Source organism: Hemiscyllium ocellatum, chromosome 17, assembly GCF_020745735.1.
Source record: "Hemiscyllium ocellatum isolate sHemOce1 chromosome 17, sHemOce1.pat.X.cur, whole genome shotgun sequence".
Taxonomy (NCBI): Eukaryota; Metazoa; Chordata; class Chondrichthyes; order Orectolobiformes; family Hemiscylliidae; genus Hemiscyllium; species Hemiscyllium ocellatum.
The window spans coordinates 84194488-84266576 of NC_083417.1; the positions used below are offsets into that span (position 1 = coordinate 84194488).

The 72089-nt window shown below is 44.9% G+C and overlaps 1 long non-coding RNA gene and 1 other non-coding gene across 3 annotated transcripts; both read left to right on the plus strand.

The window, feature by feature from the left end:
• The first annotated feature begins 803 nt into the window (after window positions 1–803).
• LOC132823836 (uncharacterized) lies at window positions 804–26241 on the plus strand. Of its 2 annotated transcripts, none has more exons than XR_009645598.1 (4): window positions 804–854; window positions 1477–1583; window positions 6021–6120; window positions 25523–26241. It is a non-coding gene; the product is annotated as an uncharacterized LOC132823836 (long non-coding RNA). The 2 variants fall into 2 exon arrangements; XR_009645599.1 differs by lacking the exon at window positions 804–854 and adding an exon at window positions 1045–1222.
• A 44062-nt stretch (window positions 26242–70303) lies between these two features.
• On the plus strand, window positions 70304–70385 carry trnas-gcu (transfer RNA serine (anticodon GCU)). Its single transcript has one exon. It is a non-coding gene; the product is annotated as a tRNA-Ser (tRNA).
• The last annotated feature ends 1704 nt before the right edge of the window (window positions 70386–72089 follow it).

The following is a 72089-nucleotide window of genomic DNA, read 5'->3' on the forward strand; positions in this document are numbered from 1 at the left end:
ACACTGGGGAGACTGGGGCGCCTCCTAGCAGAGCGCTTCAGGGAACATCTCTGGGGCACCCCAACCAATCCACCACACTGCCCCGTGGCCCAACATTTCAACTCCCCCTCCCACTCTGCCGAGGACATGGAGGTCCTGGGCCTCCTTCACCGCCGCTCCCTCACCACCAGACGCCTGGAGGAAGAACGCCTCATCTTCCGCCTCAGAACACTTCAACCCCAGGGCATCAATGTGGACTTCAACAGTTTCCTCATTTCCCCTTCCCCCACCTCACCCTAGTTCAAACTTCCAGCTCAGCACTGTCCCCATGACTTGTCCGGACTTGCCCTACCTGCCTGTCTTCTTTCCCACCTATCCACTCCACCCTCTCCTCCCTGACCTGTCACCTTCATCCCCTCCCCCACTCACCCATTGGACTCTATGCTACTTTCTCCCCACCCTCCTCTCGCTTATCTCTCCACGCTTCAGGCTCACTGCCTTTATTCCTGATGAAGGGCTTTTTCTCTGCCCTTTGGATGCTGCATGAACTGCTGTGCTCCTCCAGCACCACTGACCCAGAATCTGGGTTCCAGCATCTGCAGTCATTGTTGTTACCTCCCATCACATGACCCAACATCTCAGCACAAGCAGGACACACTGCGCATGCTCCAGCCAACAGTGATCCCGGGTGATTGATGTCAGCACCGGACCAATGAAAGGACGGTGGGCGGAGCTGGAGGACCTTGCTGGAGGTTAGTCCTCCAACCAATCACAGTGAATGAAGGGCGGAGCTAAAGTAAACCATGTGATCACCCTCGCGCCCGACGCAGAGTCGCTGTAATAATGCTCGGGAAGTTATAGAGCGAAAGGATACGGTAAGGAAAGAAATAAACAGGGAAACGGGAGAGAAGCTGTGTTGCCATGAGCGGAGAGGTTTTACAAATTGTGCATGTCGGAAAACACAAATTTGAACGTCCCAGTCCCGTGTTTGCAGTAAATGGGGAATTGCCTCAGCGGCTGCAGGCCTGAGTGAGCGCCGCCATCTTTATTCGGGACAACGATTCACTGGACACGTGCTGGGCCGCCATCTTTGTAGGGGGCAAGGTGCAGCCAGGCGCATGTGCAGCCTCTCTCTGGTACAGAGTCATTGTGATGACAGCAGCCAATCCTGCTCTGATTCACCTCTGGGCTCCCTCAGGACCACTTTGTCAATGTCCAGCTTCCTCAGTCTCCAACCATGGGGGTATGTTTGGTCTGTTTAATACTGTATTATTACTTTTATAGACCATTTGTAAATGAATTTTTCACGTGGCCCAGCCCCTGACCATGTGCTGCTCTATTATCAGATTACTTTTATCTTGAATATTTTTGAGTCAAGAATTCTTTTTTCCAATAGCAAGTGTATTTTCCTTCAGTTTCTGACGATCAAATTCTGATCCATTTTCATTCCCTGTCATGCATTTTGCACCCCCTTGAACTGTGTTTCTCTTTCCACAGATCCCAGTGATTAATGCCAAAGCCCTGTTGCCTGTGGAGAGGGTGATGCTTGACTTTCTTGTACAGCTGCAGTTTGTGTGGTGAAGGTGCTCCCACAATGTGGTTGGGTAAGAGACATTACAGATTATTCATTACAGCAACAGTGATGATTTGAAGATAATGTCCAAATCAAGAACAGTTTGTAATTTTATTATCATGCTTATAATTTCATATAAAATATCATTGAGAATTTTAGATATAAAGCCAGAGATGAAGATATTAGGTCAGGTGACCAAAAACATTGCCAAAAAGCAGGTTTTGAGGGATGTCTTAAAGGTGGAACGCAGACCTGTGATGTTTTGTCTGCAAATTCCAGACCATGTTGCTTTAGCAACTGCAGAATCAGCTACACAGTTGAAGTAATGAATTAACAAATCATTGGGAGTCTCGAAGTAAATGGATTGACGAGGTCTCAAAGGATGTGTGGTGCATGGAGCTAGGGATGAGAACAGCCAGGAATCAAGTCAAGAATGAGAATTTTAAATTGTTGTTGCTTATAGGAGCCTTTTGACGGATGAACATGTTTGGGGAGAAGTGAGCACGTGGGCGATAGAGCTTTCAATTTTTCTTGAGATTACAGGGAGGTTGAATTTGGGAGGCTGGCCAGGAGTGTTTTTGGACAATTTAAGTCTGGAGATAACACAAGATGGATGAGAGTTTCAGTATATGAGCTGAGATGAGGGTGGAATCAGCTAGAAATAGTGGTGTTGGAGTGGGACTGGGCTGTCACTCTTACCTCACCTCTGGGATTCAGCTGGTTGTCAGGTTGTGAATCAGGTGGAAACACAATCGGGAGCTGAGTGGCCCTGGTGGAGCCTAAAATGACTGTCACTCAGTTGGCTGTTGCTGAGCAGCTGCTGCTTGATAGCCCTGTTGATGAATACTTCCATCACTTTACTGCTGATCGAGGGAAATTGCCTGGGTCGGAGTTGACCTGTGTTTTTGTGTTGAACATCCCTGGGCAATGTTCCACATTGTCAGTCAATGCCAGTGCTGGATGGGTACGTGGCTTTGTGGGTGGCAAGTTCTGGAGCACAAGTTGTCAGTATAATTGCCAGAATGTTAGCAGGACCCATAGCCTTTACACTACTTAACCATTTCTTGGTATTATTCGAACTAAGTCAAACTGACTTAAAACTCACGTGTGTGATTTTGGAAACCACTGTTGAAGGCTGCGATGGATCATCCCACTTTGCAACTGGCTGAGAATTGCTGCAAATGCTGCATGGATGTGTGAGATCCCTCCGTTAGTAAGGGTGGGGATATCTGTTGTGCTTCCTGCAACAAGTTGATTAATTGTCCATTACCATTCACAAGTGGGTGTGGCAGAATTCTGATCTGATCCATTGGTTGTGGGATCGTTTAGCTCTGTTGCTTGATGCTGATGCTGTTTAAAATGCAGATGGTCCCGTTTGGTAGCTTCAACAGGTTGGCACTGCATTTTTAGGTATGCCTGGTGCTGCTCATGGCATGCCATCCTTTCCTGTCCATTGTGATGGGTGAGTGCGGGATGTACAAACCCATGAGATTACAGATTGTGCTGGAGTACAGTTCTGTTGCTGTTGTTATCCCACAGTGCCTCAGAGATATCCAGTTTGAGATCCTACATCTGTCCCATTTAGCATGGTGATAGTACCACTCAGCACAAGGGAGGTTTTTCTCAACTTTAAGGTGAGGCTTTGTCTCCAAAAAGACTGTGGGATGGTCGCTCTTGTCATGGACAGATACATTTGCAGCTGATAGATTCATACTGATAAGATCTAGTATGTTTTTCCATCTTGCTGGTTCCGTGACCGCCTGCTGCAAACCCAGTTGAGCAGCTATGTCCTTGAGGACCCGACCAGTCAGTCAGTAATCCTGCAGCTGAGCTACTCTTGGTAGAGGACATTGAAATCCTGTACCCAGAGTAGGCTTGTCACCATTTTATTGCCTCAGTGCTTCCTCCAAGTGTTATTCAACATGGAGTAGCACTGATCCGTCAGCCGTGGGAGCACAGTACGTGGTAATCAGCAGGAGCCATGAGACTTCCTGGTGTCCAAAGTTAATGCTGAGTACTCCCAGGGCAAAAGGTGTGTACATCACTGTGCCATCGCCTCTGCCTGGTCTGTCCTGCTGGTGGGACAGGACATATCCAGAGATTTCAGGAGAAAGTGAAGACTGCAGATGCTGGAGATCAGAGTGGAGAGTATGGTGCTGGAAAAGCACAGCAGGTCAGGCTGATGAAAGGCTTAGGCTCGAAACATCGATTCTCCTTCGCCTCAGATGCTGCCTCACCTTGTTATGCTTTTCCATCATCACACTCTCGATATCTAGGGATGGTGATGGTGGTGTCTAGCCATTATCTGTAAGGGATGACTCTGTGAGGATGACTATGTCAGGCTGTTCCTTGACTAGTCTGTGAGACAGCTCGCCACGTTTTGGCACAAAAAACCCGGATGTTAGTGAGCAGGATGTTGCAGAGCCGAGAGGGCTGATTCTGTGGTTGTATTTTCTGGTGCCTTGTTAGATGCCAAGTGGTCCATCCAGTTTCATTCCTTTGTTGAGACTTTGCAGTGATTAATGCAGTGAGTAGCTTGTTGGGCGACTGTCAGGTTGGCAGGATATTTTCTGCCATTGACAATAGTTCCTTGGAAATCAGGAGATTCCTAATTCGTTATTATTTCATGAATTCAGATTCCATCGACTGCCGAGCTGGGATTCGAACAGGGACTTCAGTTGTACATTTTAATATTCTGGATAAAAGTTAAATACATTAGGTTTGTTCACTCATTTTAAACATCACTAACCCTGGTTTTGTTTCTTTGTAAACACTGTCCATCATCCTGTCTCCTTCATCCTTCTCTCCAACAACAAGATCAACGAGCACACTGAGTTTCTCTGTCACTAAGACTGACACAATCCGACCAGCTGCCTCTGCTGCTTCCCTCCATCCCACTAGCCCACTGAGACAAACTGCCTCACATGGTGTTCCTGGTTTTTGTCCCAAACTTACATCTTTCTCCTCTTGTCAAGTCTTATCAGAGCTCATCTTGATCTTTTCCTAGTCTCGCTAAACCACAGACATTCCAACTCTGTTTCCTCCCCGTCACTCCCCCCTCGCCAATTCACAGATATTGTTCCTTGTTCTGTCTGTCTGTCTTTTCTGGTTATGTCCTTCTCATCCATTCTGCAAAAAAAAACTAACATTTAACCTCACCATCATTTGTAAATCCTGCTCCATCCCCAGTCTCCCTTTCCTTTATGAATTCCTTGTATTTGGTGTCCCTCCAGGATCTATCCTTGGTCCCTACTGTTTATCACCTACATACTGCCAGGAGGTGACATTGTCTAAAAGCACAGTGTGAGGTTTGACATGTACACTGACGATGCCCAGCTCTCCCTCCCCATCATCCCTCTCCATTGCTCCATTGTTACTCAGTTATCAAACGGCTTCTCACATTCCCACTACTTTATTAACTGCAATTTCCTCCGATGAAACATTGTTACGGTTAAATCCATTACCTTCAGTTGCTAATACAAATTCCTTTCCCTTACTGCTGAGCCCCTCCCTCTCACTGGGTGCAGTCTGAGGTAGAACTAGACTCTTCACAATATTGCTGTCATATCTGACTTCAAGGTGACCTTCTAATCAGACATCTACACAATCACAAACACCAGGAATTCCAATCTCTGAAACGTTGCTTGTCTCCACCTCACCCCAGCTCCATTGCTACTGAAACCCCTTACCCGTGTCTGTGTTACCTTAAACTTGGTGAATCCAAAACAGAACCCTTGATTTCGTGACTGGCCCAGAATCTGCTGGCTTTCAGTGTTTCCTGCACAATTACCCCAGATCCCTTTCTGGTGCAGCTTTCTACAGATTCCACCATGTAAATAGCACTCTGTTCTCTTATTGTCCCCTCCAAACTGACCGACTTGACATCTTCCCAAATTATACTCCATCTGACAACTTGTTGCCCCCTTCTCCTGTGTATCTCTCTCTCTTCACAATCCTCTTAGCACTTTACAGTTATGCCTTTTCTAGGAATTTCCCCCCCCCCCCCATTCTTCTAAACATTTACTGGGAACAGTGGGCAGTGTGAAGCATGCAGAGATGCTCTGTTTTTAGAGATACTCTATGGGAGGAACTTGCTGCCCATTGGTCAGAATGGAGACAACTTGCCCATCGAGCTGCATGAACCTTTCACCCCCCCCCCCCCCCCCCCCCCCCATGTCTTATTGATGAGGCACAGCGGCAGCACGGAAGGAAAAAAAAGAAGCAAATCCTGCTCTCCGCATCTCACTGACTCCTGGAATATTCTGTCCCATGTGTCAAAAATCTGCCCTGTTCAGTCGCATGAAATCCCAAGGTGGAAACTCACAGAAACCCACAGAGGTTTCCCCCTGAACTGACTGCTGACCTCCACAAGGGGTAATGTGTCCAGTCATCCTGGGCCAGGAGGAGGAGATGGTGTGAGTTTCTAACCTGAACTGACAGTGATGGAGTTTATAAACGTGTATTACAGGATACTACAGGTGGACATTCAGATGGTAATCTCAGTCATTGTAACACCAAACTCTGATTGAATTAGTCAATTCGTCAGGACCTGGATATTCGCATTGTGTGTGAGTATTGTATTCCATCTGAATCCCATTTGCTGCATAAAAGTTCTCTTTGAATCTTCCCAAACCTTTTATGTGTGTCCTGTAATCCTTGTATAATGAGCTGATGGGTGTAAGGTTTATTATTATAATGTATAATTTCTGTAAATCCCTCTGTCACAGCTCCCCTCAATTGCCTTTGCTACAAGGAGAACAACCTCAGTTTCCCCAAACCCCTGATTCCCCAGTGTCTGTTTGATTAGATTACTTAGTGTGGAAACAGGCCCTTCGGCCCAACAAGTCCACACCGACCCGCCAAAGCGCAACCCACCCATACCCCTACATTTACCCCTTACCTAACACTAGGGGCAATTTGGCATGGCCAATTCACCTGACCCGCACATCTTTGGACTGTGGGAGGAAACCAGAACTCCCGGAGGAAACCCACGCAGACACGGGGTGAACGTGCAAACTCCACACAGTCAGTCACCTGAGTCGGGAATTGAACCCAGGTCTCTGGCGCTGTGAGGCAGCAGTGCTAACCACTGTGCCAGCATGCCGCCCACGGCTCTCTATAAGACACACATCAGGATTGTGTTGGAACGTTCTCCACTTGCCTACATCAGTGCAGCCCCCAACAATATTAAAGAAAGTGAACATCCTCCAGGACAAAGCACTGTGCCTGAGTGGTGTCCCATCCACCCCTTCAGCATTCCCTCTCCCCACCCCAGAGACACAGTGGCATCACTGTGTAAAAGGGAAAGGCAGCATTGTCCCCCCAGACCATAGGGCTGCTCTCTCATTAGGGAGGAAACTGGAGCCCCTGGAAGAAACCCATGCAGACACTGGGAGAATGGGCAAGTCCCACAGAGACAGTTGTCCAAAGCTGGAAACGAACCTGGGGCCCTGGCAGCAGGGCTAATCACTGAGCCACCGTGCCACCCTCCAATTGTAATTTGATTCACAACTACCACTTCCTCTGATAGTTCATTCCACACACAAACCATTGTCTGAACAAATATTTTTTAAAAATCCCCGAATCTCTTTTTAAAGCTGTTCTGCTGTCACCTTAAAAGCTGTGTACCCAGTCTTGAATCGGGTTCCTTCCTGGAAAGGACACCTGCTGTTCACATTACTGATACCACCCCTCCATGATTTGAGTCTAATAAGGTCACTCCTCAGCCTCCTGCACGCCAGTGAAAGACGTCGCAGCCTATCCAGCCTCTGCTTATAATTCAGACTATCCATTCCCCTCAACATCCTGGTAAATCGCTTTTGAATCCGCTCCAAATACATAATGTCCTCCCGATATCAGCATGGCCAGAACTGGACACAGAATTCCAGAAAAGGCCTCCCCAACATCCAAAATAACATCCCAACTCTTGTACTCCAAGGTCTGAGCAATGGTGACAAGTGTGCTAAGCACCTTCTTAACCACCCTGTCTACATGTGACACAGACTTGAAAGACCCGAACCCCTCGGCCTCTTTGTTCCATATCACTCCTCGATGCCCTGTTTTTAATTAGTGTAAGTCTGCTCTCGTTTGTTTTATCAAGATGTAATATTTTGCATTTATTCCAATCCAAAAATACCAAAAAAATCCTGAGCATTAAAGACAGTGGGAGTATACTTAAGAGGGAACTCAGGAGGGCAAAAAGGGGACATGAGATAGCTTTGGCAAATAGAGTTATGAATAATCCCAAGGGTGTTTATAAATATATTAAGAACAAAAGGGTAACTCGAGAGAGAATAGGGCTCTTCAAAGATCAGCAAGGTAGCCTACGTGTGGAGCCGCAGGAGATGGGAGAGATACTAACAAAATATTTTGCATCAGTGTTTACTGTGGAGAAGGACATGGGCAATATAGAATGTGGGAAAATAGAAGTTGAATATGTCCATCTTACAGCGGAGGACGTGCTGGGTGTCTTGTAACCTGTAAAGCTTGGTTAATCCCCAGCACCTGATCAGGTGTACCCTAGAGCTCTGTGGGAAGTTGGGAATGTGACTGCTGGGCCTCTTGCTGAGATATTTTGTATCATCGATTATCACAGACGAAATGCCGAAAGACTAGAGGTTGGTTAACATGGTGCCACTATTTAAGAAAGGTGGTAAGGACAAGCCAGGGAACTAACGACCGGTGAGCCTGGGCAAGTTGTTGGGGGGAATCCTGAGGAACAAGATGCATGTGTATACTGAAAAGCAAGGATTGATTAGTGATAGTCAGCATGACTTTGTGCATGTCTCTCAAACTTGATTGAGTTAATTGAAGATGTATCAAAGAGGATTGATGAGGGCAGAGAGGTGGACATGATCTATGGAATTCAGTAAGGTACTGGACAAGCTTCCCCATGGAAGACTGCTCAGCAAAGTTAGATCTCATGGCATACAGGGAGAACGAACCGTTTGGATACAGAACTGGCTCAAATGTAGAAGGCAGGGTGGTGGTAGAGGGTTTTTTTTTAGATTAGATTAGATTTACAGTGTGGAAACAGGCCCTTCGGCCCAACAAGTCCACACCGACCCGCCGAAGCGGAACCCACCCATACCCCTACATTTACCCCTTACCTAACACTACGGGCAATTTAGCATGGCCAATTCACCTGACCCGCACATCTTTGTGACTGTGGGAGGAAACCGGAGCACCCGGAGGAAACCCACGCTGACACGGGGAGAACGTGCAAACTCCACACAGTCAGTCGCCTGAGTCGGGTTGTTTTTCAGATTGGAGGCATGTGACCAGTAGAGTGCCGTAAAGATCAGTGTTGGGTCCACTACTTTTTGTCGTTTATATATATGATTTAGATATGAGCATAGGAGGTATAGTTAGTAAGTTTGCAGATGACACCAAAATTAGAGGTATAGTGGACAGCGAAGAAGGTTACCTCAGACTACAACAGGATGTTGTTCAGATGGGTGAGAAGTGGCAGATGGAGTTTAATTCAGATAAATGTGACGTGCTGCATTTTAAAAAAGCAAATCTTAACAGGACTGATACACTTAGTGGCAAATTCCTAGATAGTGTTGATGAACAAAGATATCTTGCAGTGCAGGTTCATATTTCCTTGAAAGTAGAGTTGCAGGTAGATAGGATACCGAAGAAAATGTTTAGAATACATTCTTTTATTGATCAGAGCATTCAGTACAGAAGTTGGAAGGTGATTACAGGACATTGGTTAGGCCTCTTTTGGAATATTGTGTGCAATTCTGTTCTCCGTGAATCGGAAGGATGTTGTGAAACTTGAAGAGGTTCAACAAAGATTTACAAGGATACTGTCAGGGTTTGAGCTGCAGGAAGAGAGCAAAAAGGCTGGGGCTTTCTTTCCCTGGAGCATCAGAGACTGAGGGGTGACCTCCATAGAGGTTTATAAAATCATTAGTAGCATGGATAGGGTAACCAGACAAGGTCTTTTCCCTGAGTAGGAGAGTCCAGAAATAGAGAGCATAAGTTGAGGGTGAGAGGGGAAAGATATAAAAGGGAACTAAGGAGCAACTTTTTCATGCAGAGTGGTGCCTGAATGGAATAAGCTGCCAGAAGAAGTAGTGGAGGCTGACAATTACAGTATTTTAAAGGCATTTGGATACTTGACATGAATAGGAAAGATTTACAGGGATATGGCCCAGGTGCTGGCAAGAGGGATAAGATTAGGTTCGGATATCTGGTCGGCATGGACAAATTTGACCGAAGGTTCTGTTTAGTGCTGTTCATCTGTGACTCACAGCTCAGTGGGTTTCGGTCCCTTCAAAGATAAATCTTAATCTGTTTTATTTTAGTAAAGCTACAACATTCAGTAGGGCGACAGGTTATTTCTTTAAATACACATCTTATGATAATTTGATATAGTTTTTTAATATAAAATATTGGTACTAATTTATTCTAGAGTCATGTTTTGTAAAGCTGTAAGACTGTGTGCCTTTTTCTGGGTCTGTGGACTGTTAAGGTGCAGAGATGGCCATTCGTACAGTGATGTGCTCTTCCTGTTGGATGTGGGAGATTAAGGAAGGTTTCAATGATCTGATTGTCTGCAGGAAGTGAGGATGCAAATCCTGTAGGATTTCCTGGATCAGATGGAGCAATGGTTAAAGGTAATGAAGAATTTACAGGAGCATGGGGGTGTGATAGGTGGCAGTTTCAGAAAGGTAGGAAAACTGCCGATCCAGTCAGGTAGATGGGTTTCCTCTAGGAAATGGAGGAGCGGAAGGCAAGTAGTGCAGGAGTCTCCTGTGGTTATTTCCATCTCCAACAAGTATACTGTTTTGGAAAGCGTCGGGGGTCACATTTTCAGGGGAATATCGCACTGACAGCCAAGTTACTAGTGTAATGAATCTAGTATAATGTGAGGTATAACAGGTTCCACGCGATCGATGGTGATAGGGGGCTCTCTAGTCTGCAGCACAGACTGCAGTTTCTGTAGCTGATAGTGAGACCTCAGAGTGGGGTGGTGCCTCCCTACTGTCTGGGTGAAGGATGGCTCCGAGGGTGCAGAATATTCTGAAAGGGGAGAATGATCAGTGGGAGGTCGCTGTGCATTGGTACCAGTGACATAAGAGAAAAGGATGAAGTACTGATGAGAGAATATAGCAAATTAGCCTGGAGGAAAATAAGCAGGATCTTGTGGGTCGTAATATCTGGATTACTCCCGGTGCCACATGCTAGCGAGAGCAGGAATAGCAAGGTAGAGCAGATGAATGCGTGGCCAAGGATCTGATACAGGGGAGAAGGATTCCCATTTTTGGATCATTGGAATCTCTGCTGGGGGAGAGGTGACGTGCATAACAAGGATGGATTACACCTGAATTGGAAGGTGTCTAATATCCAAGCAGGGAGATTTGCTAGTGCTACTCGGGAGGCATTAAACCAGTGAGGGCGTGGGGGTAATCCTAAAGAGATAGTGAGAAAGGAGGTAACCCTGAGGCTGGTACAGTTGAGAAGTTAGACAGGCACGGGCAAGGCACAGAATGAGGTAGGACTGACAAGGTACAATAGACAATCGGTGCAGGAATAGGCCATTCTGCCCTTTGAGCCAGCACCACCATTCATTATGATCATGGCTGATTGTCCACAATCAGTATCCTGTTCCTGTCTTATCTCCATAAAACTTGATTCCATTATTTTTAACAGTTCTATCCATCTCTTTCTTGAAATTATCCAGAGACTTGGCCTCCACTGCCTTCTGGGGCAGTGCATTCCATGTGTCCACTACTCTCTGGGTGAAGACGTTTCTCCTCAACTCTCTTCTAAATGGCCTCTCCCTTATTTTTAACCTGTGTCCTCTGGTTCTGGACTCACCCATCCGTGGGAACATGCATCCTGCCTCCAGAGTGTTCAACACTTCAATAATCTTGTAGGTCTCAATCAGATCTCCTCTCATTCTTCTAAATTCAAGTATACACAAACTCAGTCGCTCCAATCTTTCAACATATGATCATTCCGCCAATTCCGGGAATTGTCCTCGTGAACCTACCCAACACTCCCTCAATAGTCACAATGCTCTTCCTCAAATGTGGAGACCAAAACTGCACACAATACTCCAGGTGCGGTCTTACCAGGGCCCTGTACAACTTCAGAAGGACCTCTTTGCTCCTATATTCAATTCCTCTTGTTATGAGGGCCAGCATGCAGTGAGCTTTCTTCACTACCTGCTGTACCTGCATGCTTGCTTTCATTGACTGATGTACATGAATACCGAGATCTCGTTGTACTTCCCCTTTACCAAACTTGACTCCTTTTAGATAGTAATCTGCCTTCCTGTTCTTGCCTCCAAAGTGGATAACCACACATTTATCCACATTCAACTGCATCTGCTATGCATCCGCCCACTCACCTAGCCTGTCCAAGTGAACCTGTATTCTCATAACATCCTCCTCACATTTCACCCTGCCACCCAGCTTTGTGTCATCAGCAAATTTGCTAATATTACGTTTAAGATGTTCATCTATATTATTAATGTATATTATCAACAGCTGTGGTCCCAGCACCGAACCTTGTGGTACCCCACTAGTCACTGCCTGCCATTCCGAAAGGAAGCGTTTATCACTCCTCTTTGCTTCCTGTCAGCCAGCCAATTTTCAATCCAAGTCAGTATATTCCCCTTTGTAAATCCATGCTGACTCTGACGAATCCTATTACTGCTATCCAAATGAGCCATAATTTCATCTTTTGTAATTGACTCAGCGTCTTTCTCACCACTGACATCAGGCTAACCGGTCTATAATTCCTTGTTTTCTCTCTCCCACCTTTCTGGAAAAGTGGGACAACATTAGCCACCCTCCAATCTGACTCTATATCTCCTGATTCTGTATCTCCCCCTTCGCAAGGGACTGAACGTCATTCCTCACCAACAGGGCCATCCCACCCCCTCTGCCCATCAGTCTGTCCTTTTGATAGCACTGCACTGCATTTATTTCAATGCAAGAGGTTTTACAGGGAAAGCAGATGAGCTTAAGATATGGTTTTGAACATGGGACTGGGATATAGTGGGTATGACAGAAACGTGGCTTAGGTTGGACAGGCCAGGTAGCTTAATGTTCCAGGGAATAGATATGAGGAAGGGTAGAAAGGGGGATAAGAGAGAAGGTGGAATGGTGTTTTTGAGTAGGGATAACATTATTGTTGTGCTTAGGGAGGATATTCATGGGGGTTCGCCCGTTGAAATTACTTGGGTGGAACTGGGAAATAAGAACAGGACGATCACCTTATTGAGGTTGTCTGTGTGGGTTTCATCCAGGTGTTCTGGTTTCCTCCCACAGTCCAAAGGTGTGCAGGTTGGGTGGAGAATCCAGGCTGGATTGCCGTATTGTTCAGGGATGGGCAGGTGGGTGGATTGGCCATGGGAAATGTTCAGGGATGTGCAGGCTAGGTGGATTGGTCATGGGAAATGCAGCGTTACAGGGGTAAGATAGGAGGCTCTGAGGGTCAGTGTGAATGTGATGGGCCGAATGGCCTGCTTCCACACTTGGGATTCTTTGACGACAATTCTACTGGTTTTAAAATAGTTGCAGAAAATAATAGATCAGATCTGTTTGCAAATCTACATTTTGCCTTAAAGACATTCAAGTTGATAACATCAACTGCTACACTCAGCAGGGAATTCCACAGATTCATAACCCTTTGGCTGAAGAAGTTCCTCCTCAACTCTGTCCTAAATCAGATACCCCCTTATTTTGACGCTGTGCTGTCTAGGCTGACCCGCCCCCCCAATGGAAATAACCTCCCTGCTTCTATCTTATCTATTCCCTTCTTAATTTTATTTTTTCCAATACAGCCTCCCATTCTTCTAAATTCCAACAAGTATAGTCCCAGTCTATTCAGTCTCTCCACATACACCAATCCTCTCAACTCCCGACTCAAACTAGTGATCCTCCTCTGCACCCCCTCCAGTGTCAGTACATCCTTGTTGAAGTAAGGAGATCAAACCTGTACACCGTACTCCAGGTGTGGCCTCACCAGCACCCTGTACAACTGCAGCATAACCATCCCTCTAGCAAGGAAGGACAATAAACCCTTCACCATCTCTTTTAGTCCCCTGGGATGCATTCCATCACGGCCAGGAGACCCATGTTCTTTTGGGCTGTTATCTTTTCCAACACTACTTCTTTACTGAGAATGACTGTTTCCATGTCCTCATCTGCCATTGCCTCCATAGGCCTGTGAAAATGAGACAACAAGAGAACATGGACAGTATGTTCCTGTTAAAGCCAAGTCTGGTAGGTGTAGAGAATGCTGTGTGTCTAGAGAAATTGAGGGACTGGTCAAAAAGATGAAGGAGGGATATGGCAGGTACAGACAGCTGGGTTTGAGTGAATCCCTCGGAGTATAGGGGCAGTAGGAGTACACTCGAGGGAAAACAGGAAGGCAAAAAGGATACGTGAGAGAGCTTTGGGGGGAAAGAGGTTTAAGGACAATCTAAAGAGATTCTACCAAACACTAAGGACAAAAGAGTAACCAGGCAGAGAATAGGGACCCTCAAAGATCAACAAGGCTGTCTGTGGAACCACAGAAGGTGGGAGAGATACTATCCGAGGATTTCATGTGAGCTTTTACTGAAAGAGGATATGGAAGCTAGAGAGTTTGGAGAAAAAAATAGTGATGATTTGACAACTGTCCATATTACAGAGGAGGTTGTACGGGATGTCTTATACATAAAGCTGAGTAAATCTGTGGGACCTGATCAGGTGTATCCCAAATCTTTGTGGGAAGTGATCGCCGGGCCCCTCGTTGAGAGATTTGTATCACCGATAGCCGGAGGTGAGGTGCTGCAAGACAGGAGCCATTATTTGAGAAAGGTGATGAGGAAAGGCCAGGGAACAATACACCGGTGAGCCTGAGGGTAGTGGCAGACAAGGTGTTGGAAGGAATTCTGAAGGACAGGTTTATATGTAATTGGAAAGGCAAGAAGTGATTAGGGATAGTCAGCATGGCTTTGTACATAAATCACTAACTTGGACTTCAGAAAGACATTCAAAAAGCTCCACATAACAGACTGGTTAGCAAGTTAGACACCATGGGATGCAGAGAGAGCCAGCTGTTTGGATACAAATTGGCGGGAAGGTTGGGGACGGAGAGTAGTGCTTTTCGGACTGGAGGCCTGTGATGAGCAATATGGTGTAAGGATCAGTGCTGGATCCACTGATTTTCATCATTTATATCAATGATTTGTGTGTGAATATATGAGGTATAGTTAGTAGGCTTACAGTAGACATCAAAATTGGAGGTGCACTGGACAGTAAAGAAGGTTACCTCAGAGTACAATGGGACTTCAATCAAATGGGCTGAGGATTGTCAGATCGAGTTTATTTCAGATAAATGTGAGATCCTCCATTTTGGAAAAGCAAATGAGGGCAGGAATTATACATTTAATGGGAAGGTCCTGGGGGGTGTTGCTGAACAAAGAGATCTTTCAGTGCAGGTTCATAGTTCCTTGAAAGTGGAATCATAGGCAGGGTAGTGAACAAGGTGTTTGGTGTACTAGCCTTTACTGGTCAGTACATTGAGTAGTGGAGTTGGGATGTCATTCTGCGGCTGCACAGCACATTGATTCAGCCACTTCTGGAATTCTGCTTTCAGTCCTGGTCTCCCCGCTATCGGAATGATATTATGAAATTTGAAAGGGTTCGGAAAAGATCTGCAAAGATGTTGCTAGGGTTGAGGGTTTGAGCTATATAGATAGAGGGTGAATAGGCTGGAGCTGTTTTCCCTGGAGCATCGGATACATTTGTGAGGAGCATGGATAGGATGAAATCCCAGAGTCTTATTCCCAGGATATGTGAGTCCAAAGCTTGGGGGCACAGGCTTCAGGTGTGAGGGAAAAGATTTAAAAGGGATCTAAGGGGCAATGTTTCCAGCTGAACATAGTACGTGTGTGGAAGGAGCTGCCAGAGGAAGTGTGGAGGCTGGTACAAGTACCCAGTTATGCCTTTGAGATGTTGTATGTGATTAGCAAAAGTTTAGAAGGATACAGGCCAAGAGCTGGCATATGGGATGATATTAATTTAGGATATCTGGTTAGCATGGACAAGTTGGATCGAAGGGTCTGTTTCTCTGCTGTACATCTTTATGGCACTACTAAAATTAAGATGGGTTTCTCTTTTATGGAGAGTTAGCAGAAGATCAACTAATTCTCCTTGGAGCTGAGAAGGTTAGGCAGGGATTTCGACCAGGAGCAGATTTGTTTCCAGGATATTTAATTTACAGAGAGACAGACGGAGAAATTATTAACGTCACAATTTTGAGTAACTACTTTCAGGTAAATGGCAAATAAAACAGGTTAAAAATGTGAAGATTATTGTACTCACTAAGTTCTGAGCATCTGGAACAGTTTGGACGCAGATTCAGTAGTTATTGAGAAAACAAATTTGGAATTTAACTTTTTTAAGGAAGGATTTGGAGGTCTACAGACAAATGGGAGGTGAGTTGGGATAGACTGGCACCATCTCCAGAGGGGCCAGTACAGCTGAATAGCCCCAAACCCCTGTGCTCTGCGTTACTGCCCCATTCACTGTGAATGATGAAGCTCATCCCAGGGCAGAGTCCAAGAGACATACAGCATGGAATTAGACCCTTTGGTTGAACTGGTCCATGCCGACCAGATATCCCAACATTTGGCACATATCCCTCTACACCCTTCCTATTCACATGCCCATCCAGATGCCGAATGGTGTAACTGTACCAGCCTCCACCACTTCCCCAAACAGAAGATTCCATACAGGCACCCATCTCAGTGTGAAAAAAGTTGCCTCTTGGGTCCCTTTTAAATCTTTCCCCTCTCACCTTAAACCTACACCCTCTCGTTCTAGACTCCCCCACCCCAGGGAAAAGCCCTTGTCTATTTTTCCCATCCATACTCCTCATGATTTTAGAAAGCTCTATGAGGTCACCCCTCATCATCCGATGCTCTTGGGAGGAGCCCACTCATGTCACAATGGGGCCCAGGTGATTGACAGCAGCTTCAGACCAATAGGAGAATTGGCGTGATCCTTCGGCCAATGGGAGTGAATTGGGGTGGGTCCAGCAGGCCAACACATGGCCATGAGCTGTGCAGGCGCAGTGTCACTGTGAGAGAGGTCCTCATGAGTGTGAAGGGAGTGGGAGAGACTGCAAAGTCTGGGGAAGAAATTGAGTTATTGTGGACTGGGAGGGTTTATAAACGCACAGTTTTAGGCTGCTAGACTTAAATTAGAAATTCCTGGTAAATTAGAACCAAAAGAACTGCGGATGCTGTAAATCTCACTCAACAGCCAAAAGATACTGGAAAAGCTCAGCAGGTCTGGCAGCATCTGTGAAGAGAAATCGGAGTTAACATTTTGGATCTGCTGACCCTTCCTCAGAACTGATGCTACTGAAAAAAAATGTTGGTATATATGCAGAAGATCGGGGTTAAGGAGTAAATGATAGGTGGTGATAGAGTCCAAAGAGATGGGAGCAGTTGGACAAAGGAGTGGATAATGATCTGGCTGGGGGAGGGTGAATAGCCGTTTATGGGGACTGTTAGTGGCTAACTATAGCTAATGTGTAATGGTAGGTTATGTACTAACAAGGCCTGGTGTGTGGGTTAAGAGGCTATGGCGCTAGGACATTGGAGAGTTCAGGACCTAAATTATTGATTTTGATACTGGGGCTAGAGGGGTGCAGGGTCCCCAAGTAGAAGATAAGGTGTTGTTCTTCCAACTTGCGTTAACATGTGGCGCTGGAAAAGCACAGCAGGTCAGGCAGCATCCCAGGAGAAGGATAATCGACGTTTTGGGCATATTCCATTCATCAGGAATGCCGGGATTGGGAGTGGGGTGGGAAGTAAGAGGGCTGAGAGATAAATAAGAGGGATGTGTGGTGTTGGTGGGAAGTGGGCTAGGAAGGCAATGGGTAGATGTAGTTAGAGGGTAATGGAGATAGGGTGGAGTGGATAATTGGAAAGGAAAGTGGACAGGTGGGACAGTTTAAGGGCGTGGTGTCGAGTTGGAGGGTTGGATCTGGGATAAGGCAGGGGAGGGGAGATGAGGAAACCTTGATTCTGTGGTTAAAGGGTCCCAATTTCTTCCTCCAGGCGTCGGGTAGCTGGGATTTGGTGGTGGAGGTGGCCCATGACTTGCATGTCCTTGGAGGAGTGGGTAGGGAAGTTGAAGTGGTCAGCCACAGGATGGTGGGGTTGGTTGGTTGGTGCATGTGTCCCAGAAATGCTCCCTGAAACATTCCGCAAGTTGGTGTCCCAGGAGACAACATCGAAAGCAAAGGCCATAATAGGTGAGGTGTTTGGATGTGCAGGAAAATCTCTGCTGGATGGGGAATGGTCCGTTGGGGGTGAGGGGGAGGTGTGGGCACAGGTTTTGCACCTCTTGTATTGACAAGTGAAGGTGCTGTGAGTGGAAGGTGGGTTGTTGGGGAGCATGGATCTGACTAGGATTCACAGGGAATGGTCTCTGTGGAATGCTGAAAGGAATGGAGAGGGAAATATATCTCCGGTGGGATCTGATTGTAGGTGGTGAAAATGGCGGAGGATGATGCGTTGTATCTGGGTGGAAATGAGGACTGGGGGGTTCTATCCTTGTTGCAGTTGGAGAGGTGTGGTTCAATGGCAGAGGTGCGGGAAGTGGTGGAGATACACTGGAGGGTATTGTTGACCACGTAGGAGGGGAAATTGCAGTCCTTGAAATATGGTGTGTTTTGGAATGTTCTGGAATGTTCTGCCAGCTTGCATCAAGCTTCACTGGAACACTGCAGTAAGCATGAGACAGAGATGTTGGCCAGGGAACAGGTTCGTGTGTTAAAGTAGCAGGCAGCTGGAAGATCGGGGTCTGTTTTGCAGCAGAACGTAGATCATCAACTGCCATTTCCAGCACCTCCACTCAGCTGCTGCCAGACACAGGTTCCTGTCCCCTCCATTCACAGCTATTCACCCTCCCAGCAGATTGTTATCTACTCCTTTCTTTCCAAATGTTATTTTTTCTTTTGGGCTCTGTCCCCACCTATTATTTACTCTTTACCCCCTATCTCCTGCAGTCCAAAGATGTGCAGTAAGGTGAATTGGCCAAGCTAAATTTCCCGTAGTGTTCAGGGATGTATAGGTTAGGTACATTAGTCAGGGTAAATGTAGAATAATAGGGTCGGGGAATGGGTTTGGTTGAGAAACTCTTCAGAGGGTGAGTGTGGACTTGTTGGGCCGAATGGCCTGTTTCCACACTGTAGGGATTCTAATTTTCCCAGCTGCAGTCAGTTCTGAGTGAGGGTCACTGGACCTAGAATGACCCTTAGTGTATGCAGAAGGAGGAAACGGGAAAGGGGAGTTGGATCAGTTTAGACTAGAAGGGTTTAATTACACTCTGTACAGGTAGTTAGGCCTGAATTAGAAACTCTTGGTCCCACGTTTACAGCAAATGGGAAAACGGCTGTGGGCCTCAGGCGGTGATGGGTTCTGGGTTATGGCCACCATCTTTATTGGGGACAAGGTACAGTGAGGCGCATGGGCATATCCTCTTCCTGGGTGGGGTCGGGGTGATTTGAAGAGGAGCATTTACACATCAAACACATACCAAGAGAAGTATTTGTCTTTACTGTTCAGCCTGCACTGACTGTGAGTTTTATTTTGTGAATTCATTTTATAGGATTTTATTTGAGAATAATTGAGACAGGGATCTCAAAATCAACTTTCTATCGTTAGCAGGGTCATCAGGATCGGAATACCATTGACATTTAACTGGGGAAGGAGAAAGGTGTGTCTGTTCTGTCTGTGGGAAAGTATCTCTTTTTTTCAAGCAAAAAGCAGAAAGATGTTCGAAGGGATCACCCTTTGGGTTTGTGCTCAATTCTGGGCCCTGAGAGGGAACACAGATTTGTCCAAATTACACCTCGTCTCTACATAGGAACTGTCAGATTTAGACCCAATCACCCACTTTCTGATGTTAACCTGTAAACTCCTCATTTTCAATTCCCTGCAAGCTTCCGATTAAAATTCCTTATGGACTCAAATTCCAGCACCATTTCGGGTGGAATGTTCCAGGTTTTGACAACTGTCTGTTCATTCAGAAACTGCTGAGGTCCGTATTGACTCTGGGGTTACAAAGGGCTGAATTGAAAGATGAGATGCAGTTCTTCAGCTCCCATTGAGATGCATTGGAACAGGACAGGAGGCTGAGGGCAGTGTAGGTGTGAGCAGGCAATGAAAATGACAGGGCTGCACCGTGAGGGCTGCTTGGTTCAATGAGAGTGTTTTGGAGTTGGGTGTAAATAGAGCGAGGGGAGACAGGGAGAAGGTGAACCACAGCTTCAGTTTTAGTCCAGGCCATTCAGCAATTCACATGTTCCCAAAGGGAACAGCCAACTTGTAAGCGATACCTGCTGAGTGTTTTCTTTTAAAACAGTTTTTAAAGTGTAAAATGTCAGCTTAAGTAAAGATCGGGGCTTTTGATGATAATGGAAATGTTGGAAGAGAAGGAAGGTTTTTGCTCATTTAAATTCTCCTAATGGGAGTAACTAGCTGAAACTAGAGACACATTGTTACAGGAGCCCTCAGACCCGTGGGGCGCTCCTCTTGTACAATGTGGGAAATAAGGGACACTTCCAGTGTCCCTGACGGCTGTGTGTGCAGGAAGGGTGTCCATCTGCAGCTACTGGGAAACTGCTTTTCAGACCTGGAGCTGAGAGTGGACTCACTGTGGAGCAATACTGAGAATGTTATGGACGGCACGTTTAGTGAGATAGTCACACTGCAGGTGAGGGTTACACAGGCAGAAAGGCAATGGGTGACCATCAGATCAAGCAAAAGGCTCAGGAAGGGAGTGCAGGACTCCCCATGATCATTCCGCTTCTCATACAGATATTGTGCACCGCTTGGGATTCTATAAGGGAGGGAACAGGTGGGGTTGCCTCTCAGGGGAAATCGGCAACAGCCAGGTTCATGACCCCACAGAGAGCTCTGCTGCACAGAACGGGAGGAAGGAGAATGGCAGAGCTATAGTGACAGGGGATCCAGTAGTCAGGGTCAGAGACAGGTGCGTCTGTGGCCACAGACATGAATCCAGGACAGTGGAATTGAACCCAGGTCCATTTATTGATAATGTGCACAGACTAATAAAGGTCAACGTCCCAAATGCAACCTTCAGCACTTGGTCACCCTAAAGCTCTATTTTCCAGGGTCTGTGCACTTACTCTGAGCCCTTCAGAGGGATTGAAGGAGATGGGGAGAAAACAGGAACAGAATTGTGTTGTAGATCTACAAACTAACCGTCACCCTCCCCTCTCGGTCTCCCCCCTCTGTCTCCCACCCCCATCGTACCTCCTCCCCACCGCAGGGAAAAGACCTTGTGTATTTACCTTATCCATGCCCCTACTCATTTTATAAACCTCTATAAGGTCACCCATCAGCCTCTGACGCTCCAGGGAAAACGGTGTATTCATCCTCTCCCTATAGCTCAAATCCTCCAACCCTGGCAACATGCTTGTAATACTTTTCTGACCCCTTTCATGTTTCACAATATTGTTTTGAGAGGAAGGAGACCCGAATTGCACGCAATATTCCAAGCATGACCTAACCAATGTCTGTATAGCCGCAACATGACCTCCCAACTCCTATACTCAGTGCTCTGACCAATAAAGGAAAGCATATTAAACACCTTCTTCACTATCCTATCTACCTACGATTCTGCTTTCAATGAGCTGTGAACCTGCACTCCAAGGTCTCTTTGTTCAGCAGCGCTCCCGAGGACCTTACCATTAAGTGTATACATCCTGCTAATATTTGCTTTTCCAAAATGTAGCACCTCACATTTATCTGAATTAAACTCCATTTGCCAATCCTCAACCATCTGACCAAGATCCCGTTGTAATCTGAGATAATCTTATTCACTGTCCACTACATCGCCAATTTTGATGTCATCTTACTAACAATACTTTCTATATTCACTTCCAAATCATTTATATAAATTATGAAAATTAGTGGATCCAGCACCGATCCTTTGTGACACCCCACTGGTCGCAGGTCTCCAATCTGAAAAGTAACCTTCTGGCACCACCCTCTGTCTTCTACCTCTGAGCCAGTTTTGTATCCAAACGGCTCGTTCTCTCTCTGTATTCCGTGAGATCTAACCTTGCTAACTAATCTCCCATGGGGAACCTTCTTGAACGCCTTACTGAAGACCATGTAGATGATTTCCACCGCTTTGCCCTGACTTAAGTTCATGAGACGTGATTTCTCTCACACACAGCTGTTAATAGTATACAGGACTTAACTCTGTATATTGGAGTCTGCGCCACTCAGTTATGGGTGTTCATATTCTGGATAAAGTTCACGTACACCAGCTTTGTGTTAGTGACTGTGTATCGAGTCTTATTAATATCACCAACACAGTGAGTTCCTTTTCAAAGGCAGTCCCTATATCCCTAACCCTGCTCCCATCTGCTCTGTCTCCTCCATCCCCACCGTAGACAGTAAGTGGGAGGAGCTCATGGAGTTTCCATGTGAGTGAGACGGAGAACATCTTCCCTTCTTTCCTCTAGTCCACCAAGAAATGGTGGTAGTGTCCTTACCTCTGGACCAGGAGGATCAGGTTCAAAGTTGAGTGACAGCATCTTTGAAGTGGCTGATTGGAAAACCTGCCCAAGCCACCAGGCCATACTGTCTCCCAGCTGTCCCTGCCTGAGCCTCTAAACAAAACCTTCCTGTAGTTTCTCTCCTGTTAGACTCTCCCATTGCTCAGTTTGTCCAGGATCCCCTCCTGCTGCTGCACTGCTCATGTCCCTCACTGACCTGTCCATCCCCCAGTGTCCTCCACATTCATTCATTGTTTACAATCCCATTGTCCCAGTCCTCCAGCCCCGCCCCCTCCACCCTATTGGGCAGTGGCTGCTGTCAATCACTCAGGCTCCTGTGTGATCTGGAGCATGCTTAGCAGGAGGGGAGACCGGTGCATGGGCGCAGTGCTGGGCAATTGTTGGTGTATGTGCAAGGTGGGTCAGTGCCAGGGAGAGTGGCTGTGGGTGTGTGGGATTGATCTTTCATTGGCAGCTCACTCCCTTCCTCCCTCTGGGAACAGGTCCCAGGGGAATGGCCCCTCCCCTGGTATCGGGACAAGTGGTCGGCGTATCAGTGGGGGAGTATTTTGCAGAAAGTTATCAGAACTCGGGTGAAGATTCAGGGATGTTACGGAGAGGAACATTCATTTTAGTTCATTTTTATTCAACCAGATATGATTTGGCCAGTGTGTGCAGGATGGTTCTCATCAGAGGATCGGAGTAGGGGAATAAATAAGAGGTTCCAGATTGGGGGGGAAAAAGTCAGTCCGTTCTGTCCCAGAAGGAAGCCCTGGGAGGTGTGGGGAGGATTCACCAACACCCAGGAGGCTCCGAGTCAGACTCATTGATTTGATTAGATTAGATTTCCTACAGTGTGGAAACAGGCCCTTCGGCCCAAACAGTCTACACCGACCCTCGGGTTACCCACCCAGACCCATTTCCCTCTGATTAATGCATCTAATATTATGGGCAATTTAGCCTGGCCGATTCACCTGACCTGCGCATCTTTGGATTGCTGGAATCGAACCTGTGACCCTAGTGCTGTGGGGCTGCCGTGCCATCGTGCCACCCCTTTGTTTGGTTTTTAGTCTGTAGGCAGGAGCTAGGAAGCTGAATTCAAAGAGAGGAGAGTGTTAGAACTAGGTGTGGAGGGAAGGAGTGAGGAGATTATTTTGGATTTCAGTTCACAGAAGAGAGAAATTGTGAGACTGAGATTTAAAGCTTTGGGGGAACAAAGAAACTGCAATTTAATACTATAATTGTCTTATGAATTTCCATCCTGTGTTAACGGTGGTGACTTGTTTTCTCTGTTGTAGAGAACTGAAAGGGCAGATTTGCAGATGAGAAATTTAAATTGAACTTCATTTTCAGTTTTGATAGTTACTTGATCCGTGCCGATCTGAATATCATTGGCCTTTTTCATGTGGAACGGAAGGTGTGTATTCTGTCCGTGGGTGAATATTTCAAATGTCAGTGTGTCTGGAAAAATTACTGAGGTACAGCCAAGTCCATGTTAGCGTGGTGACTGTGGAGAGAGGATCAATCTAAACATCAGGTCATAGGCAGAGAACAAAGGGAACTAACACCTTCAACATATTGTCTCACTATAAACCATTGTTAGCAGCTAACCTGAGAATGCAACTTTAAAAAGAAGGGTTTTGTGATTTACACATGAAAGAAGTCAAACTATCACTGTATTCTCACAGATGAAAGGCTTAACAGACAATTAATTTTTCAATGTATAATTTCAGTTACATCACACTGCAAATTTTTGCTCTAAACTCTGTGTTATGATCGAGCCCTCCACAATCACCTGATGAAGGAGCGTCGCTCCGAAAGCTAGTGTGCTTCCAATTAAACCTGTTGGACTACAGCCTGGTGTTGTGTGATTTTTAACTTTGTACACCCCAGTCCAACACCAGCATCTCCAAATCATGACTCCTTTGGGGAGGGTGGTAAGTTTTGGATTCAGCTTTCCAGTTATTACCATAAGAAGATGAGCACTGGGTACAGGAGAGGGAATGCAGCTCTTCGAACCAGCCCCACCATTTAATACGGTGATGATTGAGCTCACCTCGGTCTCAGCTGGGTTTTCCTGCCTGCTCTCTCTCACCCTTCATCTCATTGCAAATGCAACATCTGTATCTCTTCATTAAATCTGCTCATTGTCCTGGCATCCACTGCATTTTGAATAGGGAATTCCACAGAATCACAGCACATTGAGATAGGTACATTCTTCTTCATGGAATTAGAATAGAATCCCTACAGTGCAGAAACAGGGTATTCGTCCATGGAGTCCACACCAACCCTATAATGAGCATCCCATTCAGACTCACCCATTCCTTGTATTTCCCATGGTTAATGGCTTCACCTGCACAGGCATGGACACTGTGGGCAATTTAGCATATCCAATCCTCCTAACCTGCACATCTTTGGACTGTGGGATGAAACGGGAGCACCCAGAGGAAACCCGCTCAGACACGGGGAGAACGTGTAAACTCCACACAGTCACCTAAGGCTAAAATCAAATCCAGGTCCCTGACACTGTGAGTCAGCAGTGCTAACCATTGAGCCACCTCTGCTTAAAATCTGCTCCTCCTATTCACTTCCCACGCCCCAGTTGGCTGAATCTATATTCCTTACATCAGAAAATCAGGTTGTGGATGCAGGTGTCTCAGTAAAACCCAGTGACAGCCCATATGTCCCGTGTGTCTGAATGGGGATCCTATACACAACACCCTCCAGTCCACATTTTTCATACACTTTCCAGAGACAGGGCTCCAGTGGCTTCTTGGGGACTACAACACCCACAATCCCTGTGGCAGGGACCACACGTGTGTGGGGAAACCCCGCACTGTACATGTACAGAATGTGGGCGGGTTTTGGAGCATGTGCTTTAGGTAAGTATACTTTGCAGAAAGTATTTCACACTGTGATTGGCTGGGGAAGGGATGCATCTGCTTCTGGTATTGATCTGTTAGGGGGTCACCACACCCATGTGGGACCACTCTCCATCCCTAATTCATTGTAATGCTGGGAATCAACAAATGGGAAACAAAGAAGGATCTGACCCATTCTCCCAGACTGAAGGTTCCTCTTCTGTCCAGGATCTGCCACCTCCCTTTCTGTTTCCTTTTGTTTCATTCTGCTGTTACATTATTGACTTGCAGCAACTGAAGGGAAAGGAAGTGAACCCAGAAAGGGTGCAGAGTCTAACCAGGGACGGGAAGTGGTGGCATGGATCTGTTTATCAGTAACTCCATGAGAATGGGGAGGGTGTACGTTAGAGGGTAACAGAGTCAGAATGGTGGGAGAGAGTAAGTGGGCTGGAGGGTTACAGCTTCGGGGGAAGAAAGGGGAAAAAGATATTCCAGAGAAGCTAGAATTGTCTGCTCTGAATTTCTAATCTGTACATATTCCTTTATACAGGGTGCTAGATGGTGAAGATTTGCAGACTGAAATCTCGAAATCATGTGCAGATTGTGATTATGTTAACCAGCATTTGAAGAACCAAAGATAGAGAATCACACGGCCAAAATCCTGCAACACTCACACACAGCATTGTTGGTCTATCTGCACCAAATGGACTGTGAATGGTTCAAGACAGCAGCTCACTCCCATCTTCTCAAGGGTAACTAGAGATGGGGAATAAATGCTGGCTGAGCCAGTGATGCCCATATCCTGGAAATGGTTTCTATCTCTAGTTGCTGAACCCCAGTTGATGTTACTGCAGGATGATGAGGGATGCTGAGTGCATCCTCCAGGAGGCAGCACCATCACATCACCCCTGCCTACACCCACACAGTAACACAGCAACGTCACTGGAACAAAAGGCAGTGAAGCCAAAGGAGGGCTTAGATATAGTTCTTCGAGGTAGAGTCATGGAAGGGGATTAGAACACAGCAGGAACAGGAGACTGAGCTGGATGGTCAGCTGTTTCCCATTGAATGGTGGAGCAGGAGTGAAAGGCTGAATGGCCTCCCGCTACTATCTCCCAGGTATGTATATAGTCATGGAGCCTGGGTAGGAAGGAGTGGGCAGGGATTCTGCAGGAGATTGCACCTCCACATCAGTTTTCAGTGAGGGATGGTTTGATGGATTTTTAAAAATATGTCTTTAACAAGGTTTGTGAATTTGGTTTTAAAATATTGTAGCTATTTATTCCACTATAAATAAAACTAAAAAAAAAGAAATGAAACTATCTGGACATAAGTTTTTTAAGAATTTCAAACGCCCTGTAAAACAAAATCCTGTCTATTCCCGGACACCATCTCTTTCCAGTTATTCAAACTCCAGGGAAATATTTCATCCCTGTCTGAACCTTTGGTTTGATTTAACTGCTTTTCAATTCTCATTCTTTGAGCTGTGAAGTGTTCTCCTCCTCCCCCGCCCACCCCCCCCCCCCCCCCCCATTTCTCCGACCCAGAAATGTTATCACACACAGCTGAGCATCCTTCCCACGTTCATCATGACGCCATTTTGGGTTTTGTTAATATATAATCACCAGCGGGAAACCACCCGTGTAACCAATTGAATATTTACAAACAAATCCCATTACGGGCAAAGCAAACCATTCCATGTGACAGAGTGGGAAGGGACCAAATCAAAGTAGAGTTGGGGGTGAGGGGGCAGCGGTGGAGATAAAGCACTGTATCCCCTACGATGCCCCCCTCTACCTAAAGGCATTGAAACATTGATACATACCACATGATCCTTCTCCAAGGACACCCTGCTTTATCCCCTATCATAGAATAGAATCCTGATAGTGTGGAAGGAGAGCATTGACCCATCAAACCCCACCAACCATTCAAAGAGCATCCCACCTGGAGCACTCCATCCTTGTAACACTGCATTTCCCATGGCTGATCCACGGAGTCTGCACAATCCTGGACACTGTGGACAATTTCACACAACTGATCCACCTCACCCACAAATTTTTGAACTGTGGGAGGAAACCAGAGCACCTGGAGGGGGCTATCATAGGAGAATGTGCAAACTCCACATAGGCTGGACTCCAACCTTGTACCTGGTGCTGTGAAGCAGCAGTGCTATAATCCCAATTAAATCAAAACAGATGATCCCTGCTCATTGTCACAATGCTGTTTATTGCCCAGAGAGTCTGGGAGATCCTGCAGCCAGAAAGATTTCCGATTATCTCATGAGGAAGAGAATTCAAAATTCGTGCCAGTGACTCGGGGCGCAGTGAAGTCACGGAGGTCTGGGAACCATCAGAAATGTAACAGGTTGTGAGCAAGGTGGGTTGAGACAAGAACAAAAAGACAGTGTCACACAGGGGAAGGCAGGAGAGATTAAATTGCAGAAATGGTAGTCCCTCAAGGCCATGGGGAATGGAGTTAGGACTGGGAAAGAAACCAGGAAACAAGGTGTGCAGCTGTCAAAGAAATACATTGAAAAAACAGATTATAACAACATAGAGGGCAGAGTACGCAGTCTGAAATTGTTGCTCTCATTGGTGAGTACAGAACGCTGTAAAGCCTCGGTCATTCTATTGCAGCCAAGACATGCAGGATTGGCCAAGTGGCCTCAATCTGTGCTGTAACTTTCTGATCAATTTATTGTGACATTTGGAATTCAGGTCGGATGATGTTCATAAATTCTCAAATTGGAGAAATGTTAAATAAATCACAATGATCACATTCTGCAGACTTTAGTCCGCAGCCCTGCCTGCTCCAGCATCTCAATTACATCCATGTCCTTTTATTCTAATGTGATGCTGGTTACTGCCTCTGCCACCCCATCAGTGAGTTCCTGCTCCCCACCATCTCCGAGTGAAATGAATTTTCCCCTCCCCTTCTTTCAGAGAATTAGTTTCAATCTAAATCCTCCAGTTACTGACCTCTCTGTTAGAGAATAGCTCCTTCCTATCCCCTCAATCTGGATTCCTCAGCATTTTATCACTTCAATTAAATCTCAGCTCATCCTCCTCGGAAATCATCCCCAGCCTATCCAACCTTTCCTCAGAGCAGAAATTCTCCAATTGTAGAAACATTCTGATCAATCTCCTCTGTACCCTCTCTGGTGTGATCACATCAACCTTGGAATGTGGGGATCAGAAGTGTGTGCAGTACTTTAACCGCAGTCAAACGAGTGTTCCTGACATTTCCCGTGTCACCTCCGTGTTCTTGTGGTTGTTTCTCTCACAAAAAGGTATCCTGGTTTTCCCACATGGAACTGGGTGTGCACTCCATGGGTCTTGGATTCCCTACCATGTGTTTATTTGTTAAATAATCCTAAATTAACTTCAGATTAAAACAACATTATCAGCTACCCACCAATCAATTTCTTCCATTATACTCAAGTCACCTTACTTTTTAAAATTTCTTTAAAATTATTACTACCTAAACATAACAGGCTTAAATTTGCTGATCAAGTATTCAGATGTCTCCACTGTTACAATCACTTGAAGATTGTCTTTACCTTCAGCTACATTGGTGAATTTAACATTGATTGTAAATATATGAATATCAAAAGGACTTGAGTTTTATGATAATTAATCCAGTCTGATGTTCTTGTTGGTTAATATCTTGAAGAGAACTGTCCTCAGAATTCCAGCTGTGCTCTGATTTCATTCACAACTGGGTGTGGCTGGACTGCAGATCTTAGATCTGTTCAGTTGTTTCCCGGATTGCTTCGCTCTGTCTATCACTTGTCGCTTATGCTGTTTGGCACACAAGTAGTCCTCTTTAGTAATTTCATCAGGTTAACACCTCATTTTTAGGTATTCATGCTGCTGTTACTGGCATGCCCTCCTGAATTCTCTCAGTTGAACGAGGATTGATCCTCTGATTCGATGGTAAGAGGTAATTTGGGGGATATGATGGGCCATGATTCTGTAAGTTTTGTTGGAGTACAATTCTACTGCTGTTGGTGGAAGGAAAGAGCTAAACTCTTACACTGTTGGCCCCATATACTACATGCAGTATCATGAACACTGATAGGCCAAGACATGAAATACGAGCAACACTGTACAATGATGCAGGATCACACCTGCAGCAAGGGGAGTTTGAGATCCAATTTGACATAGGAGTAGGGAAAGAAGCAGCTGATCAGATTGTCTCATTCATTGTCATAAAGAGACTCTATGAGATTATTGCACACTTGGGGGTAAGGATGGAGGAGGTTGGGGAGATGGAGAGCCCTTCAAAAGAAACTAATCTGCCTGAGAGTTGTGAAATAGAATTGATTGCCATGCATTTAACAGAAAGCTAATTGAAACTGTTTTTATCCCCAAAAGATAACAAGACTGATGGTGCTTCCAATCATCACCAGAAACAAACCCCAGAATACATGGTTCGGAGATGGATGTCAATTGCCAATCAACATCCAACTCCTGCAATCATTGAGCAAACTTACTTGTGATTACCCATTTCTGATGAACCAGAAAATCACTGTTCACTCTGTGCAGATGGACAGCGAAGTGGGGAAGGGTTGGCCGAGTGGTATTGTCGTGAGACAGTTAATCTAAAACCCCAGATAGTGTTCTGGAGACCCGGGTTCAAAGCCTGCAGATGGGGGAATTTCAATTCAATAAAAAAACTTGTGAATTTAGAGTCTAATGATGACCATTAATAGATTGTCAGAAAAAACACATCTACCCTTTCAGGAAGGAAGCTGCCATCCTTACTTGGTCTCGCCCACATTGTGACTTCAGACACTCTTACCTGCCCTCTGGGCAATTAGGGATGGACAAGAAATGCTGCCGGTCCAGCGATACCCTCCTCCTGTGAATGAATAAAGGAAAATAAAAGTCTCTACCCAGTGTGAATCTGAACATTTGTGAACATGTCATAAACATTTCCAAAGCTAAGTTCTCTGTGTGCAAAACTTTATGAGCTGCCAAAACCATTGTACATCACTTGGCGTGAGAAAGAGGGGAGAAAAAATCCTTCAACTGTGGCTACCAGTAAATTGACTGGTGTCTCAGCAGGGTGGATGCCTGAGTGAATCCCTTCCCCCCCACACACGCACAGAGCAGGTGAACAGATCCCCAGTCTGACTGGTTTGGCCATTTTCCAGGTGGGATCGGTAATGAATTCCCTTCTGGCATTCCCCACATTTCCAGAGTCGGTCCCTAGTGTGGCTGCACTGGTGTTCTGCCATTTCAGATAAATGCTAGCAGACTGTTACATACACCGTTAGCACCCCCACCCATCAGGGACCCAGTATAAGGCAGTAAACATTATCTCCTGCTGTGGAGGTGCAGCCTGTATTGGTCTGAGTAGGAATACTGAGCAGATTTCCCTAAATGACAACTTAATCACTGAGCAGAGCAATTTAAGCAAGTCCAAATAAAATGCATAATAGCACAGAAAGAGGCCCAACAAATCCAAGCTGGCTCTCTGTAGCAGAATCCAATATTCTCATTCCCCATATGTACCCCAAACTCTGCAAGTTTATTTCTCTCAGATCTGATATATTTGTTTTTATTAATCATTGATCTTCTCTACTTGCACCACCATAATAAGCAACATGTTCTGCATATTTCCAGCCAATACAGTCAGTAGAAACACTTGCTCATGTCCCGCTGTCTCAGAACCTTACATCTGTACTTAATTCTTGTGCCATCATCTATCGAATACAGATATTTTTGTCTGCTATATCTAGGTCTGTTATAATCTTATACAGCTCCATCAAAACTATATCCAACTTCTTCACTTCAAAGAAAATCGCAATTTATTCAAATCAATCCAGTGACTGCATTGTCTTCATCAGTGAACCACGCCAGTAAGTCTGTACTCCACACTCTGAAGATCACTCATATTCTTCATTGTTGATGACTATATTGTTCCACAAATCCAGACGATGCAAGTTTTCTGCACAACAGCAGTAGCTTTATTATTGGACAGCCGGCGAGAGTTTCAAAGTGTCTCTAAAGTAGCCGAGTGTCTACTTGTAGAGACTCTTCTTCACGAATCTCTGCCTTACCCACAGAGACAGTATATTTAATAGGAATTAGACAAAGGCATATCAGTCACATGGGCGATTGTCATTACACCTTAAAGTAGGTAATTATGACCTTACAAAGCTTGATGAATGACAATGTCCTGTGATAACGTGTGATGGATTACAGAAACTGTTTATCGTATTGTTCATGATTATGTGTTGATGGGAAGAGATTACGGCAGAAGGGTTCTTCCTTCAGTAAATGGGGGATTCACTTACCTATGCTAATATGGAGGAGAGGTAAGACAATGGGAGCGGGAGGCAGTTTAATAGGGTTGTGCCCAGGGCTCTCAGTCTTGTCTGGAAAGGGCAAATTCCTCTGTCTAGGGTTTCGGGGCAATCCACATGTGTGGCTGCAAGAGGTTCTATTTTGAGATACAGTCAGCCTCCCCCTTTCTGAGGTGTTCTGTCTGTATTCTAAGAGTACAGGCCTTCAGTTGATGAAATAAGGCCTTTGGCAAGGAATGTTTAACCCTTGAGACCCCACAGTGTCCTGAAAGAGAAGAAAAAGGTATGGAACTGGGCCCTCTGTGGTAGTTTAACTTCCTCATTCTGACCAGGAATCTGTTGACCAGAATTGAATGTAATGGTTGACTGCGACCTAGCTAGAGTCTTGTCAAGGGTCAGCATCTTTTCTGTGAGTTTATTATCATTCCCCATTAATGAAGCCAAGCATCCATTTATTTTACTCAAACCAGTTTATGTTTTCTCTCCTTTAATGATTGGTACACATTGTCCCCCATTGCTGCTGTCCTGCTTTCTGTATCTGTGCCATTCAAATATCTATTCCCTTTTGACATTGCTTCTCTCAAAATGCATCAACTTACTGTGTATTCTAAAGAAGAGACATATTCCACTCAAAATATTACCTCTCGCTCCACACATTCTACTTCCTGGAAAACAGAACAGTACAGCCCCGGAATAATTGGCCCAACATGAATGTACGGATCATGATGCCATTCCAAACTAATTCCACCTGCCTGTATATGGTCCATATCCCTGCCAACCCATGCCTGATTATGTGCCCGCCCAAATGCCTCTTAAAAGTTGTGATTTTTTTTCTGCTTTTCCTATCTCTCAGGAAAGTACATTCTTGTCACTTACCGCCTTCTGCATAAGAAACTTGTCTGACACAACTGCCTTTAAACTTGCACATGTTGTTGGAAATGCTCAGCAGATCATGCAGCATCTGTGAAGAAAAATCAGTTCATGTTTTGGGTCTGGTCACCCTTCCTCAGAAACGTTAACTTTAATTTATCTTCATAGAAGCTGCTAGACCTGCTGAACTTTTCCCGAAAATGTTTCTGCTTCTGTTTTACAGCATCTGCAGTTGTTTCAGTTTTCATTTCCTTTAAACTTGCCCCCACTCCCCTTAAATCTATGGCCTGTAGAATTTGCCATTTCAACTTGGAAAAAGATTCAGATTTTTAACTCTGTCGGAGCCTTTCGGATCACCCACAGCCACTGACTTCCCCAATACAAAAATCCAAGTCTTTCCAACCTCTCCCAATCCAGGCAACATCCTGGTAAACCTTTTCTCACGCGGTCCAAGGCCTGCACATCATACTTTTTACGTGGTGATCAAAACAACACACAATACTCCAAAGGTGGCCTAATGACAGTTTTATATTCACTCCTCTGACAGAAGAAGGCAAGCCTGCTATCCACCTCCTTCACCACTTTCAGGGAGCTGTGAACTTGTCCCTGAAGATCCCTCTGTATATCAATGCTGCTGAGAGCCCTTCGGTTTAGTGAATACATTCCTCTTGCAATGACTCTCCCAAAATACATCACCGCACACTTGTCTAGATTAAAATCTATTTTTGTATGGGTTTTCCAACTGATCTCTTTCTTGCTGTATCCTTTGACAACATTCACAACTTCATCAATTTGTACCATCTAGAAACTTGCTAATTAAATCGTTTACATTTCCATGCTAATCATTGATATATGTTACAGACAATAGATATTGCATTTCGGATCGTTGTGAAACAACACTGACCACAAAACTCCAGCCAGCAGCATGCTGTGGAAGGAACAATTTTCATTTAGTCAGTCAGTCGGAAAACATTTCAGGTATTGGTGTGGCACTAGATGTTCCAAGATATTCACAATCCTGGTGAAAACACCCTAGAGCAGATTTTCAGTTCTGTGTATCCTACCTGGGGACTCCCCCACAACCATGTATAAAGCAATGAACATTATCTCCTGCTGTGCAAGGACAACCTGTGTTGGTCTGAGCATGAACACAGAGTAGATTCACCTTAATTATAATTTAACCCCTGAAGACAAATAACCAGAACAAGTTAAGCAAGTACAAAAAAACTGTGTTATGTCATAGAAAGGGGCTCATCAAATCCAAGCTGGCTCTCTGTAGCGGAATCCCTTATTCTCATTCTCCAACTGGCCCCAAAACCCAGAAAGTTTATTTCTCTCAGATCTGATATAATCGTATTTGTTAATCATTGACCATCTCTACTTGCACCACCATAATAGGAGCATTTTCTGCATATTTCCAGCCAATACAGTCAACGGGAACACTTGCTCATCTCCCACTTTCTGAAAACGTTATATCTAATCTTAAATTTTGAGCCATCACCTATTAAGTGCGATTTATTTTATTGTCTGCTCTATCTGGATGTGTTATAATCTTATTCATTTTATTCTATCAAGATATATTCAACTTGATTTCTTCAAAGAAAATAGCATTTTTTCCAAATCAATCCAGTGACTGCACTTTCTTGATCAGTGCACCACACCAGTAAGTCTGCACTCCACACCCTGAAGATCACTCAGATCCTTCCTGAGCAGGAATCTGTTGACCTGAATTGGATACAATGATTGACTGTGACCGAACCCGTCAATGAAATTGTTTAATGAAACCCAGGATCCCATATGTTTTGATCACAACACTTTGATTATGTCCTATCTCCTTTAAAGAATTGTACACATTGTCCCACCCCCCTCCCCCCACCATACTTCAGTCTCTACTCTTTGTGTCTGTGCCATCCAAATATATATTTCCTGTCTCAAAATGTATCAACTACTGTGTGTTCCAAAAAGTAGTAACTCTCGCTCCACACATTGTACCCCCTGGAAAACAGAACAGTACAGCACCGGAATAATTGGCCCATCATGTCTGTGCAGACCATGATGCCATTCCAAACTAATTCCATCTGCCTGGACATGATCCATATCCCTGCTAACCCCTGTCGGCTTATGAGTGTGCCCAAATGCGTCTTAAGTATCGTGATTGTTTCTGCTTTTACCACTTCCCAACAGAGTACATTCTAGTCATCTACCACATTTTGCATTAGAAAATTGCCTGACATAACTCCCTTTAAACTTTCACGTGTTGTTGGAAATGCTCAGCAGGTCTTGCAGTATCAGAAAAAATAAAAATCCTTTCATGTTTCGGGACCTTCATCAGAAATGTGAACTCTAAATTCTCTTCACAAATGCTTCCAGACTTGTTGAGTATTTCCAGAAACTCCTGTTTTTGTTTCTGATTTACCACATCTTCTGTTCTTTCGGTTTCTATTTTCTTTAAATTACCCCTTTCCCCTGAAATCTGTGGCCTCTAGAATTTGTCATTTCTACCTTGGAAAAAGGTTCAGATTATAGAACATAGAACAATAAATTGCAGAACAGGCCCTTAGGCCCTCAATGTTGCACTGACCTGTGGAATTTTCTCAACTCGTCCCCCTACACTATCCCGAAATCATCCATGAGCTTATCTAAGGATTATTTAAATGTCCCTAATGTGTCTGAGTTGACTACCTTAGCAGGGAGGGCATTCCACACACTTACCACTCTCTCTGTATAAAGCATTTGCCTCTGACATCTGTCTTAAATCTATCACCCCTCAATTTGTAGTTGTGCCCTCTCGTACATGCTGACGTCATCACCCTAGGAAAAAGACTTTCACTGTCAACCCTATCTAATCCTCTGCTTATCTTATATGTCTCTATCAAATTCCCCCCCTTAGCCGCCTTCTTTCCAATGATAACAGATCCAAGTGTCTCAGCCTTTCCTCATAAGGCCTTCCCTCCAGACCAGGCACCATCCTGATAAATCTCCTCGGCACCTTTTCTAATGCTTCCACATTCTTTCTGTAATGGGGCGACGAGAACTGTATACAACATTCCAACTGTGACCACACCAGCATTTTGCATAGTTGCAGCATGATATTGCGGTTCCAGAACTCCATCTCTCTACCAATGAAACCTAACACACTGGATGCCGCCTTAACAGGACTATCCATCTGGGTGGCAACTTTCAGGGATTACGTACATGGACTCCAAAATCCCTCTGGACATCCACTCGACCACTAAAACCCAATATTCTGCCTTCCTGTTATTGTTCCCAAAGTGCCTCATCTCTCATTTAGCTGCATTGAACTCCACTTGCACCTCTCGCAAGAAGTGAGACAAATCAAACATGATATAAAGATCCAACAGAGTCACGATATTCATTTGGTCATAAAGGGAACATGATTATCTTGTATGTCAGTGAGCAAAGGTTTCAAACAACATTGTGTGTGGTCAAGCCCCAACACACACACACACACACACACACACACACACACAGAGACACACACACACACACACAGACACACACACACACACACACACACACATACACACACACACACATCTAAGAATGTGAGTGTTCCAGTGAACTGACTGCAGAAATTATTTAACATTAACCAGTTAACAATCTAAAAACATTCACAGACAGAGAAGCCATAAATATGTTGTGTTTCTGGGAAAGGATTCACCAGATCATCCAACTTGGAGATATGCGAGGAGATCAGCACCATGGAAATATCTGGATTGTCAGAAGGATCGAAAATTCACAGACCTCCTGGAGATACATTGACACAGACTTTCTGTGTGAACAGATTTATTTTGTCATCCAAATTCATGTCACACCAGTGGCTTTACACTGACAGCTTTTCCCTAACTGTGGGGAAAAAACTTTAAATCTGTAAAGATCTTAAAATCAATGGTCTTTATTTAACATCACCCTATTCACATGGGGGAACAGTCGTTCAGCTGTTCCATGTGTGGGAAGGTATGCATTTGGGGATCCAGCAGTGCCTTGCTCTTTCTTCCTTGATAAGAGACTCAAGCATTTTCCCCACTACAGATGTTACGCTAACTGATCTATCCTTCCCCATCTTTTGTTTACCTTCCTTTTTAAACAGCAGCGCCACTGTATTCCAATCTGGTGGAACTGCCCAGAGTCCAGCAAATTGGGAAAGTTACTGACAGTGCACCTGTTCTATACCGCACTGTCTCTTTTAGCATGCTGGGATGCATTACACCAGGACAGGAGACTAGTCTATCCTTAGCTCCATGGGCTTGCCCAGCATTAGCGTTCCGTCATAATCTTTGCTTCCAGGTCCTCACCGACTCCATCTGTTTGTCAAGCTCTGGCATGTTATTAGCACCCTCCCCTGTGAAGACCGATACAAAATACCTGTTCAGTGCCTCAGCCATTTCATCATACCCCATAACTAAATGTCCCTTCTCATCCCCTGAAGGACCAACATTTACCTTAGCCACTCTTTTTCATTTAAAGTTTTCATAGAAACGTCTGAAATCTGTCTTTAAATTCTGTGGTACATATTTTCTCTCCTGTTCTTTCCTACGGTTTTTTATCACTCTTTTTGTGGCTTTCTTCTGATCTTTTACGCTTTCCCAATCTTCCAGTTTCCTGCTGTTTTTGACCACTTTGTGTGCCTCATCTTTCAATGTTAGAGATGGGAAGGGAGAGTGAGGAGGGAACGGGAGGGAGAGGTGAGGAGGGAGGGGGAGAAGAGAGGGTGGAGGAAGGGGAGGTGCGGGGATAAGTGGATTGGGAAAAGAGGCACGGCAGAGGAAAGAAGGGGTGGAGAGTGGGCTGTAGGAGAGAGGGGGAAGGAGAGAGCTGGGAACGGTGGGCGAGAGTAGGAAGAGAGATGGGAGGAAAGGGTAAGAGGAGTTGGGTAGGAGAGGGAACAGGAGGACGGGAGTGAGGAGCGAGGGGTGAATGGCGTTAGAGGGAGTGGAGGGGTAGAGGGTGTAGGGGAAACGGCTTGTAGCAGAGAAGGAGAACAATGAAAGAGAGGAGTAGAGGTGGGGAGCAAGTGGAAGGTGGAGGACGGGAACGAGACAGCGAATGAAGTAAGGGACGAGTAATGGGGAAGAGAGGGGAAGAGAGGGGTTAGGAGCGAGGGGAAGGAGAGAGGGGAGGAAGCGAGGATGTAGGGGGAGTTTGGGGTGTGACGCGAGGGAGAGTTTGGGGTGGAGTAGGAGAGAGGGCGCGGAGAAGTGGGTGGGAGATGGAGGAGAGGGACAGGAGGGGTGGAGGATGTGTGGAGGATTGGGGAAGAGAGAGGTGAAAATGCGGAGGAGGGGAGGACAGTGGGAGATGAGGGGGAGGAGAGAGTCGGGAGGAGAGGCGGAAGTGCGGGAAGGAGGGGGAAGTTGAGCAGGGAAAGGGAGCAGGGACAGGGAGGAGAGCCAGGGAGGAGAGGGTAGGAGAGATGGGAGATTAGAGGGGAGGACATGTGGGAGGAGAGGATACGAAGGGGTAGGGAAGGATTTCAGGAGAAGGGGTGATAAATAGGGGGATGGAGAGGGGGAGGAGAGAGAGGTGAGCGTGGAGAAGAGGGGGAGGAGAGGGCTGGGAACGGGATGAGGAGAGGAGGGGAGGTGAAGAAAGGAGAGGGAGAAAGAGGAGAAAGGGTGAGGAGAGGGGATGTGGAGAGAGGGGATGAGGAGAAAGGGTAGAGTGGAGAGGTGAGAGGGAGAGGGGAGAAAGAGGAGAAGGGAGAGGTGAGGGGAAGGGGTGAGAAGAGAGGAGAGAGGGGACAGGAGAGAGGAGAGAGGGGAGGAGAGAGGCGACAGTGGTAAGGAGTGAGAGGAGTGAGTAGTGAGGAGGGGGAAGAGGGAAGAAGGGAGATGAGAAAGGAGAGAGGGAGGAGGAGAGGGGAAAGGGGATGAGGAGAGAGGGGAGAGGATACAGTGGTGAGGAGTGAGAGGAGAGGGGGTGGAGAGAGGGAAGAGGGGAGAGGAGAGAAGGAGGAGGAAGGGAGGGGTCTTAGGAGAGAGGGGAGGTTGATAAGAGAGAGGGGAGGGGAGAAGCGAGAGGGGAGGGGAGAGTGTGGGGGAGGAGAGGGGGAGGGAAGAGGGGGGTGAGTGGGGGAGGGGAGGGGGTGGGAGGAGAGTGGGAGGATAGAGAGGGGGAGGAGAGAGAGGGAGAGTAGAGAGGGCGTGGAAAAGAGGGGTAGAAGAGAGAGAGGGAGAGGAGAGAGGTGGAGAAGGGAGGGGCAGGGAGAGATGGGAGGATGAGGCAGAGAACAGCAGGAGCAAAAGAGGGTGTCAGAGAGGGGGAGGAGGAGAGTGAGTGAGATGTGGGGTGAGGAGGAAGAGAGTGGGGGGTGTTAGCTGGGAGAGAAGAGGTGAGGGGGAGGAGGTGGCGGTGCGGAGAGAGTGAGTAGACAGCAGGAGGAGCAGAAGGAGGTGGCGAGGAGAGTTCAGGAGGACAGAGTGGTTGGACGTGGGGAGGAGGAAATTGGATGAAAGACAGAAGGGCAGATGGGTAGGACGGTGAAAGTGTGGGAGGAAAGTGAGGAGAGAATTGGGAAGATAGGTGAGGACAGGGTGGCAGAAGAGAGGGGATAGGAGACTGGGGGAAAGAGAGGGGTGGGAAGATGGGTAGGAGAGTAACCTACCCAGACCGTTCTCAGTCTGGACAGTTCACCTAACTCATTGGGCTCCCATGACCAGTCCACCCTGATCTGCACATCATTGGACCGGGTGAGGAAACCCATGCAGACACTGGGGAAAATGTGCACACTACACACAGACAGTCGCCTTGGGCAGGATTTGAACAGGGTCCCTGGCACTGTGAGGCAGCAATGGTAACTACTGAGCCCCCATGCGACCCTAATGAGAGAGAGAGAGGGGGAGAGAGAGAGAGAGCGAGAGAGCGAGAGAGAGAGGGGGAGAGAGAGAGAGAGAGATGAAGTGAGAGTGGAGGGAGAAAGAGGAGAGAGGGGAGAGAAGAGTGAGGGAAGAGAGAGGGGAAAGAGAAGAGAGGGAGAAGCGGGGAGGATGAGAAGAGAGGTGAAGAAGGGGTGGAGAAGAGAGAGCAGAAGAATGAGAGTGTGAGAGAGAAAACGAGAGAGGAGAGAGAAGAGAAAGAGAGAGAGAGAGAGAGAGAAAAGGCAACAAGGGAACAAGTGACCCCCAGTCCACATGCTGTCACAGACAGACAGAGACAGTCACAGATCAATACTTCCCCGGTCAGCCCGCATGGCGTGAGGGTAATGGCTGACTGAGCTAGGTTCAAATACTTCCAAAGTCTATCACCCAAATCCCATCTCCTCCCCAACCCAGTTCATCCTGTCAGCTCCCAACTTCCTCTACCTGGAACACACCTCCCCCAGGTGTGGGATACACCAACAATCACCTCAGACTTTGGTACAGATCCGTCAGGGAGGATATGATGGAGAAATTGTATACAGTGATTGGTAATGACTGAGGATGCAACACTCAAACGTCAATTATTTCCAGTTTGTGATGAATCAATTGATATTGTCAGATTTTGATTAAATGTTTCTTTGGCGTTTCCTGTCTGTGAATCTTCTTCACATATTCAAAGAAGTTTAATAAAGGCAATGCTGGTCCAGGTGAGAAATCAGACAGACAAATAATTCCCTTAGTTTGATACTTTTGTGTATATATCCTTCCTTGAAGTCCTCAGAGAAAGAAGCTTACAAGATCCATCACTATTAGGGCAGAGAGAAAAGAATAATCAAAATAAAGTAAGAAATTGTCTCTAAACATGAACATTATTTCTCTCTCCCAAAAGGTGCCAGTCCTATTGGGTTCCTCCTGCACCCTCTCTATAATTTCGGAAACTCACATTATCGCTCCTCGAAGTCGAGGGTGATCAGTATACTCACAACAGAGATCATCATACATTGCGAAGGATTGGAGGTTCCAGAGAGGGGATAGGCTCATTCATTTACAAGTTTCAGGAGTGACTTATGATGCAATGGAGCAACTGGAGTTGAAGCAAGATGTGACAAAGCTTATTGGCTTATTATTGTTATAGGTAAGGAAGATGAAAACAAGATGTTCACATTAGCTGGGGGAAATGGACAACGAGATACAAAAATTAAGATTGTGGATAGATTCACAGGGAGGATTTGATGAAGCGGTTACATAGAAGGGATTCAATATCCACTGTATCTTAATGGATTGCATTTGGACTGAACAGCCTGAAGTTCTGTATTTAATTTTCAGATTCTGTCAAGCCGTGTGCATGAATTATCCCAGTACCAGAGTCATAGTGATGTAGCTCAGGCAGTCATTTTGAACGGTCTGGGTATCTTCTAACTTCCAGTTCCTTTCCCTCTGGGTGTTTGCAGACCCCTTAAGCTCTCTGACACTTTGGGTAATGAAAGCAGGAAAATTGGTGACAGACTCTGAAAACAGTGAAAGCTCCAGTTATTCCACCGCCCTTCAGATCCCCGCTAACCTTCCTGCTTTACGGAAATCGGCACGCCTGGTTGGTGACAGGCTGTATGACTCCAATGGTCAGCAGCGGGCTGAAAGATAAAGTTTGGAAGTTTGACAACATCCAGGTATGGAGCTTTGGTTGTTCCAGATCAGACTATGGGAATACTACCCTAGCTCCATTTAAACCGGAAAATCCATGGCAAGATGGAATTGCAGCCCAAACCATTGATGATTCTGTGTTCCCTGGCTCCACATGGAGTAAAATAGGGACAAACATTGTTCTTTCCAGACCCCTGCTGTCAACTGAAAGTGGCCACTGCAGCTCCCTGCATAGCCCTGGGACACAGCTTACAGAAACTAACCCCCCCCCACCCCGCCCCCTCAAGAATGGTGCTTCCCGTGTGAAAATCTTCACATTTAATACGGTAACGGTTGCAAGCTAACCCCGTCTCCTAGATTACAAACTGCAGGATTTTGTGATGAGAACAGTGTTATGAAGTTGAAGACGTGCCCTCCACCTTTAAATGAGAGTGAATGCTGTTGGGAACTGAGCGCTAACTAATACCTGTGATGACCAGCTCGCAGTCTCAGCGTGGACTAGAAAATTGGAAAGATGTAACGGTTGGCTGTGAAACAAGTCAGTTTTGTTTGCTAATTAAGAAAGAATTCCAATTTTACCAATCAATTTAAATTGTGCCTCAGAATACTAAAATCCAATCGCTCTTGAATTTAGTGTCTAGAAGTTTACTGCAGTACCGGGTCCTTCCACAATGTTACTCCCACTGACCATTCCCCATGAAACATGCCCAGGTTCTCAGTTGAGGAATTTTGCTGGGAACCTTTGCTCCTTGGCTTTGAACCAGGCCACCTGCCCAAGGAAAGCAAATGTGGTTCTGTTTTTAGTGGAAGGATCAGAGTCCAGGAACTCCACTGTAACACAGAATGGCCATCAGTGCTGTACACATCTGTCCATATTCAAAACCAGTTTGGCGACCACTGTGACAATGTTTCACACAGAAATGAAATGGGATTGTATTCCGTTTCATCACGCAAACATGTATGAGCGAGCAAATTCAAAGCCAGGTTTGCTGACGTGAACAGCAAATTATAAAACTCTGCTCATGTCAGTCTGAAAGGCTGCCATCGGGAATAAGGCTATTCTTGCCCGATTTTGAAGTGAGGAGTTTTCGTGTATGAGGTGACTCTAACAGCCACTACACTACAGGCAACATCCCCGCAAGCAGCTGGTGTTCAGAGTGGGCCAGCACTAAACTTTACAGCCGTTCAACGCTTCATCTTTCTGTTTCCAGGAGCTGGTTATTCTCCAGCGTAACTGGCATCATTAAAAAAAATAAGAAAATCACGGGAAATTGCTCACAAAATATAGACAAAGATGGTGTCAGGGGTGCACAGTTTGGAATGTCGGGCGAGCCTGAACATGCTGGGACGTCTTACCCTTCATCGTCGGGCATGGCCTGAAGGAAGGTTTGCCAACAGAAAAATTTGAGTTATTGATCTCTGCAATATGGGGCGAGTTAAAAACTGGAGAGCATAGGTTTAAGGTGGGACGGGTAAAATATAAAAGGGATTGAGGCACCTTTCCCACAGAGAAGGTTGTGCGGGTATGGAATCAGCTACCAGAGGAAGTGAAGGAGGCTCGTAAACTCAGAAGATTTCAAAGGCAACCGGATGAGCTTCTGGATAGGAAGGGTATAGTGGGATAGGGGACAAATGCTGGGAAATAGGAGTTTGTTTAAAATGCATTTTAAGAGACATTGAAGCATGAATGCTGTTCTGGGGACTGTCCGAGGGCAATCAGCCATAAACAGCTCCCAGATCCTTCAGAGGAATTCCAAACTGCATTCCCAAAATGTATTGGAAACTTGGTGCACCGCCACCTCCCGAAACGCTCCGAAATGAGGGAAAAGAAAGAACTGAACATGAACGGACCATGAAAAGTTAAGAGATTCCCAAACACAGTCTCGTTTAGATTAATTTGCCCATCCGATCAACAATGCGGCAGTGCCTGCTTCCTCCATCTCCAGGGCAGAAGGGAAGGAAATAAAAGAAATTTAAGACCATATGACATCACAATGTAGTGGAATTATTTTCCTATTCGCCGGAACACCAAATAATGGGAAGTAAAGTCACTGCAGGATTTTGTTTCACAACAGCGATGCAATACCAATCTCCGTTCTGTTTCAGTGAAAACAGTGAATAACACAACTTGGCCGGAATATGATGCAGCAGTAGAACCGCTTGAGAACGGGGACATTTCATGTGGGACGCAAACGTGATCATAACAGCATGGACATTGACAGGATGGAGAGTGTGCACTCTCCCAAATCAGACGTACATTTCCAAAAGCAAAACCACATGGTTGTGTTGGAATTTAAACACAGCAGCATTTAACAGGCTGCAGTAAAACAGACAGCAAACCCACAAAGGGCAGCGGTTGGATCTGAACTCGAGCCACCTAAGAGTTTGTAGTGAGAAAGCGGTTTCTTCGGTCACTTGGCCACGAAACCAGCCACAGCTGCAGTATATTGTCTTACACCTTCCATGGTACTCCTGTGAAACATTAGAAGCAAAGTCTCAGGGAAACAGTTCTGTGATCCCTCTCCTGCTGGCACAGCTGCAGGGATGTGCCCGACTACAATATCAATCGCGCAACAAACTTTCAATCCAGCCAAAAATCATTTGATAGCTGGAATCAAGCTTATGAGATTTGCTAAAGCCACAAATGTAATGTCTGTATGAGAGAATGTATATTCGGTTATGATTGGGCAAAGTAACCATGAGCTGCATGATATTGCTGGTATTTGGATTGTTGCTTTGGTAAATGATTTCGTCCTCTGCTCGAAACAGGAAAACTTTCAGTTTTTGAGGATATTAACAGAAGTCAAAAGCTGATTACCACACCCCACACCAGAAGATGTTAAAGAGGTGCTAACTGTACCTGAGTGCTCTTTGTTCTCGATGTGAAGAGCGCTCTGCCTGAGTCACCTTCATGTCTCTGGTTGCTGAGTGAATCACAAAGAAGGAGTCCCTCAATGCAGACAAAAAGCAATGGTAAGCTGAGTCTACCTACTCAGACTCTTTTCAGCTACAAATGTTTCGGTGACTGCGTGAGAATATATGTTCGGTTATGATTTGGTCAAATAACCATGAGCTGCTTGACATTACTTCAATTTCGATTCTTGCTTTGCTGAATGATTTCACCCATTGCTCGAAAGAGGACAATTTTCACGTTTACACGGAACACGAAACACACCGGACTACAGGGAAAATGCACAAAGCTGAGCAGGCCGTGTTCCACATCATACCTTGCAGCATAGTTTCAGTTACTGTCTGTTTTGCAGAAGACGAGGCCCAAAGAATGTTCTCCACCCTAAAACCGGAGGTAGCATTACAATCCGAGAACGACAGATCACATTGTGAGGATGCTCTGACCTCGGGGCCAGTTCGAGATGCCACTTTCCTTGCCTTTTACATTAACCGTGCAATTTGCTGCAGAGATGTTCACATCTGGACATGCGCCACATCGATACCGACTGACTTGGAAACGAGAAGCGACTCAATAAATCTTGCTAAATTCCATGTTGCTTATTAGAAATGCAGTTTCTGTTCACCTCAATTTAAAAGGCAGTTTGTGAACATAGTAACTGAAGTCAAAAGGTAATTATCTCACCCCACCCCCACTCCGGGAGAGGTGCTAACTGCCCTTGAGTGCTTTTTGTTCTCGATGTGAAGAGCTCTCACGCCTGAGTCACCTTCACGTCTCTTGTTGCTGAGTGACTTACAATGAAGGAGTTTCATCAGAGCTGCAACTGCCTCACTTTCCCACTCGCCCTCCGGTTTACATTTTCCTGCTCATCAATGATTTAAAGGAAACCAAAAGGTTGCGATGTTATTCTGCAGCCTCTCTGTCAATTCCTCCGTTTCAGTTCCAACATGGCTTAGATCTCGGGATTCACCTTAATACTAGCGAGGCTATGAAATCACAAGTCCAGAGGTTCCTCTGAGAGTGCAACTTCTTTCATTGCTGTTGCTGATTGAATGAGTCACTAACGTGTGAACTGCTCCAAACCATGATTCAGCACCTCTGCTGCCAATTCTCGCACGTTGAATAACGACAGAGAGCTTCCAAATGAGGCCTTGCAGAGACGACTTTGGTGTACATTTGACAGACAGACTAGTTCAGGAATCCGTGGTATACAGTGACACCAGCGCATCAGCTTCTTCCCTGTCTTTGAACCGGTCCGCCTGCGCAAGGAATGCAAACGCGGGACAGTTTTTCGTGGACGGGATCAGAACGCGGTAACTACACTCTCAAACAGAATGACTTATGATCAGAACCAGGTTGGAGAAAACCTTTACAATGCTTTGCTCACTAATTAAATGGAATTGCATCACATTTCACAAAGAGAGCAGATTTGTTCGAACATTTTCGAAGGCAGGTTTGCAGATGGGAGAGCAGGCAAGAAAGCTCCGTTTATGTCCGTGTAAAAGGCTACAAATGAAGAACAAAGCAGTTTCTAACTGGGGACGTGTCGCGTGTGAGGCGAACGTGATGACCATTACACTACAGAAACAAGCCTCACCCAGCTGCGTCCAGCACTGAAAGTTGAAGCCATTCTGCGTTTCACCTTTCTTTTTCCAATAGCTCGTTGTTATCCAGGGTAATTGACATCTTGAAAAAGTTAAAAAAAAAGAGGGATGTGAAATTGGTGACAAAATATAGACAAGGATGTCGTCAATGTTTGGACTGTAGAGTGAGGTTTAATAGGCTGGGACAACTTTCCCGGCAGCATAACGGCTGCGACATGATTTTATGGAAGGTTTGTAAACTGAGTAATTATGTGTTTTACCCAAGCTACGGTGAGTTGGAAACTCGAGAGCATAGGTTTAAGTTGAGGGGTCTGAAATTGACAAAGGACCCCGAGGCACATTTCCCACACACAAGGTTATGCGTGTATGGAATGAGCTACCAGAGGGAGTGGAGGAGGCTATTGCACTCAGAAAATTGCAATGGTAATCGGATGAGTTTCTGGATAGTATGGGTTTAGAGGGATTGAGGCCAAATGCTGGGGAACGGGACTTGTTTAATTTTGGTGATGTGGTGAGCATGGATGAGATACACCGAAGTCTCTGTTTCCACGCGGTGTACCCCAATAACCTTGTGTTGCTTACACCGGTTTTAAAGGATTACTTTTCAGCGGAGCTTGCCGTCGCAGTCTGTAGCACAATCATTTAGTCAGTTCGACTGCTCACGGGAAAGGTAGTATTGTGAAACACTGCAGAAACGAACGACTTCCTTACTTTTGCTCCGACTGACCATACTTCGTGATACTTTCCCAGATCCTCAGTTGAGGATTTTTGCTGCTGCAAGTTACTCAGAACCCCTGTTAACTCGTAACGTATTTCCCTTCCGGTATCTCCAGGACGGAAATGCAGGAAATGGGAGAAATTCAATAACATATGCATTGGAAAGATTTTCCCATTCGCCAGAAAGCCAAATAACGATGAATCGACTCACCGCAGGACTTTGTTTCACAACAGCGATGACATAACAGTCTCCATTCGGTTCCAGTAAAAGCTCAACTTGCCTGGAACGTAAACTAATCGCTACGCTGTTCGCCATTTTGTGCTGGGGAGGCTAGCACCATCATGACAGCCGAGAGTCTTGACCATATTCAGCACGTTTCCACAGCTAATTCCGCTGAATCAGCGATGCAGCTGGGATCGGAGCAGCAGTTTAACAGTGCTGCGGCGGTGGAGTTGATCAGCTGAAATGGCAGTGGTGGGATTCGAATCCACACCCTTTTCAGAACTGGAGTCTGCATCCAGCGCCTTAGACCCCTCGGCCACACTACCAGACGGCCGTGCCCTTCATTTTCTTGCATTTCGAATTGTGCTCCTGCATAACCACACATGCAAAGTCACATGAAAAGTTTTCCATCGTCCCTCTCCGACTCGCACAGCTGCTGGGATGTGCCCTGCAACAATGTATATTTCGCAGCAGATAACGAAAGCCCATCAATCCGGACAAAAATCAACGGTAAACTGAGTCTATCTTCTCAGACTCTTTTCAGCCAGAAATGTATCTTTGACTGCGTGAGAATATATGTTCGGTTATGATTTGGTCAAATCACCATGAGCTGCTTGACATTACTTCAATTTCGATTCTTGTTTTGCTGAATGATTTCACCCATTGCTCGAAACAGGACAACTGTCACGTTTACACGGAACACAAAACACACCGCACTACAGGGAAAATGCACAAAGCTGAGCAGGCCGTGTTCCACATCATACCGTGCACTATATTTTCAGTCACTGTGTCTGTTTTGCAGGATAAGAGTCCAAAAGAATGTTTTCCACCTAATACCGGAGGTAGCATTACAATTCGAGAACGACAGATCACATTGTGAGGATGCTCTGACCTCGGGGCCAGTTCGAGATGCCACTTTCCTTGCCTTTTACCTTAACCGTGCAATTGGCTGCAGCGATATTCACACCTGGACATGAGCCACATCGATACCGACTGACTTGGAAACCTGTGTGGGAATCGACGAGAAGCGACTCAATAAATCTTGCTAAATTCCATGGTGCTTATTAGAAATGCAGTTTCTGTTCACCTCAATTTAAAAGGCAGTTTCTGAAAATAGTAACTGAAGTCAAAAGGTAATTATCTCACCCCACCCCCAGTCCGGGAGAGGTGCTAACTGCCCTTGAGTGCTTTTTGTTCTCGATGTGAAGAGCTCTCACGCCTGAGTCACCTTCACGTCTCTTGTTGCTGGGTGACTTACAATGAAGGAGGTTCATCAGAGCTGCAACTGCCTCACTTTCCCACTCGCCCTCCCGAGTTTCCTGCTCGTCAGTGATTTAAAGGAAACCAAAAGGTTGCGATGTTATTCTGCAGCCTCTCTGTCAATTCCTCCGTTTCAGCCAACATGGCTTAGATCTCGGGGCTCACCTTAATACTAGCGAGGCTATGAAATCACAAGTCCAGAGGTTCCTCTGAGAGTGTAATTTCTTTCATTGCTGTTGCTGATTGAATGAGTCACTAACGTGTGAACTGCTCCAAACCATGATTCAGCACCTCTGCTGCAAATTCTCGTACGTTGAATAATGACAGAGAGCTTCCAAATGAGGCCTTGCAGAGACGACTTTGGTGTACATTTGACAGACAGACTAGTTCAGGAATCAGTGGTGTACTGTGACACCAGCGCATCAGCCTCTTCCCTGTCTTTGAACCGGTCCGCCTGCGCAAGGAATGCAAACGCGGGACAGTTTTTCGTGGACGGGATCAGAACGCGGTAACTACACTCTCAAACAGAATGACTTATGATCAGAACCAGGTTGGAGAAAACCTTTACAATGCTTTACTCACTAATTAAATGGAATTGCATCACATTTCACAAAGAGAGCAGATTTGTTCGAGCATTTTCGAAGGCAGGTTTGCAGATGGGAGAGCAGGCAAGAAAGCTCCGTTTACGTCCGTGTAAAAGGCTACAAATGAAGAACGAAGCAGTTTCTGGCCAGTTTCGAACTGGGGACGTGTGGCGTGTGAGGCGAACGTGATGATCACTACACTACAGAAACAAGCCTCAGCTGGGTGTACTGCGGCTCTGTGGCATCCAGCACTGAAAGTTGAAGCCATTCTACGTTTCACCTTTCTTTTTCCAATAGCTCGTTGTTATCCAGGGTAATTGACATCTTGAAAAAAGTTAAAAAAAAAGAGGGACGTGAAATTGGTGACAAAATATAGACAAGGATGTCGTCAATGTTTGGACTGTAGAGTGAAGTGGAATAGGCTGGGACAACCTTCCCGGCAGCATAACGGATACGACATGATTTTATGGAAGTGTTGTGAACTGAGCATTAACATGTTTTACCCAAGCTAGGGTGAGTTGGAAACTCGAGAGCATAGGTTTAAGGTGAGTGGTCTGAAATTGACAAAGGACCCCGAGGCACATTTCCCACACACAAGGTTATGGGTGCATGGAATGAGCTACCAGAGGGAGCGGAGGAGGCTATTGCGCTCAGAAAATTGCAATGGTAATCGGATGAGGAAATGAGGAAATGGGAGAAATTCAATAACATATGCATTGGAAAGATTTTCCCATTGGCCATAAAACCAAACAACGAGAAATCGAGTCACCGCAGGACTTTGTTTCACAACAGCGATGCAATAAAAGTCTCCATTCCGTTCCAGTAAAAACTCAACTTGCCTGGAAAACAAAGCAACATTCAAGCTGCTTGCGATTTTCTGCGCGGGAGGAGAACATGACCATGACAGGACAGACACTTTAAATATTCAGCACATTCCCACACCGCAGTTGTGTTTTGAACATCAATATAGCGGGGATCGAAACTGCCTTTTAACAAACTGTTGGAGTTGATCAGCATAAATGGCAGTATTTTCTTTCAGCTGAAATAAATTCGGAACAAATTTGCATATATCATTAATCGTTCCAATGAGATAAATCTAATGCACTTCCGATTATTACAATGAACTGTGTGACTTTCAGTTCACTTAATAAAATGAAACGAACAAAAAAGCTTTCCTTGTGGTTTAACGTAATTCAGTTAAGCCATATGAGAACGGCTGTTGAACCACAACATCACATTTATATCACTCGCCATAGCTACTTCTTCATGTGAGAGAGAACGTCACTGAAGAAATTATGAGTGAAGGCAAAATGTGGGTGTGAATATGACGGGGAATTATTGTTCACTGCTTCATTCTGAGCATGGCTACTTCTTGGATTTTGCTGTTATTGTAATTCTGGTGAAAGCAGAAACACAATGGTTTGGATTCAATTTAGCTCAAGACATTTCTCAACCACGACTTTCACCACATGTTACCTTGATGAGGTCACATGTTACCCATTTCCAAAACGTGCTGAGGAGACCGAGAGATTACGGTGATGGATTATTATACCACCGTGCTCCGCATTCATGGGTTCGAGTCACATTTTGGTTGTTAATTCCACAAACCACTGCTGCATTTTTACATTGCATCTCACACCATACACTGGATCGAGAATTTTGTTCTTGTGCTTCACTGTACGGGAGACTCACGAATAATCAACATCACATAAAAGTTGAAATAAAAAATGAGAGCAGATGTTCTATTCGGTTGTAAATTAAGTTGGTGTAATTAGAGGGAACACATTTTTTTCTTTATGCACCTCTTTCCATCTTGTCTTTCTATGAATTTACATCGACAGAAAGAGAAATAACTAAACAAGTGATCTGGAGCACAAATGTATGCAATGGGATTGCTCATGATTATTTTAACCTAACAGTCCACACAATGATTTGATCAGTATTTCAAACAGTCACTCGGAATTGGAACCGCAGCAAACTGCTCCAATGAAACTAACCTTTCTTTCTTCCACATGCAGCGTGATGAGTGACTTGCTAACTGTACAAGGTCAGCCAATTTTCTTCAGCAATCACAGCTTGTGTAAACAGCTACCTGTGCTGTGCAGAGTGTCATTTGATACCCCCAGGTCACAGCACATTTCTTCTTCATGAGCTTATGAGCTTCGTTCCTGATCTGTTTGATAAACCTTTTCTATCACTTCATCCCATCCACTCACAATTCTCAATTTATGAATAAAATTTAGCGTTAGATCAAATGTTAAACAAAATGAATGCATGCCATTCAGCCCACCGAGTCTGCCCCACCATACAACGAACTCATGGTTGATCTGATAATCTTCAACTCCATTCTGCTCACTTACCTCGACAAACTTCATCATCTTTCTGATTAAAAACCTGACACAGTTTGAAAATACCCAACAACTTCGCCTCTACTTCGGTTGCCAAAAAAACCCCACAGATTCTTTGAGCATGGAAATTACTCTTCATTTCTGAATTAAATGGGCGATATCTCATTCTGAGATTATGTCCTGTGGTGCTCTCATCAGAGCATAGGCCAAACCACCTGCCTATATCTACCCTGTCAAGATCCCACGGCTTTGTTTCAAGGAGAATAATCTAAGCCTGACCAATCATTCCAAGAAGCTCCATTTTATCCAAAGTTGACAACATCCTCGTAAATCTCTGCTGTCCCTTACAGCACGGGAACTGGAACTTGAAATCAGATAGCGATTGGAATCGGATTAGTCCACACATGGACCAAATACAGTAATGATAACTTTGACAAATGAGAATCTAATCATATTCTATTGACATTCAATGACTTCGTTGTAACTGAAGTCCTCCGTGTAATCGCCCTCGGAGCTAATATTTAGGAGAAATGTTACCTGACCGCCCAAATAAAGAAGTTGACTACAAAAAAATGTCCGTCAGTCGACTCTGGTTGATAATTAACACAACTCATGTCTCCGTGAAGTCTGCATCATTTGTTAGGCACAAATTAGATGTGTAACAGAACTCGCTTCATTTGCCTGGATGTGTGAAGCTTCAATACCACTGAAGGAACTGGACCTCGTCCACGACAATGCAGTCACTTAACTGTACCACGTTCAACACCTGAATGTTTATTACCCTCACTGCTAAGGCACGATTGCAGTAGAGTGCACCACCTCCAAGATGTATGGAGTAAGTCATCCAGGCTGTGTTGACAGAACATTCAAAGCTCAAAAACTGTGCTGACTATAAGGACAAGGTTGAAGATGCACTGAAGCGCGACCATTTGCAAGTTACCCGCCAAGGCACATACCGGCATGACTTGAAGATGTATCAGTGGTAAATCCATTGAGTGATGAAGCTGTCTTGATCGTCAAAGTGGTATACTTCAGCCCTCCATCCTTTGTCTTACAAATTTTAAAATGTTAATTATTGCATTGACCAGACTTGTGCTCATTCTATTAGTTGTTTCCTAAACTGGCGGTTGCTAAAGATCGAATATCACCCACAACCGAGGGTCAACAACAGAAAATATCCAAAAATACTCTCGACCATCTGAACTCCCTGTCCAAAAATCTTCAGTGATCTGTGAATATCCACTCCAAGATCCCTTTGTTCCTGTTTGTTCTGTTCTCCACTCAGAATCCTCACTGTTATTGTTTCAACTCCCCAAATTCGTTACCACTTATTGGTCTGGATTCAATTCCATTCGCCGGTTTTATTTTCCACCTGATTGATACATCTCTGCAGGCCCTGACATTATTCATCATAGTCAAATGCACGACCAATTGTTGCATCCACTGCAAATTTCTAAATCATGACTCCTACAACTAAGTCTGAATCGTTGATCTCTGTCACGAAACAGTGGAACTCCACTGGAAACAAGCGTCCAAACATGGTTCATTGCTGGATGTGATGAACACCTGCAATTACAGCACAATCGGACCCCTGATGTCATTTGTCAACATGCTGGTGACTCTGCCAGTTGGCCTCCTGAGTGATCCCTTCTCACACATGGGAGTGGTGAATGACCTGTCCACATTGTGCCTGGGCACGTAGGTTTACACTTCAGCGGGTAATTGAATCCTTTCCCGAAGTCTCCCTATGGACCTGACACCTTGGCGGTGTGTGTATCCATGTGTCTATTTAGATTGGATAATCAGTTGAATTTGAGTCCACGCAGAGATGACTCCCAATTTTCCCCGTCATCCGTGTATTTTTTTTCTTCTTCTTTATTCTCCCACGGAGTGTGGCCATCATGGTCTGAACATTATTTGTTGTGCATTCTTCATTCACCTTGAATTGAGTCAGAGGGATTCTATCGTTGAAAAGCACTGTTGTGAGTCTGGAGTCGTATGTTGGCAGGTCTCATTAAGAATGGCAAATTCCCCTTTCCAAGGGACACGAATGAATGGGCTTTCAGCTAATTCAAACCTTTTGCCTCTGTTCCTATGATCGGGGTTATTATTCCAAATTTTATTCATCGATTTAAATACCAGCAGCTGCCATGTTCCAGTCTCCAAGTGTTGTTAGCCCAATATATCGCCACTACATTTGCATTTGACACGAAGATTGGTGAGTAGCAGAAAGCATAGGGGTCGTCAAAGAATAGAGAATAATATAGATAGACGGGAGAGTAGAGCGGAGAAGTGGCAGACGGAGTTCAATCGAGGCAAATGTGAAGTGATGCATTTTGGGAAGCCTAATTCTTGAACCAACGACACAGTAAACGGAACAGCCTTGGAGAAATTTGATGAGCGGAGAGATCTGGGAGTTCAGGTCCTTTGTACCATGACGATGGTGGCACAGGTCGACAGAGCGATCAAGAAAGCAAATGGCATGCTTGTCGTCAGAGGACCGGGCTTTGAATGTAAGAGCTGGCAGGTCATGCAAAAATTGTAGAAGATTTTGGTTCGGCCGCGTTTAGGAACACTGCACAGTTCTGGTCGTCAAGTTACGCAGTTGATGTGGACGTTTACGAAAGGGTGTAGAGAAGGTTTACGAGGATGTTGCTGGTATGGAAGATGTTTGCTGTGAAGAGAGGTTAAGAAGTTTATGATTGTTTTCAGTGAATAAAAAGAGATTGAGGGGTCCTGATTGAGGTCTACAACATCTTGCAGGGTAAAGACCGGGTGTATAGAGATGCTTTTTCCCCAGGTAAGGGATTCAATAATGAGAGGTCTCACATTCAAATTGAGAGGTGAAACGTTTAAGGAAGATAGATGTAGAAAGTATTTAGCACAGAGGGTGGTAGGTGCTGGAACACGTTTCTAGCAGAGGTAGTACAGGCAGGCACGGTCGTTTCATTCAAAGTGCGCCTTAATAGATGCGTGAGTAAGTGGGGAGCAGATGGAAACAGGTGCTTAGGAATTGGGTGATTGGTTTAGACAGTTGATTTTGTTCATCCCAGGCTGGGAGGTCCAAAAGGCCTGTTCCTGGGCCATAAATGTTCTGTGTTCTTTATTCTTCTTTGTTCACTACACTACCATCTCAATGCTACGTTGCTCCATCTCAGAGAATGACATTGGCAATTCCAATCATCTCAGAGGGAGTGAGAATATGACATGTGGCTGTGTTGGAATGAAACTGATGTACGCTGTACTGGAGTGTTTGCTGGGAGCAAGAGGATGATGTGATGAAAAAACAGTTCTTACCTATCAAAATAACCAAACAGTGCATTGTAAAGGAAAATTGCACTGAATGCTTGCAATACATCGACCTCTCGCTTAAGGCTGCAGCACGCTTCCACTGAGACAATCGGCAGTGCGGGTTAATGCTGCTGTTGTACCTTAATAATCTAATAACCGGAGACAAATATGCCCTTCCTCCCCGCCTTTGACCAGGAGAACTCCCAGCCTCGGAATTTCATGCGCCTCTGTATCATCATAAAAGGACCATGTGCTCACCGATCGCATCACTGGTGCGACACAGTAGCTTCATGTGCTCATTTCCATCCCAATTTCCCGTTTGATCTTTGCAACTGCACAATTGAGTCTGGGTGGAGGAATTGGGATTATGTGATCCACTGTAGAAATGGGTACTTCCTTGTGTGGGGAAACTCGTGTGGCAACAATCGTGAAACCTCATTACTGTTGGAACATACATTTCAACAATATCCTGCAGTATCCCTTGAGAATTTGATGTTTTGTAAAAATCTATCACCCTCACTCTTCAACATGCAGTGCTCGATGGAACATACTCAGCCTCTTGAAATATCCAATTTGAATATACAGCCAATTCTGAGTTCCCACATGTCTATTATTGCTCGCCAAATAGTTCTGTTGTGTCTCTGCATTCTTCCTAACATGCTCTATGTCACTGTAGTTACTGCTCTTTTCAAACACGCATCTCTGCATGGCCCAGGGATCGTATAATGTTCAGTGTTGTGCGTTGTGGCCGCAGGAACCTCGATTGAATCCGAGTTACGGCATGTAATGTTCTACCCATTTTAACTCCTTGTGGTACATGCCAAAGAAACACAGAAATGAATTAATTGATTTGACATGAAAACTTTCTCTGACATTATGATTTTTTCATCAAACCCCTCTCTCACACATCTCTCTGAGATAAATGTCAGAATTCAGACTCACCCATTCTTGGAGACTTCTCTCCCTCTCACAATCACTGACCTCCTTTAAGTCCCCCCTCCCATTTCCATTACAATCATTTTCAAATTGAACCCTGTTCAGTCTGTGCTGCTGCTCTCCCTGTTGCTGGGTGAACATGCCTCAATCATACCATTGCGACCTTCAGAGCAGTCAATCCATTTCGATACCGTGGTTTTGAGATCAATGTTCAAGTAGCACCTTTTACTGGCATGGATCAGATATTATTGGAACTTGAGGCTCAGGAAAAGAACACAGGGCAGCACTGAGGAAAAGAAACTTTTTTTCAAAACGACCTCTTTCTGCGGATTGCAACATCATTTATTTCACTTGCTCATTCGGCTCTATCTAGACTATGGTGTGCAGTTCTGCAATCACATTAGCACTGGAAATGATGCAGGGGAAATTTACCAGGACATAGTCTGAGTAGAAGAGCTCCAGTTATGAAGAGAGATTGGATAGACTGGATAGACTTAGAGCAGAAGAGATCGAGAGGAGACATGATTGAGATATACAAAATAATCAAAGATACGGATCGTGTAGACTGAAACTAAAGTTTACCCATAATGGAGAGATCACTCACGGGGTAATAGATTTAAGAACAGAGGAAGAAAGTTTTGAGTGAATGCGCAGATATTCGTTTTGAAACGGCGGGTGGTTGAAATCTGGAACTCAGTGCATGCAAAGGTTGGAGAGGCAGAAATCCTCATATCTTTTAGAAGTATTCCGATGTTAATTTTTGACGACAAGATGTACAAGGCTGTCGATCAAGTGATTTATAAAAAGAGTTTGGATAGTTAATCAATTATAGATTTCCAGTACTGATACATAGGCTTCTTTTTGCATTGAACTCCAGGGCAATACCACTGCCTGTCACTGCGTGAGATTGGGTTCATTTCGCATCCGGGTCGGGCGCTTGCAGCTTGAGAGGGCTAACAGGCCAGAAACCTGCATTCGATTCCAGAATTATGTGACTGACTGTGTGGAATTTGCACGCTCCTTTTCTCTTCTCCTCCGTGTGGGTTTCTTCCGGCTGCTCCAATTCCTTCTCACTGTCCAAAGATGTGCACTTCAGGGAGATGGCAAACAAAACCTGAATGGACTGTATAATCAAAGACAAAATCAAAGACAAAAGTAGGAATCGCAGCGCTGAGCTTTTGAACTCATTTCTATTTTTGTAGGTGGATCAATAATGCGGGTTTAGAAAGATAGGGTGAGGGAGTGTGAATCTCTTCTACGGCATAGAGCAGACTCAATTGGCCAAATGGTTTCTGTCTGCATTGCGTCTATTTCCATTAACTCTGATTCTATAAGTTTTTTTGTCCTTTTTTTAGTCTTTGGTATTTCACATCTCCCCTGAAATGTGGTTTCCAGAACAGAACAATGGACGTTTCGGGCATAAGCCACCACCAAACCGTTACCACCCGCTGCGTGGAAAAAAAAACTCCATATCCTGCCTTGGGACCCTGCAATCGTACGGGATAAATGTGGATTTCAACATCTTCCTCAATTCCCCTCCCCTCACATTATCACAGTCCGAAGCATCCAACTCGGCACCACCCTCCGGACCTATTAATCTTTTCCCCCTCTGACTTATCACTTTCTCCCTCGCCCCCATCCAATTAGCGCTTTTCCAGCTACCTTCCACCCAACCCCAACTGCCGCCCATTCATCTCTCCGCCCCCACCTACACGTCTAATTCCTGATGAAAGGTTATGCCATAAGCGTCGGTTCGCCTGCTCCTCGGACGCTGCCTGATCGGCTGTACTTTTCCAGCACTACAATCTCGTCATGGGGAAGATAAATTAGCTTAGCTCAGGCTCTTGATCTGAGACAGGAGAAGTGTGATTGAGGAAGAGTTGAAGGTGTAGAGTAAGGGGATAGATACGTGTTATAGGAAGAAATTTCTTATGGAAAATGTTTACAACCATAGATCGACGTTAAATGCAAGGGGAGGATAATCAGAGGAGATATAGGAAGACCATTTTCATTCTGAGAGTGTTTTAGAATTGGAACTCACTGTTTGAACGTGTGGTAAAGCTATGAGTCATCAAAACACTTCAGGAGTATTTAGCCGAATACTTGAGAAGCTGGAGCACACATGGATAAGGACCAGGTACTGGAAAATGGGGCGAAGACAAACAGATATCTGATCAAAGGTCTGAACACCATGTGGCAAATACCGAGCATGAAAGCATGGGAAGGGTAAAAGCATGGATACTACTGTCGATCTGTTACAAGAGGTCTGTGGAATACTATACGAGTCAAAAGGTCACTGTGGCAGGATGGGGCCACTGTGGCTGGATGGGATAAGCACAGTGGAATGCTCCTCCACCAATTAGCAGAGTCAGACTGGGGCTGAATGGTTACTGTGACAGGCTGAGATAATAGCAATTAATACTGTCAGCCTTGCCAGCTAAATATCATCATTGCAGGTTGTGACAAGTCGTGACAATAAATCTTTAGGACTTGACTTTAAGTATTTAATTGATAGTTAGTAGCGTCAGTCTGCTTGAAACCCTTGTAGCAGAAAAATAAGACATTAAATATTTAATCAGCTTGGGACAGGAAAACATTGTGGTAGATGGGGTAGCGAAAAATCTAATCGTGACAGGTTAGTCTGGGCTGTAAGATCATTGCAGCAGAGGTGGCAGTAAAATATATAATCGTGACAATAGAAAAATCCTATTGGCAGAAGTAGAGCGATAGTGGTTTATTGGATAGAAGGAGTGAAATAATTCTGACTAACACAGTTGGGCATCCAGGTAAGCTAACAAAAATATAATAAAAGAAAAGGAGTAAAGAGCCACGAATCCTGAGTCTCGGGGTCGTTCAAGAAATTGCTTTCTGAGTGTCACGGTTTTTTGTCTGCAAATAAAAGATCTCATTGAAGAACTCCCCTGGAGATTTCTTATATGTTCTCGATGACAACCACAACTTTGAGTACAGTGAAACTGTGGCTAGCGCGGCTCGGTGGTGCAATGAAAAGCGCGTTAGATTTCTACAGCATTGTTAACGTTGCGATAGAAAGTTTGTTGTTTTGAGTTCCACCAGAATCGGAGTTCAGATTTCAGCTGATTCAATTATTATTCTGCTGATTCATCGTTAATTCCCGTCGTCTGGGGTTCTCGAAATTGCTGTTTAACACAGAAAATTCCTTACCACCTTGTTGGTGAGTTTTGACAGAATCATATCATTTGAAGCATGATCAGACCAGAATCAACTGCTAACACAGGAAACCTACAAACTTGGTGCAGAAACCCACTGAATCTAAACACATTCCCCTCCAATAGTTGCACAGGCATCATCGATTGCTTAAATGTCTTTTTCCCTTTGAGCGACATGCTGCTGTGGATGGATCGGGGAAAGATATCGATGTATTTGGTCAGTCATAACGATGTTAAATGGCGGAGTATTACCGGTGTTTGGAATAGCGTCCTCCTGTTACTCTCTGTCAGTGCTGTTTCTGACAGAGGGCTTTCAACAATAACATGTTGAAGTGTGGATCTACACCACGGAATATCAAGGTCCTCCCATTCACCCCACCGCTCTCACAGCCAGAATGGAGAGCTCCTATTGTAACTTTAGATCACACAATCGAGGATTCCCCCAGGCGCTCTGTCAGACTGCATGCTCCTTCCCACCGGTTTCCAACTGGACACATGGAGCAAGCAAACGTGGGCATTCGGGGACAGATTACCCCTCTGTTTTGCTGCAGTTCTGGACAGGGAGATGTACATGAATTTCTGACATTCTGTGTCTTACTGTTCATTCTTCCTACTTTACAATTTAAACTGGAATTGAATTTATTCTTGTATCACACTCTTCAGTATCCATCTTCAGTATTAATGGAAACCATGCAACGTGTTCATGGATGTAGGAATGGTGAAGATTGTTGATGAATGCAGTGTGCTTCATGTTACCAGTATGAACATTCAGAAGTTTTATTGATTTGAATTGAAGCTGATCCAAGGAAAGGCCTGGCGACAACGGCAAAGTAACATTGTCTGTAAACATCGCAGGAAGCAACAGAAACCCATTTTTCAATGAATTCTATTTGGCATATTTTTATGTGTCCCCTTCCTGAACCTGATGCTTTAATAATCACAGGTCCATGTCAGTTTCACCTCGTCTGCGTTAGCTTTAAATTCAGAACCACAGCAAAAGTAGAGCAGTTGAGTTAAAGTTCCAAAGGTATGAGTACGGCATGTGACCAGCTTGCTGTCTGCGGCTTCAGTCGCGCAATTGTTTAGCGCCTGCCACTTAAAGGTGCGGAAGATGTCACTGTTGTAAGTTCAATGTTTATCCAAAGATCCTGTTACTGTCATTGACAAGGGATTATTAGTGCATCATACTAAAACGCAGTTGAAATCAATGTTGAGTAAAGTAGCATGTATTTGAAAACACCAGTTTCACATTTCTATCAATTATTATCTGAACTGCTGCAAATATTCCGCACGTGAATTTGCATCTGTGAACAGGGAAACAGAGGTGAAATTTTAGCTTAATGACTTTTCTCAGATCGCTCACCCTGCACAGCATTACATTCTGGGAAAGTCTGTTTAACTTATTTCATGTCATTCCATTTCCTGCAAACATGCACAGCTCAATATCCAATCAAAAGTATTAGATTTATCTCTTTGGGGAGTTTGAATGATGTCAGTAAATCTGGCAAAGGCATAACAAGTAGTTTTGGGGTTGGGAGGAGCAGAGGTTGCAAACTGGGATAAGGTCGAGGATTTTTCAAGCGGAGATCAGTGAGTATTAAATGGACTCACTCTCCTTCCGAGTGATTGTGACCAAATGCTCGAGGCAACAGATGACAATGACAATGATGTTTTACATCTACAGGCCAAACCTTACACACTGGAGGCACCATAGTATTACCGATCGGGAGACTGGGGTAGTTGATGATCCTCATGCAAACCTGAGACAGTGAGAAAATTAATCCCATGCTGCTGGTCTAACTTTTCTAATAACTAGTTAGTCAGTGCTCTGAGCTAACCGACTTCCATTCAATGCAGAGCTGAATCAAACAGCTCAGTGTATTTACAATATATAATATTTCAAGTAGAATGAGCTGCAACACCTATCAACGCCAGCAGCTCTTCTCATACTTAACATTTTCAGTTGCAGATACTATGCAATTTCTTTCCGATAAATGTTATGCACTTCGAGAATATGCCCCTTTTGCCTCACCATCCAGGCAGGCCATAATCTCTGTCGCTGTTAAATTCACTCCCTTATGAAATATAATGTAATTAGCTCCTCAAATGATTTTATTTCTGAAAGTTCATCTCCGATTTCAATAATTCTCAGAATAAAAATAAAATCTGCTCCAAACTTCTTCATCATTCCCCGTTTGTTCTGAAACCCCAACCTCGAGTTTCAATTCACTGAAACGAAGGAAGTCCCCTCAGATTTACCCTTACCAACGTCCCATCAGCTGGATAACCTCCATTCAGGCACAACTAAGTCTTTCCTGATTTCTCCCGCATGATTCATTATCTATCCCAACGTCCCATTAAATCTGCTCTTTCTTTTTCTAGTGATGTAATCTCAAAGTAACCGTCATGTCTGTTTTTTATCGACTTTGTATCAAGTGAACTCTGACCGTGCCACTCCAAACGTCTTTTTCCTCCAGTAAACACCACCGTGTCTTTCAACATGCCTTTATATCCCAGTAAAGTTCAACCTGAGAAAGAATGTTGGGGTCCAATTCAACGCATGAAAACTCACCACTAAGCTATGCAATCTTATTACTGACACGGGAAAGGTGGAAACAATTTTAATTACAACTGAATCGATTGGCTGCAGCAGCATCGGGTCAAATCCCAGCCACATATGCGACTGTTGTTCTTATATTTATTTCTTCTCTACGCGTGCTGAAGTAACACAGTGAGGGATCAATAACTGTTGTCAGACGTACTTATAGGGGCGTATTAAATACTGAAGTTGTGAGATCCGACCAGTTTTTATTAATATAGACCATTCACTGTTCGAATCTGAGGCTCAGGAATTTGACAGAGAGCGTATTTGAGCGAAAGTTGAGCCGGGGAATTTACCCCATTACGTATCACGAGTTTCTGCGGTTGGTTTGTTGTTCACCTCATATGTGTGTTTTGCATCATTGAGGATTTTGAAGTTGTCCCCTTTCTACAAAAGGCCCGTGCTTTTGCAAATATTGTACAATAGATGCAGTACAATAACAGCCGATGCTGATTCACTCTACTTATCCAGATATTTACCTCTGGGAACAGCACTGTGCACGCTCCTCGATTCTGGAAAACAACTTCCTCACAGATAATGTTACATTCCCGCTCTCATGGCTCTTTTCATTCCATCGGCTTCTGTTTTGCACGGAATCTGATTCAATAGATCTTGTCACTGTGTCCTTTCTTTCCATGTGGTCAGATCTTGTGAACATAATATCATAGTGGGATTGTAAATGCTGGAACCAGTCGAGACTGTCCGCTCTCCCACATCCAATCCATGCCTAGGTTGTGCTCAGATCATGGTCTGAATCGTTTCCTTCGCTTCCCTGTCACTCTGGGATGATGTGAGTTGTGGAATCTATGATCTGAACTGCAGGAAACGTAGAAAACTGTACACACATCAACTGCGTGTGCGATGGGACTCGCTGCAGTGACATCCCATGCTGATTCAGACAGCAGAAGGCTCCCCGTGACTTCGAGAAGCACAGACACTGTTCCCGAATAGTGGGGAGAAGTTCAGTCTTTCCTTGCAGTTCTGCATTTTCTATCTGTCTCAGACCGCATTATTTGGATAAGGGTTCTGAAAAGAAGATGATTTCTTGTGCATGCATGATCTCCCTTTTTTACACCGTTCCAGAATTTCTCTATTTCCCACTCCCGCCAGACCCCTACCCCGCTCCACAAACCCGTGTTTGATTGGGAGCTGAAGAACGCGTTCAAGCTGCTCTCCACCAACACTGCGTGACAATGGAAGATGAGTTCGTCCAGTTATCAATGAAGACCGCCCTGTTCCGTGAAAGCAGCTAGCGCAGCCTCCTGGGAGAAGCGAGTCAGAATGGAAAGGACCTGTGTTGAAAACTCTGTGATTCTTTCACTCTGAAACTGCAGCAATAGCCTTAGTTAACCAAAAAACTCATCTAATAAATGGTTACCACGTCTGGCGCCATTCTGGCTCGTTTGTCTCGGGTGTAATATTGCCTCAGACAGGTGACATACATGCGAGAGGCCTCAGGTTCACCTTGCGGATGAGTATTCGAATTTTTGACTGAGACGATATAATTTCGATGAGATCGAGTTCAGATAAAGATTCCAAAGCTTGAATACAAACACAAGCAAGTTCACGAACCGCATCTTCTCGGCCGTTGCTGCTCTGAGAAATGAATTGTCGAGCTTGAAATAATGCTGACCTTGCTAATGTGGATTTTGCCGAGGGCACGCCCTATACGTAGTAACCTGAATTCCTGAGTCTGGTCAAATTTTGCATTTCTCACGCTGTGATCTGCATGTCCTTGATTACTATGATCCGCCTTCAGCAATCGCAAACAAAGCTTTCCACTGTACTTAGGTCCATGTGATGATCAATCAATCAAAGCACAGTCATTTCCTCATTGAGTGGAACCAGCAGAGCGAAGGTGGGCTGCATGGCCTCAGTCTGCAGTGTGACACATTTTCTGATTCTGATTGAATTTGCAATTAAAACAGCAGAATTTGGGAAGTTACAGAGTGGTTATATTGACACAGCCGGGACACATCTGTGCCACAGTATATCACACAATAACAGTGAATATCTTTTGACATCATCCTCGAAGGTACGCTACAAAAACCTGAAGACTGCGGGAAACTGCTGTGGTCAGCAATAACAGAGCGGCCCAGAGGGATCGTGTTAGGCGCATAATCCATAAAATTAATGAATGAAAAGCATCCTTTGCTCGATGACAATTCCAGCTGTCAGTTTGTGCACTGCCACTGCCAGAATTTCGCTATAACAGTGCTCCGTTCTTCGCATTACATATTGATGAGCCTTCTACGTCCTTACACTCAATGGTATCTGAAATAGATACACCCGCCACATTTATACATTTGAGGAAACACACGTTTGAAGTTATGAAAGCATTTTTTGCCGTTCTCTGTCGGTCTCTTATGACGTGTCACTTGCCTGAGCTGGGAATACACTGGCGAAAGTGACAGAAATCAGTTGTGGCTTGCACCATGCCCATGACGCCTTGCAGTTATTCCCCACCTGTGTCACACAGCAGGGTCCTCCGGTGAAACGAACAGCCGTGAATGACATGTGGATCAATATGTTGGAGACAGCATTTCGACACAGACACAGTTTCCTATTATGAGAACAAGCACCACGAATGATGAATAACCTCAGAGAGAAGCAAGCGATCGAGATTTGCCGTGCACTCAATGGGCTGAATCGGCAAGTGAATGACGTCACACGTCTCTGCCGTCCCTCTCCCTGTCTCTGTGACAGAGTGATTGTTGGACAAAAATAATGGCTAGCTTTTCATCCTCCCTTCCACTTTGGACTACCTGCAGCCCCGCACCTCCTGGCTGTGGGGCTGGTTCTCAGCGAGTGAGGGTTTCATTCGGAGTCACTTCATCTGGGAGTTGGGACTCAGATGTTAACTGATGCCCGATTGCAGCAAAGAAGCCGACGCCTCTGAAACAAAAGCCTTTCAGCAGGATTGTTCTCCGAAGATTGATTCTGAACATCAAATAGGCAGCACAAAAATGCACTTACTGGTATTTTACTGAGGGAAGAGAGTCCACAGCGCATTTCTTTCTTTCCTACCAGCTCAGCATCTTTTTCTCTCTCTCAAATAAATGATATTTGGAAGAAGTTCGCAATCAAAGTTACTGAGTTCCAGCGGCATTCTTGCACCTGGCTGTGCCCGGGAGAGGAAGCTTCAGAGCACATGCGCACTTACACCCTCTCATAATGCCTGTTAGTGGAGAGAAATGGCTGAATACTCTGCCAATAGAGACAGCTCAGTCCCCGGGGATGGGATAAACAGCACCGTCCCGGTGGGGACATTCTGCAGATCAGACACAGTGCACTTTATCATTCGGATCATACCAGAGTGAGAGCGCTAGAGAAGGTCAATCGGTCACTCGTACCTGTGCCAACTCGGGAGTTACAAAATATTGGTGAAAGTGGAAAGTGGATTTGTTCACATTTCAAGTGTTTTCGTGAAGCAGGAAGCAGAAGAAGATACATTATGAAGCGATTGAGATCTGACTACAGGAACAGCAAATAAGTTGTACAGCGCAGAGGAGAGCATGAAGTATTGAATTCTGGTTTATGGAATGATCATGCTTTCACGAGGCCACGCTGCTACAGAAGGAACTGCATCAGTGTCTCTCAACATTGTGATGTCACAGGCAAATGTCGCCGTTACACTGCAGGAAATTCCTTTTTTCAATGTGAGGGCAGTCTATATGTAAAGTAGCTTATATATCAAATCCGTTCACATAAATAATTCCACTGCACCGCAGTGTATTGTCTCCCTTCCACTTTACCTGTCATTGTGCCTGAAGGGCTTTACTCCTTCTGTGTGTCTTTTACAATCTGTGTGATGTTGGGCAGTTGTATTGACCCATCTTCTGACAGAATTTTCCACTTCACTTCAGCCCGCCCTAACTTCGCTATCTGATCCCATTCCCGTTGTTTAGATGTTAAACGCTCGTCTCAGATCCAGCCTGCCCTCACCCAAAATAAATGGAAGACTCAGTCACACTGTGATCACTGCAATCGAGGGATATCTTCACTCCAAGATCTTTGATAATTCCAAACATAAAGTTAGGACTGCAGATGCTGGAGATCCGTGTTGGTAATGTGATGCTGGAAAAGCACATCAGATCAGGTAGCATCCGAGGAGCAGGAGAATTCAGGTTTCATGCTTCAGCCCTCATCAGGAATAAGACTTGTGAGTCAGGGCTGAGAGATAAATAGAAGTGGTGCGGGGTTGAGGGTAAATAGCTGGAAAGCAATAAATGGATGAATAGGAGGGAGAAGATAATACGTCAGAAGTGACAGTGATGGAATGGGTCGAAACTGCGGTGGCGAGCTGAAGGCTTGCGCTTGGGGGAGCGGAAATGTGGAAACTGTTCGAATTCACATTTATCACGTGTGCAGTTAGGGCCCCAAGCCGGAAGGTGTGTCGGTGCTCCTCCAGGTGTTGGCTTGTAACGATTTGGTATTGGAGGAGGTCCAGGACCTGCATGTCTTTGACATGTAGGAGAGGGTTGGTGAAGTTAGTGGGTAAGGGTGTCCCAGAGATGTTCTCTGAAATGATCTACAAGAAGATGTCCTGTCTCCCTGATGAAGAGGAGACCACACTGGGTGCAAAGGATGCAGTAGATGACATTGGTAGCTGTACAGGTGAAGTTCTAACGGATGTGGAATGATTCCTTCGCGTCTTGGTTGGAGGTGTGGGGAGTGGTGTGGGTGCTAGTTTCACCCTTCCTATGGTGGCAGTGAAAGGTACCAGGAGAGGGTTGTGGGCTGGTGGGGGGAGTTGTGAAACTGAATACGGGGTCGTCGAGGGAATGGTCTTTTTGGAGTGCTGGCAGGGCTGCATTGCAGAATATATTTCTGGTGGTGGTGTCTCTTTGGAGGTAGCATCAGTGGCAAAATATGGTGCGTTTTATGCGGAGGTTGGTGGGTGGAAGGTGAGCACCAGTAGGTTCTGTCCTTGTTGCGTTGAGAGGCGTGGGGTTCAAGGGTGGTGGTGTGTGAAGTGGCAGAGATGCACTGGAGGGCGTTGTTAACCACATGGGAAGGCAATTTGTGATCGTAGAAGAAGACACCAACTGGGTCTTTCTGGAGTGTAATTGGTCATCCTGGGAACAGGAGGCGGAGGAATTGTGAATAAGGAATGTCGTTTTTACACGAGATAGGGTTGGAGAAGATGTAGTCTAGATACCTGTGGGAGTCGGTGGGCTTGCAGTGTATGTCTGTAATTTGTCAGTCGCCAGAGGCGGTGACGGAGAGGTCCTGGAAGACGAGGGAATTTTCCAAGATGATCCGGATAAATTTGCGTTGCGTGTGGAAGGTATTGGTAAAGTTGGCGAGTTATTGAACCTCCCAGTTGGAGCACGAAGTGGCGCCAATACATTTATCAATGTAGCAGAGGAGCAGGTGGAGGATGGTGTATGTGTAACTGTGAAAGATGGACAGTTCCGTGTGTCTGACAAACAGGCAAGCATAGCTTGGTCCTATGTGGCTGCCCATGGCTACCCGTTTCGATGGAGAAAGTGCGAAGATTGGAAAGAGCAGATGTTGATTGTGAGGACTAGTTCAGCCTAGTTCAGGATGAGGATGGAAAGGTACTGGTTGGGATGGTGTGAGATTAAGAAATGGAAGGCTTGCAGACTTCTGTCATGCCAGATGGATTTGTACAGGGACTGGATGTCCATGGTGAAGATGACGCGTTGGGGGCCAGAAAACCGAAATTCTTGGAGGAGGTAAAGTGCATAGGGGTGTCACGAATATAAGTGGGCATATCCGGGCCCGGGGAGATAGGATTGTGTCGAGGTAGAAAGAGATGATTCGGATGGGACAGGCGCAGGCTGAGACAAAAGGTCGACTGGGGCAGTCAGGTTTTTGAATCTTAGGAAGGAGGTAGAATCGGGGAATGCACGGTTCACGGAGAATGAGGTTGGAGGTTGTGGATGGGAGATGCCCAGAGGTGATGTGATTGTGGATGGTCTGGGAGATGATGGTTTGGTGATGGGAGGAGGGGTTGTGATCGGGGTCAGTCAGAGGAAGTGCCTGCGAGTTTGTATCTGCCTTCAGCTTTGTCCCTCAACCCGACTCACAAGCCTAATTTCTGATGAATGGCTTATACCTAAATCGCCGATTCTCCTGCTCCTCAGATGTTGCCTGACCTGCTGTGTTTTTCCAGTACAACACTCTCTACTCATTCATTTCACACAAGCAGGTCCATGCTGTCTGTTTGATTCTCGAGAGCACTGTCCTCATGAACTGTGACAAAATCTGCCAATCTGAAACAAAAACAGAAATTGCTGTAAAATCACAGGTGTGCAGGAACCATCTGTGGAGATGAATCACAGTTAACGTTTCACATCCACTGAGTCCATCTCTCCACAAATGCTGCAAGACGTCCTGAAATTTTCCAGCAATGTCAGTTTTTATTTGATTTTCAACATCAGCATTTTTTCTTTTATGATTTCTTATTTTCTGCCAAAAGATTTGGCTAAAGATTACGTTAAATGTTTTAAATATGACTGCGATAGAACGGCCAGATTCCACCAGCCCGCTACTTTTATTTGGTTCACGTGACCAATGCCTTTCCACTTGTCCACCGCCCCCTACAGCTGCACTGCATATAAATTGACAAAATTGTGGCATTCTCGCGGATTGGTAATCAGGAGCGAGATTGATTGAAATTGTTGAAAATGTAAGATAAATTGAGAAAATACAGGATATTAAACGGGAAACTGAAAGGGAAAGAGAGAACAGCGAATGACAGCTTTTTGACAAAACTGAAATGTAATTCCTCAAGATTCAGAAAGTGCTTTCATCCACAAACATACCACAATGCGGAATGTAATTTTGGGGACAACCAATGCAAGCAGATTGCAAAATCTTAGTTTTAAAATCTTACTGCAACTCTTTTGGTTTTAATGAACGCACACATGGGATTCGGTGCTGTTATGATCCCCTAAACTGGAGAAGGAAATCCTTGCCTTCGAGGATACGTGGGGAATGTTTACTGATTTATCCCAGTAATGGCAGGACTGTCCTCTGGAAGCATATGAGTAAAATTATTCAATGTTCCATGGAGTATCGAATGAGTGGTGAAGGGAATGTCTCCATTCACAAATTAATCATTCAGTAGAATTCAATACAGGGACTCATGTAATGATGAACAAGTTGAACAAGAACACGGACATACAATGCACATTAACTATGACAATTACTCTGTGAAAACTGTTGATTTCAGATCTACGGCGGCCTTTGGTGATGACATTTGCTGTCCAGAAACAGTCTGCACTGGAATGACTGGAGACACACTACGAAGTATTTGAACTTCAGACGCCTTTAGAAATAGCTGAGACTCACTTAGGGCATGGGGAGTTAGAGATGTTGACCTCATAAACCTTTCGAACATTACGTGGAAGAATAATGGGAGTGATAGATAATTTTCGTCTCCATAGAGACGATGTTCACGAACTGGAGAGAAAATAATTTACCTTATTGGAGTTTATACATACAGGCGTCAAATTTAAAAAGCAAAGAGTTCATAGTGTAACTGTGAAATCTGTAGGTCACCCTCAGTGGGAACATTGTGTGTAATCCTTGTCCTCATGCTCCACCAAAAACATGTACAGAGGCACAGACTCTGTTTCCTGGATAGCAAGATATTAGAACGCCAATGACGTTGTTTACTGAGACATAAGGACATCAGAAAGAATGCAAACGGGATGATAGAAAGAATGAAGGAGTTTATTCACAAGATTTGGAAATGCTGGTGCTGAATCACGCAAGTTTGATGTAAACAAATGAGATTTCCATAAAACGTGAGGGTTGAATGACTAAATCGGGGAAACTCCTTCTTTCGTGTGAATCAATAACTTCAGTTAGAGCTTCAAAACCATGAGTGAATGTTTGGATGAGAGTTTCTTCCACTCAATAGAGTTAGTCAAATCGTGAACGGCTTTCCAGAAATAAAGTGTAGAATCTGATTTCACAGTGTTTTAAAAGATACCCGAAAAAACATACAAGGAGAAAGTCTTTCATTGAGAGAAATTCAGTGTGGTTGCGTAAAAAATTCGAATTTGGTTGACTTCAGACACAAAGACATTTCATGAACACGTACAACTGAATAAGATTGAGTATAAAAAGTTCATGGATTGGTAAGCTGTGGCGTATTATTCAAGGTGAAACGCTGTAAATGGAGCTGATGTCCTAAAATAACTGCAGACAGAAGTTATATCCTAATGATAGGAATTGAATCGTCACTTGGACTTTAAAGATTTGACCACATTCACATGATGTTACGTATATTTCCTACATTCTTAACTCAACCCAAGAAATGCACCAAGAAGATTGTGTCCTTTTGTGTTGTTAACCCGCTGTACTTCTCTGCAGCACACCATTGAAGATAAAATCTGCTCAAACCAACATTCAATTCAATACGAAATTCAAACGGTCCTATGTGTGTTTTTTTGCTTTTGATTATTGCAATAACCGTTGTGAGTTTGTAACAAACTGCATAACATGAAACCAGTTCAGCATCTATTTTCCCGGAGATTAACGCAGTGCACATGTCAAACGTTATTCATCTGCTGAAAAATCAACTTTGCCTCTCTCTCCACACCTGTCTCTTCACGTTTTAAATACTTGTTTGTTGATCAAGGAGTCATTATCCAGAAAAGGACGTTTGCCAATCCACAAACACGGCTATTTTCCCATAAACTTGGCTTTGCTCAATATCACCTTCCATCCCTACCCTCAAGACAATAAAGAATTGAAGCTGCTCCAGGTGAGGCTCAAATTTAAAACTTCGAGAGAGCACAGCCCATTATATTGGCACAGAGATACTGTGCACTGCCCACCTGCAGCACAGGAGCAACACATTAATGCTTACCTCCACGTTCCTGGTTGTACCTTAACGTTTGGGAAACTGAGTTTCTCTGATTCCATGGCTTGTAACGATCATCTTCACCAGTGGTTCTGTACCTGAGTGAGGAAAGTGGTGAGCTACTCATTGCAAAGATGGGTACGTTGTTGAAATATACAATGTCAACATTTGCCTTCACTAACCAATGTACATTTTATTTTGTTTTTTATCTGTTGAAATCTTAAAATTTTCATCTTTAATAGATTCAATGACAGATCTCCATTGTGACTCTGGCATCAAATTCGAAAGTGTAAACACCCTCTGAATTCTTCCACCACAGTCCGTTGTTTGGGAAGTGTTCCTGTTGTGGGAAATGAACTTCCCCGTGTGTCAACTGCTGCTCCCAGCATTCTCTCTGGTACTGCACTCATTTTCCTTCTGACACTTCCTCACTGTGTTGCTGTGATCATACAGTGACTTGTTGTAGCATGTCCCAGGAAAATGACACAGATCAAGGTTTTTGCATTGTTGAATTCAATTGTCAGTTTAGCCTCATTTAGGATTGTGAAATTGTCTGTTGTGTACACAGGTGTGTGTCAAAAATATCTGAGCCGAAGAAAGGTGTTCCGAATAATGACATTGAGCACTATGCACTCTCCTCCAGTCTGGAAAACAATTCCGCACAGGCAATTTAATCGACAATAGACAATAGGTGCAGGAGTAGGCCATTCTGCCCTTCCAGCCAGCACTACCATTCATTATGATTATGGATGATCATTCTCAATTAGTATCCTGTTCCTGCCTTATCCGCACAACACTTGATTACACTACCCTTATGAGCTCTATCCAACTGTTTCTTGAAAGAACACCTCCTGCTTTTTCGGGTTCTTCATTCCGTTGACTTCAAATATTCACAGAATTCAACAGACTTTGTTACATAATCTATTCTTCATTTTTGTTCAGATCACTGTGAGCAGAGTGTCACAGTGGGAATGCCGTTGCCCCACAACTCAGATGTCAGACCATAGTCTTCGGACCGTACTGTGCTACTTAGCATTTCACCAGACCAGGGAGAAATATCTGCTGTTCTGCATAATTTACGCAATTCACTTATTGAAAAGTTCATACAAATGCTAGCATATGTGACGAGGTGGCCGAGAGGTTAAGGCGATGGACTGCTAATCCATTGTGCTCTGCACGCGTGGGTTCGAATCCCACTCTCGTCGCTGTTTTCAATGTTGCTATTTTTGTATGTTGACACCTGTCTTATTGAAATTGGAACTCCAATGGTCAATTTATATGCATCGACGCTATAAAATCTCAAAGAATAATTTGAGTCAGTTGCCTAAACTGCATTGAAACGTAGATCACATTGGGATAATGAAAAGCAACGCGATTTTCTTTTTCAAGTCGAGCAGCTGGGACCTTTTATCGTATGAAAGAGATCCAGGAAAAACAAATAACAAGAGATGTGAAGGGCGTGTTTATGTAATGGGATTCTTAATGACTGTTTTGTCAAATCAAATCTGGAGCATGTTGAGTAGAAGTGATTCATCTTGGTGAGAAGAGTACAGAGAGACAGCACAAAATAGTGGAAATATTTCAAAAGGGGCAGGGCGTGGGTGTAGGGGCACCGAGAACTGGCTATAAATGCACAGTAGAGAATTGCAGATATGGGTGCCATGCATAAGTACGGAAAGACGTACACATTGCTCTCTTCCTCGCCCGTTGCTCTCGCTATTGATGAAGGCTATGAACAAGGCACAGATAAACACAAGTTGTGAGAATCAAGCTCCAAAACGTTATGCACACACTGGATGCATCACATTGAACAATGAACATCTGGAGAAGTCAGCATGTTGACTGTAGGGACTGAACCTAAACTGTGGATCAATAATCGCAAATTCATGCAGCATTAGCACGAAAAATGATTTAATGCGTCTTTGTACGCATGTCATTAATAGACGTTTCGTTCTAATACCCGTGTGGTTGAAAGAAGAGGACATCACATGTCAAGATGGATGACAACGTAACCAAGTTTGCTTTGAAATTGAGATCCATTTCATCATTGTACGCAGTGGACAAGTTCATTTTAAATAATACAAACCACATTCCCTCACCTGGAATAAAAGTGTGATTTCATTACAAACATTGCCCTTGCTAAGTAGCAGTTACTCAACATGAAAAATAAGATGTAATTTTTATTGAGCGTACATCAATTAGCACCATTATCTAACTTCGGATTGACTGCAATATGCACATGATAAACAATATTTAAGAAAGAATGTCTTTTGGAAGTAATGATTCGGTGCTGACGAAAAAAATTTTAAATTCACATGATGCGGATATTCCACCAATGGCTCCAATGGTGGAATTGGTCAGTGGGCACTATTTCTAAGTTGGTATAGAGGTGTGTGAGTTGCAAGGGTTGGGAGCTCCCACCTCATCTGGAGCAGCGTCTGCTCACATGGACCAGGGAGCATTGGGGCAGCAGGCTGGGAGGTCCAACCTCACCCGGAGCAGCTTTTATTTACTTGGAGTAGCAGGGAACATTGGGGCAGCAGACTGGGAGGTCCAACCTCACCCGGAGCAGCTTCAATTGACGTGGAGCAGCAGGGAGCATTGGGACATCAGACTGGGAAATCCAGCCTCACCTGGAGCAGTCTCTATTGACATGAAGCAGCAGGGAGCATTGGAACATCAGACTGCGGGATCTTACCTAATTTGAAGCAGCTTCAGTCGACATGAAGCAAGGAGCTTTGCGAGATCCGTCTGGGAGCCCCACTCTCCCTTGGAGCAGCTTTTAATGTCAAGTAGCAGTGGGAAGCATTGGGACTCAGAGTGATAGATCCAACTTCAACTGGACCGCTTGTATTGACATGGAGGAGGGAGCATTTGGACATCAGAGTGGGAGCACCAACCTCACAAGG